General features: G+C 48.7%; 1 protein-coding gene across 1 annotated transcript; it reads left to right on the plus strand.

The window, feature by feature from the left end:
* The first annotated feature begins 10,129 nt into the window (after window positions 1–10,129).
* LOC142256732 (zona pellucida-like domain-containing protein 1) lies at window positions 10,130–30,104 on the plus strand. The gene is made up of 10 exons (XM_075328587.1): window positions 10,130–10,223; window positions 10,346–10,572; window positions 13,023–13,210; window positions 15,744–15,816; window positions 16,775–16,872; window positions 19,704–19,790; window positions 19,888–20,059; window positions 20,643–20,760; window positions 28,121–28,147; window positions 29,892–30,104. The coding sequence occupies exons 1-10, from the start codon at window positions 10,130–10,132 to the stop codon at window positions 30,068–30,070; spliced, it is 1,263 nt and encodes a 420-aa protein (XP_075184702.1). The 3' UTR covers window positions 30,071–30,104.
* Window positions 30,105–72,089: the final 41,985 nt, after the last annotated feature.

A 72,089-nucleotide genomic window follows, 5' to 3' on the forward strand; every position in this document is an offset into this window, starting at 1 on the left:
TCCTCAATGGATCCGCCTGCCCTAACCTGGGCTAGCATATCCAAGAGGGTTTCCGCTTCTCCCTCCTCGGGCAGGTTGCACACGGGGAGCGCACATGCCTCCCGCTCATGATGTGCCTTCATCATGTTCACATGGAAGGGCTTCCGCCTTCCACGGGCAGGGTCCAGGGTGACCAGGTACGTCACAGGGTTGAGCTGCTGGTACACGAGGTATGGGCCTTCCCAGGCTGCCTGAAGCTTGTCCTGTGGTACGGGGACCAGTACCCACACCTTTTGACCCACTTGGTAGGTCCTCTCACAAGCGTTCTGGTCGTACCAACGCTTCTGATCGGCCTGGGCTTGAGCCATATTGTCGTGTACCAGTTGCGTCAAGGCCTGCATTTTGTCCCGGAAGCGCATGACATACTCGATAACCGACACTCCAGGGGTGGCCAAATCCCCTTCCCAAGCCTCTTTCACCAGAGCCAGGGGGCCCCGCACACGTCGCCCGTACAGGAGCTCAAACGGTGAGAATCCTGTTGAGGCCTGTGGAACCTCCCGGTAAGCAAATAACAGGTGTGGGAGATACCGCTCCCAGTCACGCCCATGGGAGTCGACCAACATCTTAAGCATCTGCTTTAAGGTGCCATTAAACCGCTCGCACAGGCCATTAGTCTGTGGATGGTACGGGCTGGCCACCAGATGTCGCACCTGGACTTGCTTACAGAGGGCCTCCATCAGCTGGGACATGAATTGGGTCCCCCGGTCAGTGAGCATTTCCTGGGGAAAACCCACTCGGGAGAAAATCTCCAGCAATGCGGTGGCCACCTTGTCAGCCCGAATGGACGACAAGGCCACTGCTTCTGGGTACCGGGTGGCATAGTCCACTACCGTCAGTATGAAGCGTTTCCCGGAGCTGCTGGGGATGGCCAGCGGGCCGACCAGATCCACAGCCACCCTCCTGAAAGGCTCATCGATGATGGGCAGAGATACCAGTGGGGCTTTGGGGCGTGGCCCCGCCTTCCCCACTCTCTGACAGGTTTCACACGAACGGCAGTAGGCAGCCACATCGGCCCCCATTTTTGGCCAGTAGAAATGCTGGTTTAACCTGGCCTTTGTCTTAGCGATCCCTAGGTGTCCGGCCATCGGAATCTCATGTGCGATCCGCAACAACTCCGTCCGGAACGGATAGGGTACCACCAACTGTCGGTCCCTGGGCCACGCCTCCGGTGAACCCTGCTGGACCGTGGCCCGGTACAGCCGTCCTTGGTCCCAGACCACTCGCTCCGGGTCCGAGTCCGAGGGAGGCTGTGCCGCCTGCTCCTTAAGAGCTTTCAGGCTGTCGTCAGCTTCTAACGCTGCCTGAAACCCCTGACTAGATGTGGCCAGAATCGACGAGACTGTCACATCTTCGGTCAGTACCCCGGGACCTGTGTCCTGGCCTCCACCTGACTCGGCTGCCACTTGGTCAGAAGGGGAAGAGCTATCGGACCTCCGGGAGGCCCCTTGGCTTCCAGCACTCCCACTGCGGGTGACAGCGGCCACAGCCGCTGCGACCGTGGGTCGTGCCTGCTCCTCCTCCGTTCCTGACCAAGTCGCCGGTTCAGGCAGACCGACCTGGCTTCCTGACACCCCGGTTGTGGGGGAACCATGCACCGAGATCTTACCTGGGAGCACTTCCGCTCCTGGACCGGCCCCAATCTCACCTGCCTGTTCCCCTCCTGCAGCAACAGAACCCCGCTGTGAAATCTCTGGGGACCCTACATTTGCTGTGGTAGCCCCCACCCCACACACTGGTCCTCCCCCTGCAGCACCCTGCTCTCTGCTTATCCCTGCAGAGGGCAACAGATCCCAGCTCACAGGCTGATTACTTGTAGAGGCATTGTCACACCTTTCTCTGACCCCCTCCCCTGTCACAGCTGCAGCTGTGTGTGTGTCTATGGTGTCTGTGCAAGCAGAAATATCAGAGTTCACTCCCTCCTCCCTTACATCATTCATAGATAACACATTAACATTGTCCGGAGGCCTGTCAGTACTGGCTGAAGGTTCAGCCCTTGGTTGGGGCCCAAACTGGGAGGTTATCTGCCCCAAATCTGTCCCAAGTAGCACGTTTGCGGGGATCCGATCAGTTACCCCCACCTCCCTCACCCCTCGCCCTGCGCCCCAGTCCACATAAATGTCAGCAACAGGCAGCGCCGGGTCAATGCCTCCAATCCCGGAGACAGCGAGGGTTTTTCCAGGGATCAAGTCTTGGGGGGACACCATCTCAGGCCGCACCAGAGTCACCTCCGAGGCGCTGTCTCGCAGTCCCATGGTCACAGACCGGCCGACGGTGACAGGTTGGAAGCTGTCCAGGGACCTACCACCACCCCCACCCACACAATACACCTTGGGCGGCCCTTGGGACGGGGACGGAGCCGGGGCCTTGGGACGCTGAGGGCACATGGCCTTGAAGTGTCCAGGTAGGTTGCACTGGTGGCACCGTCTTGGTTCTGCCACGGGCCTGGAGAGGGGAGTTGAGGGGGACACCCCCTGCAGTCTAGGGGCAGGTGGGGCAGTCGCAGAGTTCATCTTACCCCCTCTCCAGGTGCTGCTGGTGGCTGCTCTCCTGGCCTCAGGAGCCCGATTGTTGGTGTAGTCATCGGCCAGGGCAGCTGTAGCCGTGGACCCCTTTGGCTTCTGGTCTCGGATGAACTGGCGGAGATCCTCAGGGCAGTTCCACAAGAGTTGCTCCGTGATGAACAAGTCCAGGATCTCCGGTCCGGTGGAAAGCTGCAGGCCTTGGGTCCAGTGGTCGGCAGCTCGGGCAAGTGCCCGCCGGTGGTCAGCCCAGGAGTCCTTTGGTCCCTTCTGTAGGCTCCGGAACTTCTTGCGGTAGGACTCTGGAGTGAGGTTGTACTGTTGGATCAGGGCCCGCTTGATGGTGTCGTAGCCCTGATCTGCCTCAGCAGGCAAGTCCCCAAGGATATCCAGGGCCTTACCCCTTAAACGGGGGGTCAGGTATTTGGCCCACTGGTCCTTGTCCAGATGGTGCTGCAGGCAAGTCCGTTCAAAAGCAGTCAAGAAAGAGTCCAAGTCTCCATCCTTCTCCAGCACTGGGAAGTCCTCAACACGGACCTTTGGAAGTTTGGTGTCTTGAAGGTCACGTGTGGCTGATGAGGGCCGGAGCTGAGCTAGCTGCAGCTGGTAGTCACGCTCTGCCTGGCGCTCTTCACGTGCTGCTTGCCGCTCCGCAGCCTCACGCACTGCTTGCCGCTCCGCAGCCTCAGCGTCACGCGCTGCCTGTCGCTCACGCTCGGCCATGAGTATCTCGTAGGTATCCCGGTCTCCAGCCTGGAGAAGGGCCATAGCCATTTGAAGAAGGCTATCCGAGCCTCCCAGGCTCGGTGGAATGGCACGTGGTGATCTGCGGCCCGCTGCGGAGCCTGGTGCTTCACTGTCCATTGCAGAGCGGAGGGCTGGCATCTGGCTCGTTGAGGACCCTTGGGTGAGCTGCTCCTCATCTTGTCCAGCAGTGCCAGGTTGTGCAATGTCCTCTGCAGAGCTGTTTTCTGGCGTCGAGCTCCTGGAGGACTCGTGGGCAACCTCCTCATTACTGTCCACAGCACCGTCCTCCCTCTCTTCGGCTCCTGCTTTAGCATTGGCCAGTTGCATAGCTCTGCTCCTGGTGCCATCAGCCATTCTTGCAGACTTTTGGTCACTGACACAGAACTGACACCTGATGCCTCCACACACCTTACAGTATCTGCACTCTGACACTCTAGTGTTGAGCTAGTCTGAAGACCCCAGCAGCCACAGCTGCTGCAGGCAGTCTTTAGTGTCTGGGAGTATGGGTCTCACACTCACACACACTATTATCTCGATCCCACCGCTATGCCACCAATATGTCACGAACCACCGGGGGGGTCACTCAGAAATCCCCCGCGCTGGCTACCAGTACGTCACAATCGGGGGGTAACAAGTGGGGGTCACCCCTCCTTTATACCTCCCGACCGACAGACAGAGCACGTGACGCGCTCTCTAGCGCCCCTCTTATAGTCAGGCCAATTATGGAATTGCCCGACAATAAGCAAGGAGGCCGCTATACTACTTATGCCGATTATTGAAGGGTCCCCAGTGAGAGTAGGGTATATATTCCCCCGACCTCCGCGGGCGGAATATATAAAACCTCCCCGAATCTCACTGGCCTCCCCACAATAATCCTTGGCACAACTCGCTGCCACCAACCGCTTCACGGTAACTATTAGCCGAACACACAGACGTGGGATTCAAGATCGAGATAACAGAACAGCCCAAGATTAATTATATAATTTAATCAGCCTAAAGCACACTAGAAACTACAATATATACAATAGGGAATCTACAGAATATACATATGTCAGAGTACAGTTACAGATAAAGCATGGTTTACAAACAGGTATGCAATTCAATCAGTTACCTTGTGCGTCTGGCCACAGGGGGGCGCTGTAGACCAGGTTTCTAGGAACTCCCACAGATGTTTCCTGCACGTGACCCCCAGCGAAAGAACACTGGAAAATGGCCGAAGTAGGGTTATCAACCTGGGCAAATCCAGGTCCCCTCCTACCTTCGTGACCTCAGAGGGAGCACTGCTCCACCCCTGGCTGGAGTTATGGACAAAATCCACAACATGGAATATGGCCATAACTTTGCCTGGGAGCGTCGTAGGCGGACGCCAACGCTCTCATTGTGACAGTTATGAATTTAGCTACAGAATGAGGGGACTCATGACCTGTCTGCCAGTTCCCCATTGGCTGATATCACGCCTGGGGTATTTCCCAAGCTCCCGCTCCCATAAAAAGGGTGGGCCAGCATCGTCCGCATGCGGAGACACCATTTTTATGGTTGCCATATTTATCGGAAATATGGCTTGCGAGATATGAACCATTTTTTACTGGAGTCGTTCTGTCTGGATACTTCCAAGCTTGCTAATTAGATAGCAGCTCCTACCACAGGGTCACGGCAGGGAGTCCTCCTGTGTCCATTGTTCCCACATCATCTCATCTCCATATCACAGGAGATGGCCATGGAGGTGTAACACCTTCACAGATGCTGGACATTGAGAACAAGAAGGGAGGGGGGCACTGCCAGGGAGTGATGAGCGATTATGACTGGAAGTCATAACTCATCTTCATATCCCGGGATTTGCCTCACACCCCCGATACACAATCGAGCACTCACGCTTATCACTAGCAAAAATGGAAATTGGCCTTGTTGTGAAGGCACTAAAATGGAAACTTTAAACACTCCTAAGTAAAAACAAGAATTATTAGTAAAAAATGGAAATTTAGATCTGATATCTTTAGAATCTTTAAATTTTAGTTTTGAAATAACCGAAAAAAAAACCCCTCAAAAATAAAGCTAAATTCTCGTGGGAAATTTGGAGCATCAAAACAAGAACTATAAATCTATACATGACGACAACAAAACATCCGCTGCCGTGCTACATTTGTTCTGTTTTTTGATAATAGACATTCGTCATGAATTCCTCAAGATTATCTTGACACCAATATGAAATGTTTTTTTATCTCCCTTCTGCCGGGAGGAATAGTTTAACGTTTACCATGTATCCAGGTCACCGATGTACCATTCCTGTAAATAGATTACATTTATGATTTAACGCACAATATGTACTCGGAGGGGGGTAAAGAACATTCTCCTGTATCATAACGTCCCAAATTCTTACGGAGAAAGCGATATCTTTCAGCTAAGTATTTCCCATTATATCTGTGATGGGATCGTCAGTGACAATGAAATCCATACCCCTCTCTGCCCCATAGCCAGAAATTCATTCCTTTCCCAAAATATCAATTTCCCAGTGCGTTTGTATAAAAGTCTCTGACGGGCAGTCGTCCTAACCATATACTCGCCATAGATCCTCTGCAGGTAAGAATGTGACGCTATGTTTCGGGACTCTGCAAGGGGGATTTTTCAAAAATATTTGCAACCTCAGCAACAATTTATAAATTCTCATTCTATTATTTTATTGTATTATTACATTGCATTTTTATTTATTTACTTTCTTTTTAGTTTTTGAAAACTATGAATTAAAGTGATTATATGTAAGGCTTATAAACAGAAAATATAATATTATATACTAATTATTATTATTATTTATTATTATAGCGCAATTTATTCCATGGCGCTTTACAAGTGAAAGAGGGTATATGTACAACAATCATTAACAGTACAAAACAGACTAGTATAGGAGGAGAGAGAACCCTGCCCGCGAGGGCTCACAGTCTACAGGATAAGAATATATTAATCTAAGAATATATAAGATATATATAATATATATAATAATATATGATATAATATAAGAATATATTAATAACTGTTAATTAAAACTGTGAAGTGATTATATGTAAGGCTTATAATAAACAGAAAATATGATATATATATATATATTATATTATATATTATATATATACACAGAACCAGGACCAGAATACAGAACTAGGCTTATATTACATTGCATTGGTTCCTATTTCTATATTTTCCTTTTAGTTTTTGAAAACTATGAATTAAAGTGATTATATGTAAGGCTTATAAACAGAAAATATAATATTATATACTATACTGTAATATATATATATATATATATATATATATATATATATATATATATATATATATATATTATAATATTACAACATATATATATATATATATATATATATTTATATTATACAGAACCAGGCTTATATTACATTGCATTGTTTCTTATTTCTATATATTCTTTTTAGTTTTATGAATTAACGCGATTGTATATAAAGTATATAAACACTGTGACACACTTGCTTTTCTGATACTTTTTCTCGAGCTGCGGCTTAAATATAAGATTTGACAACCAAAAATGTAAAATCTTTTCTGCAGCCCTATTTCATTAGAATTTAACAAATTATAAATATAATATATAGAATATAATTTGTTATATATGATTATATTTTATATATATATATATATATATATATATATATATATATATATATATATATATATATATATATATATATATTATATTATATTATATTATATTATATTATATACACACACACACACACACACACACACATATATATATAATATTTTTTTAGGGGGGTCAAAATATATTTGGGTGGGATTTATTAAGCTTGCATTTTATATCCCAGTCTCAAACAAACTAAAATGAGCCAAAATTTAAGAGGCCACATTAATAATAAAAAAAAAAAAGTCACTGAATGTTTTAGCTTCCGTGCACCAGATAATTGATGAACTGGTGTAGATTTCTGATATTATTTACAATTTTTTAGTGTACATTATTGTAAACATTTTGCATGGTGATCTACCCTTTGCTCTTTTGCTAAGTGCCACTAACTTAAAAAGTGTGGCCGGGAGGGTAATAAAAATGGAAAAATGTAGCAATATTTTTGTACAGATAAAATACCTCTTTGTACCGAGCTAGCCAATAGAGAGAAAAGAATGTTTAAAATAACTGGGAGTCCTCAGTGATTGATACCTTTTAATGGCAAACTGTAAAGAGGTTGATAAATAGCAAGCTTTCTAGACTAGTCTCTAAATCTTGCTATTTATCAACATCTTTACAGTACCTTTGCTTCCCTCTGATCCTGTAGAGGCAAAGCTGCCTTTGGGGACGGTCATATAGGTTGGCCTGATGAAGAGACCTGACCAGTCTTGAAAGCTCGCTATTTATTACTATCTTTTCAGTTAGCCGTTAAATGCTATCAACCACTGAGGACTCAGTAAAAGCTTTTTGACTCTTATTAAAATTGCTCTCAGTTCTTACAATTGTTTAATTCCAGTTTTCTTTGTAGTCAGAGCTGATCTCCTTACAAGCTCTTTGTTGTATGGGTTGCAGGAATGGATCGGAGTCTGACCGTTTTGCCAAATATGGTTAATTTTAGTACCCTTGCTTCCCTCCGATCCTGCAGAAGCAAAGCTGCCTTTGGGGATGCACATATAGGTCGGCCTGATGAAGAGACCTGCGTAGTCTCGAATGCTTGCTATTTATTACTATCTTTTCAGTTAGCCATTAAAAGGTATCAACCACTGAAGACTCTCAGTTCTTTTATAAATTTTTTTCAATATTTTTGTGCAATTTGAATTCTCATCATCACAAATGGGTAAAACTGCAAAACGTTTGTAAAAACAAAACTTTGAAGTTTTGTCACTTATTAAAAAATACTCTCAGTTCTTACAAATGTTTAAACTTAGAGTTTTCTTTGTAGTCAGAACTAGTCCCCTTACAAGCTCATTGCTGTAGGGTTTTAAGAGTGGATATGAATCTGACCGTTTTGCCAAATCTGGCCTACTTTAGTAACTTTGCTCCCCTCCAATCCTGCAGAGGCAAAGCTGCCCGTGGGCATGCTCATCTAAGTAGGGCTGATGAAGAGACCTGACCAGTCTCGAAAGCTTGATATTTATTACTATCTTTTCAGTTAGCCATTAAAAGGTATCCACAACTGAGGACTCTCCATTCTTTTAAACATTGTTTTTCTATCTACTGTCTAACACGGGACAAACATATACTTTACCTGTATTATTATTTATTATAGCGCCATTTATTCCATGGCACTTTACATGTGAAAAGGGTATACATAATAGGGATAATTACAATAATCATGAACAATACAAAGCACAGATTCGTACAGGAGGATAGAGGTCCCTGCCCGCGAGGGCTCAGTCTAAAAGGGATACGTGAGGATACAGTAGGTGAGGGTAGGGCTGGTTGTGCGACGCTGTATCAGACTGAGGGTTGCGGCAGATTGTAGGCTTGTCGGAAGAGCTGGGCCTTCAGGTTCTTTTTGAAGCTTGTCAAGGTAGGCGAGAGTCTGATATGTTGGGGTAGAGCATTCCAGAGTATGGGGGAGGCATGCGAGAAATTTTGGATGCGATGGTGGGAAGAGGAGATGAGAGGGGAGTAGAGAAGGAGATCTTGTGAAGATCGAAGGTTACGTGCAGGTAGGTACCGGGAGACTAGGTCATAGATGTAAGGAGGAGACAGGTTGTTGATGGTTTTGTAGGTCATGGTTAGGCTTAGGGTCGTTGGGCAATGGGAAGCCAGTGAAGAGATTGGCAGAGAGGAGAGGTCGGGGAGTAGCAGGGGACAGATGGATTAGTTGGGTAGCATAGTTTAGAATAGATTGTAGGGATGAGAGACTGTTAGATGGGAGGCCACAGAGCAGGAGGTTGCAATAGTCCAGGAGATAATAAGGGCACGCGCTACGGTTTTTGCAGCTTCTCGGGAAAGGAATGTACGGACCCGGGAAGTATTTTTCATTGTATGATATTGTATCATCTAAGTTGTTAATTATGTTGATTAGTTAGCAAAATGAATGCTCACATTTATACACCACTGGAGGGGAGGAATTCGAGGTCCACCACATAGTGACTGGTAGCCCCTCATCATCTGATATTTACCACCTATCCGTTATTGCTTCAGTCTGGGGTCTCTACCTGAATCAAAAAACTCTGTTGCAATATTTTTTCATCTTCTCTTGGATCAACTGATGATCGATTTCATGACCACCTTGAATAAGAAATAATAATGGGCACCTGGATACATGGAAGAGAAGTCTAAGTCAGCCAGTGTTCCACCTTTAATCAATAGACGGAGAAGAAAAACCGGGCACAGCTTCCAGCCGGCAACTAATGCAAAGTATCACCTGTCTTAATAGACGGGAACCATGTTTGCTAGTGTGGAACTGCCATGAGGGGTGCACTTCACAGGAAAACTGGAAAGCGGTACATCACAAAAATAGAACGGAGGGCACTCACCACTTGAAGGCAGAAATCTTGTATTTATTTTTTACATGGAGCAGGCATAAAAGGACGGAGGTGAGAGGGACCGACCACAGACTGTCGTCTGTGGGTGGTCGGTCCCTCTCTCCTCCGTCCTTTTATGCCTGCTCCATGTAAAAAAAAATACAAGATTTCTGCCTTCAAGTGGTGAGTGCCCTCCGTTCTATTTTTGTGATGTACAGTGTTCCAGCTTTGTCTCTACATTTACTTTAACATTTTTGCCACCCCCTTTCATTTTATGTAGATATATTTTTAAAGTCAGACCTTTATATATTGCTCTATACTGAGATCAACATTATCATAATATGGTATTATAATTTCTTACAGGCACGATGATTAGACTTGTGGTTCTTCTTCTTGGTTTTGCCGGACAACAATGTCTTGGAAGCCGCTTAAACTGTTCATCCCTTTATGCGCGATATCCGGGTTAGTTTTATTTCGGCCTACAAATCTCTGTGCCTTTACCTTGTTCTGTTGCCTAAATTTTAATCTAAATCTGTACAAGGTGTAGATATCGCTTCCTAATAGTGATTTTGTGTCTCCTTCAGTGGACAGTGACATTACGGTTAATTGTGGTCCATCCACCATTATGTTGACCATCAATGCCTGCCCAGTTCAGTTTTCAGAGTATGACCCTAACAGTTTGGCCCTCAATGGAAAAAACACCTTGCCTAATTGCAATGGCACACTGGATACTACGGTAGATCCTCCAGTTGTAAGATTCCTTTTTCCGATTAATGACACAACGGGGAATGCGTGTGGGAATAACATTGTGGTAAGTAATGTAAAGCATTATAATGTATGTAACTTCTCCATTATTTATCAGTTTTTCAAGTATGTCGAATTAAAAATGAGCACAGACGGAAAATATGTCATTTTTATCATTGATGAACCAGTGGTAACTTTGAGAATTTCTATAGTAGGGCTTTACAGGTTCAAGCTACTTTCCAATTGAGCTGCATCTACAGTCCAAGAGATGATGGATGAACTCCACTGTAAACTCTGAGAGCCCTGTTCACTGTCACATCTGTGAGTCGCATGGTTGGCTTGTGCCGTCATACTCAGTGCAGGCGCCGTCCTGTGCCTGACCAGCATGCTGAGCTTTCCCCAGTACTGCTGCATCCGCCTGTTGCTGGTCAGGAATTCCTTAGTGCTGTGGTCACCGGCGGCTCACTGGGACTGTTCCAGGCTGTGCCCCTCCTCACCTCCTCCTGGCTGTGCCCCTCCTCACCTCCTCCTGGCTGTGCCCCTCCTCACCTCCTCCTGGCTGTGCCCCTCCTCACCTCCTCCTGGCTGTGCCCCTCCTCACCTCCTCCTGGCTGTGCCACTCCTCACCTCCTCCTAGTTGTGCCACTCCTCACCTCCTCCTGACAGTGCCACTCCTCACCTCCTCCTGACAGCGCTCCTCCTCACCTTCTCCTGGCTGTGCCCCTCCTCACCTCCTCCTGGGTGTGCCCCTCCTCAACTCCTCCTGACTGTACCCCCTCCTCAACTCCTCCTGACTGTGCCCTTCCTCACCTCCTCCTGGTTGTGCCACTCCTCGCCTCCTCCTGGCTCTGCCCCTCCTCGCCTCCTCCTGGCTCTGCCCCTCCTCGCCTCCTCCTGGCTCTGCCCCTCCTCGCCTCCTCCTGGCTCTGCCCCTCCTCGCCTCCTCCTGGCTCTGCCCCTCCTCGCCTCCTCCTGGCTCTGCCCCTCCTCGCCTCCTCCTGGCTCTGCCCCTCCTCGCCTCCTCCTGGCTCTGCCCCTCCTCGCCTCCTCCTGGCTCTGCCCCTCCTCGCCTCCTCCTGGCTCTGCCCCTCCTCACCTCCTCCTGGCTGTGCCCCTCCTCACCTCCTCCTGGCTGTGCCCCTCCTCACCTCCTCCTGGCTGTGCCCCTCCTCACCTCCTCCAGGCTCTGCCCCTCCTCACCTCCTCCAGGCTGTGCCCCTCCTCACCTCCTCCTGGCTGTGCCCCTCCTCACCTCCTCCTGGCTGTGCCCCTCCTCACCTCCTCCTGGCTGTGCCCCTCCTCACCTCCTCCTGGCTGTGCCTCTCCTCACCTCCTCCTGGCTGTGCCCTCTTCACCTCCTCCTACCTGTGCCCCTCCTCACCTCCTCCAGGCTCTGCCCCTCCTCACCTCCTCCTGCCTGTGCCCCTCCTCACCTCCTCCTGCCTGTGCCCCTCCTCACCTCCTCCTGGCTGTGCCCCTCTCCTCACCTCCTCCTGGCTGTGCCCCTCCTCACCTCCTCCTGCCTGTGCCCCTCCTCCTGGGTTCTCCAAGTCATTTTGGCTCAGTGTTGGGCAGTGGAGCAGTTCTATAATTCTCCAGTTGGATCCATGCACCCTAGGCTGAAGTCCTGTAGCATGACAGCAGTGACAGGAGCAAGGCCCTTTTTTACAGTGGATACGGAAAGTAATCAGACCCCTTTAATTTTTCACTCTTTATTTCATTGCAGCCATTTGGTAAATTCAAAAAAGTTAATTTTTTTCTCATTAATGTACGCTCTGCGCCCCATAATACTTTCTGTACCCACTGTATATCTCTCAGGGAATTGTGTATTACAGGATTGGGGAAGAGATAATCATGACTGTTCCCTCATTGTTCGCAGTTTCAATTAGACTGCATGATTGTCCTTTAATTGCAAAACTAGTACACCGCAGGGTGCTGATGCAATCCCTAATCAGCAGACATTCCACAGACTAACATACATAAAGAGGCACCAGACAGTCTGACATGAAACAATGTTAACCATTGTTTCATGTCAGACTGTCCGGTGCCTCTTTATGTATGTCAATCTGTGTCTTGATTACCAAACAAAGGAATAATATTTCTGGCACAATTAAGACTATATCTACCCTGCAGAAGCAGACAGATTTTCCTTATTAATGCTTAGTCATCAGAATGGTAATTTAGTGGTTGCAGCTGCTAAAAAAGTATATTATTTTATACCTTTTGGGGCAACAGAAGAATGGAGTTGAGAAGTGACAACTACATTTTGAGCTAGAAATATGAAATCCGCCCAAATAGTTGTCACTTCCCCTCCTTTACTCCTAAGCACGAGTCAATAGTAGACGTGATAGAGCTCAAAATTAAACCAAAAAACATTGTTGCCCTCCTAGGTACGACTGGAATAAAATAAGACGTATTTTCCAAAATTATAACACTTATTGCAGCACTTTTTTCATATAAATGCTAACTTTTTGTTGCTATTTATTAATAACATTCTACTTTTTTTTTTCGTTTTAGATTGTGGATAGTGTAGGAACTGGGATCTTCCAATCTTACTCTAAGGTCCAAACAGTGGTCATCTCGGGTTTTGTGAACACCCCGGTGGTAACAGACACCTCACTTATTGCCTATAGCACAAACCTGAATTATAGTTTCTCCTGCTATTACCCACTGCAGTACTTTCTGAACAACACCGTGCTCATGACGTGAGTATTGTACATTATATATATATATATATATATATATATATATATATATATATATATATATATATATATATATATATATCATGTTTTGTTGAAAAATTATTAAAAAAAAATAATGCAAATAGATATTAAGTGCAAAGTATGGACAAGGATATATCCTTATAGCAGCAGAACAACAGGTCCAAGTGCAAATCAAGCCTTAACAAATGTAATAAAACACTGCAAAAAGGACTGATAAATAAAAAGAGTTTAAAATGATCTATTTAATCAGCAGATAATACAGTGCAAAAGAATGCAAGTGAATTTACAAGTGTCTCAGTGCAATATCCATTGATGCTCCTGTGTCACCAGTCAATAGGAAACAGAGTGGGAACTATTAATGTAATTAAGCGCTATAAGGATAAGCTTACTACCTTGGTAGATGGTCTGGTGGTCCTGCGTGCTGCCAACCCCGACACACGTTTCGTACTCAGGGGTTAAACGCTTAATTACATTCACTGGGATAAAGCGGTTAAGCCCCCTGAGGAAGCTAAAGCGTACGAAACGCACGTTGGGGTACGCAGGATCCATCACACACTCTACCAAGGTAGTAAGCTATATCCTTGTCCATACTTTGCACTTAATATCTATTTACATGAATTGTTTTTAATAATTTTTCAATAAAAATTGATATTTTATCTTCATTTTTTTGTCTTTGTCACTATACCTATATTGGTGATGTTTGCCTGCACTCCCATGGGGATTTTTTGATTTTCAAGTTCTATTACTTTGACTATATGCGAAATTTTGATTTTTGAGATATATACTGTGTGTATATATCTGTGCAGCTGTTGTGAAATGACCGAATTAAGTAAAATTATAGGTTATGTGGCCTTACTTGCGGTCAGTGTGTTACGGAGCAGAAAGAACCTGAGTAAACGGTTATATAGTTTTAGCAAAAAGATTCAGAACAATTTGGATTTTGCTCATTTAAATCTCTCATCATTCAACACTTCAGAGTCAAGTGGGCGGAGAAGATATGGCAGATAGTCACTGATAAGGACCGCCCACTGGACTCCTATCCCAGTACTTTCCACTGCACTTTACAGACATCATCATCACTGTCCCAATTGGAGCTCAAAATCTAAATTCCCTATCGGTAGGTCTTTGGAGTGTGGGAGGAAACTGGAGGAATTTACATTCTAATATTTAATATTGAACCCTTGAATTCTAGAGTTGTAGCAGCGGGACCTAGCTGGAAGCGGGCATGGTTAACCTGGAAAGGGGACATAGCTAGAGATGAGCAGACCGTTGAACTTTGGTTAATAGAAGTCACTAATTGGGCAGGTCGGGTCTCCGCCACAATGTAGCCAGCCATAAACAGATCACTTCCAGGGGCGGGTTGGCGAGGTTTTTCCATTTTTGGTGGTGCACACTACATTCGATCACGATGTTGTTACCTCCAGTGCAGCCGATCAAACACTACAAGCGGTATGCACTGGGCTGAGCACCGATCGTAGCCAAGCACAGCGCTGCTCGAGTGATTGGTCCCGATGTCCGATCACGAACTCTGTTTTTGGTACGAACACCGAACGCCAAAGCTTGGGTTTGCTTATCTCTAAACGTACCCCGACGTTTGACACTACCAACATTTTGATGCCAATTACTGGTGCAAAGTAAGCCAAATAGTGATGTAAACTTAGACTAGACCGTCAGAGGCACCAGATTTAACATACTCATAAATTCGACTCGTCTTTAGAGGAAAATTTAACCACGCGCTTTACAGTTACTCTCCAAAAAACATGCCTACATTAAAGTCAATGGAGCTGCGAGTTATATGTTAATAATAGCAGCTGTGAGTGGTTGCTATAGGAACAAATTAAACTGTTAGTATAAGAAGCTTATGTGTGAGGTAATAAAAAGTCTGTGGGGAGACGGATAGAGAGACACAGAGGCAGACAGACACAGACAGACAGGGAAAGAGACAGGCAGACAAGGAAAGAGACAGGGAAAGAGACAGAGACAGACAGTCAAAAAGAAAAAGAGGCAGACAGACAGAGACAGACAGACAGGCAGGGAAAGAGATAGGCAGACAGGGAAAGAGACAGGCAGAGAGACAGACAGGGAAAGAGACAGACAGAAAAGAGACAGAGACAGGGAACAAAAACAGGTAATGAGACAAAAACAGGGAAAGAGACAAAAACAGGGAAAGAGATAGAGACAAGGAAAAAAGACAGGGAAAGAGACAGACGGGGAAAGAGACTGACAGACAGACAGAGACAGAGAGAGAGACAGACACAGGATAGAGACAGACAGAGACAGAGATAGAGAGACAGACACAGAGCTAGAGAGACAGACAGACATAAAGATAGAAAGAGACAGACAGAGATAGAAAGAGACAGACACAGAGACTGATACAGAGACAAAGATATTAAATTTACCCCAGTGATGGACGTCAACCCTCCTATTTTATCCATGAAGCAAATTACAACAAAAAGATGTACATTCAAGTCAAGTACGCAAGCGAATAATACTATTGATATTTTATCCCCAGGTCTTCAGCTAATGTTGCCGTCAACACGAATAACGGCAGCTTCATCAGCACCTTGAGTATGCAGATATTTCTCGTAAGTCTTTAACCACCGAAACCTAATTATGAAATTCCCTTCCTGCTTTTTTGGTGAATTGTCCTGAACTGTTCTCCCTCCCGACAGTAGATAATTGGCTACTAATTTTTATAGGTGCCAATGCAATTACAATTTTAATTAATTGGGTTGACAAACTGAGAATATCTTTCAGTGAACAACCCCTGGAGGCGTTCTTTTAAAGCGCACCAATCACCAGGATTTTCCTATATAACCTAAAGCCAGTGCTATACTGGCACTATCTTGCTGATTATATACATACCTTTAGGAACAGGGAGTGGGAAGAGAGGAGTCAAACAACAGTCTGGGGTCAAAAAACAAAGATCGGGACATGCAGAAACACAGGCCAACAGCACAACAACAGAACCAGAATGTACGACTGGCAAGGTTCTGTGGAGCTCAGTAAAGAAGCAGAGCAATTACCAGAAAGATGAAACACCTGAGCAATCAATCAACCTGCCAGCTCAGTAGTCCAGAGAAACACAGCAGAGCATCTCCTAGTGTGCAAGATGCTCTGCACAGAGGAATCGTGACAACTATATCTGTAATAACACACGCTGTCATGATCTTATCGTGGGGGCCGATTTTTCATTGCTTTTGAGCCTTTTTTGACTAGTTTTGAGAGTTCTGTGTCTTTTTTTGCACCATATTTTTCTTTCTTTCTTTCTTCTTTGTTTTAAGTTTGCAATTTCAGTGCCATTTTATGAACAGTTGCAAAAAGGTTATATACAAAAATAAAATCGATTTTGACTTTGCACAAAATTCATGAATTGCATGCAGCACTTTGAAGAATTTGGTGCAACAAACGGTGACGAATACCACAAGATAAAAAAAGAAAAGTGCATTTAAAAAAATTGCAAATGATATTTGGGGATATCGTCATTTTTGTTTGACCACATCATGTAATATCAATGTAATTAATGAATGTATTCCCTTATAGGATGCAAATTTCACCATTCCAATACAATCTAATGGCAGCGCCCTTTCATTGAAAAAGAACGTGTATGTGCAAGTGACGGCCACGAACCTCACTGCCAAGTAAGCGACACATGATCATGGACAAAATTGATAAAATGTTGCTCACTAACTTACATTTTTGACCTTGACTAGAAAGTATCCATCGTGATTGCAAGTGCACAAAGCAGGGGCATAAAATTATGCCATATGATGGAATTTGCAAATCAAAAAGGTCCATGGAGCCTCTGTTAGGAGTCTCGACCCTGAAAATAGCCAGATATCCCTCTGGGAAGGACCTAGCCAAGAAGTGGCTTTTTTAGGAGACCACCATAACCACCATATTAAGTGGCCCTTTTAGTCAATATCCAGCTCTTGACGAGTTTAAAAGATATGAGAGGGGAAGTACCAAGGCCAGGTATCCATCCACAGACAGCTGCTTAATATGTTGGTTATGGTGGTCTGCTAAAAAGAGCCACTCCTTGGCTAGGTCCTTCCCGGAGGGATATCCAGCTATTTTCCGTGTCGAGAGTCCTAACAGAGGCTCCATGGACCCTTTTGATTTGCATACTTACCAGGGGGCAATGCACCTAGGATTTCACTGTGTTGAGCGCCTTCGCTGGCTGCCGGTAGTGTTTTCTCTGGCTGGTCTCCCTGATATCAGTGATTGTTTTGTCTTGCTGGTCTACTAGGCATTGCTCCCACCTGGCCAGAATCCTACTCCACACTGTTGAGGGGCAATACCCCGAAGCAGCTGTCTGTGGATGGATACCTGGGCTTGGTACTTCCCTTGTCATATCCTTAAACTCATCAAGAGCTGGATATTGACTAAAAAGGGCCACTTAATATGGTGGTCTCCTAAAAAGAGCCACTCCTAGGCTAGGTCCTTCCCTAGGGATATCTGGCTATTTTCCGTGTCGAGACTCCTAACAGAGGCTCCACGGACCTTTTTGATTTGCATACTTCCCAGGGGGCAATGCACCTAGGATTTCACTGTGTTGAGCGCCTTCACTGGCTGCCGGCAGTGTTTTCTCTGGCTGGTCTCCCTGAGATCAGTGATTGATATGATAGAATTTAGCAGAACAATGGAGGCAGAGTCAAGATTAGGCCAATAGCTGGGGGATACAAAAGGGGCAGTTCGTGCAAAATGGTGGTATCCTTAAAATCTGAAGCAAGAGCTGGAAAATCTGTATTTCTGTTGAATCAGTTAGCAGCCCGTATATGATCTGTCAGGGTACCACTAGGTGGTGCTGGGACTCAGATATGAAACTATTTCTGAGTGCAATAATTCAGAAGCCCACCAGAGGTCGCAAACACAGCGTAGGGATAGTCAAACTGAAAAGGTCAATGCCGGGATGTCACGTCGGTACCAGGGAGGAAACAAGCTGAAGTCAGGAAACAAAGCTGAGGTCGAATGCCGGGAAAACAAGTGACCAATGGTGAGAACACAGAGCAGGACCGGAATCCAGAGGACACAGAGGTACAGAGGGAAGGTCTGGCAAGACAGATTGGGTACAGAACAGGCAGGAGGGACAGAGGTCAGGCAGAACAAGAGGGATGGAGGTCAGGTCAGGCAGAAGGATCAGAGATCAGGACCAACTGTACTGGGTAGCAGGATACGAAACAGAGTACTTCTCACAGGAGAAGAGCACGTAGCCAAGCCGGAAATATAACTGGCGGCATCCCGGAGGCAGCAGCACCAAGATATGGCGGCATGACCCCCAGAACAAGGCCAGAGCAAACAGGCCCCTTCCAGAGGCAGGATGCATGCACCAGAAAGAGCCTCTTTCCTCAGCACAAAACTTTCCCATCCCATTCTTGTAATTTTGTCCCCCTCATATATAGCTCTCCAAATACTATAATGGCCCTCACATAGCATTCCCTATACTATAATAAGTCCCACATAACCCTTAATATATTAGAATGCACCCCCATAGTCCTCCCATAGTCCTCCATGTATTATTATTCCCCCCACAGTTCTTCATATAGTATAATGCAGCCCCCATAGTCCTCCATATTTTATAATGCACCTCATAGTCCTTCATATTATATTATGCAGCCCACATACTGTTTAATGCACACCCATAGTCTTCCATATATTATAATGCAGCCCCATAGTCCTCCATATATTATAATGCAGCACCATAGTCCTTCATGTTTTTTAATGCAGCCCCATACACCTTCATATTGTATTATGCAGCCCACATACTGTTTAATGCACAGCCAGAGTCCTCCATTTATTGTAATGCAGGCCCATAGTCCTCCATATATTATAATGCAGCCCTATAGTCCTCCATATTTTTTAATGTAACTCCATGGTCCTTCATATTGTATTATGCAGTGGTCTGCCATTGAACAGCGCAGCTCCACTCTCACAGAGAGGAGCCGGCTGCTTCTCTGCAGGACGGGCCCCTAACCCTGTCGGGCCCGGTCGCAGTCGTGATCTCTGCGACCGCGGTCGTTACGCCTCTCATGAAGGATCAAATCATTGCTGCCCAATAAAGTAAACAGAAAGAGGCAGTGAAGGAAATAAAGCCAGGCAGAGAAAGACAGACAGGGTATTCTGTACCTTTATAGAAAGGGAATTACCTTATTGCAGAGCTGGATTCACATCTACGCTGCTCAGTGCTGCTGTATAATGTCCTCCATGCTACTTCTGCTTCTCAACATGTGTTACATAGAGACAGGAGAGCAGGAATCCCTCATCCCTGTGTGTGCTGTGTATGGGAGACATCATAGCAGATAGTCTCCACTCACTACCTCAGAGTCAACTGAAAATTAAAGACAGAGGGAAAAACTGCAGGACACAATGGCCGGGAATTGTGTTATTTCTCATGTACACAGACATAATGGCTTATTTAGAAAGTGTAGGTGCCTTTTAATCCATCATATTTTTTTTCATTCTTAATTTTTAGCTTCTACGTAAATCTGGATGAATGTTTCGCCACTCCATCTCCACTATTGACCACTGATGTTGGAAGCAAGTTCTCTCTGTTATCAGGGTACGCATCCATGCATTAAGGTGGCACTACTATTGTGAGAATAAGCACATTATACAGTAAATGTTCCTTATATTCCATATACTCCTTCTCCCCTCAGGTGTTACACTGCGAACAAGACTAAAATTTTGGCCAATGGTGTTGGGCAAACAGCTAAATTCTCATTTGAGACGTTCCGCTTCTTGAACCACAGCAATCTGCCTGTCTCTACCATCTACCTGCACTGCGCCACAAGACTGTGTCAGCCCGACACCTGTGCTGCCATTCAACAGGTAGGCAGGCGGTATTATATGTAAGGTATAGAAGGTACAGGTCTACCAAGCTGCCAGACACCTTCGAAAAGAAAAAATCAGGCATGTTCAAACCCAACATTCTCATCCTTGACATAGGATTAGCTGGTTGACCTAAATCTAATGTGTAACGAGCTAAAGGGGTTGTCCCACACACAAAATTTATCATTTATCTACTGGTGGAGAGCATGTGCGACCACCACCTCTATAAACCGTCAATGGAGCAGTGGTCGCACATGTGCACTACCACTTTAGACACATATAGGATTTGGGGACGTTTGTTGCCATGATTGATGTTGGTCTCATTGGCCCTGGAATCCACCATAGGTGTTATGGGCTCTTCTGGTGAGGTGGATTTGCAAAAAATGTAGATCAGGGTGAGCAGCAGCACGGACCAGAGGCGTTGGAACAGCAAGGACCAGATGTATTTCATCACCTTATATAAAATATCAGCTGCAGCTTTATCGCTATGATCGTTGAACTGCCTGTAATTAATAGAACAATAATAGAAAATTAAATTTAAAGCCAGATGTAACTCTAAATGGAATTCTTTATGTAAAATCAGGCCTGTAACACAACTGCTGCAGCCGCTAGAAGAAGGAGAGCGCTGGATGCATCCACAACCGGAGGGACGACAGAAAGTGTGACCGTGTCTTCTGGCCCCATCACTACCAAAGATGACGGTAAGAAAATTGGAGAAGTATCTTTGTATGTATGTCTCTGTCTATCCATCCATCCATCTACCTATCTATTATATCTATCAATACCTATCTATCTATCGATATCCATCCATCTATCCATCTATTATTTCCATCCATCTATCCATGCACTCATCTATCCATCAATCTATTACATCTATCCATCCATCCATCTGTCTATGTATCTATCAATATCCATCCATCAATTATATCTATCATCCATCTATCTCTTATACCCATCCATGCATCCATCCATCCATCTATCCATTATATTCATCCATCTATTCATCCATGCATTCATTAATCCATCCATCTATTTATCCATCCAACAATCCATCTATTATATCCATCCATCTATTCATCCAGGTATTCATTGATCCATCCAGCCATCTGTCGCGGGCGGAGGAGGTGGCGCTGCGCTCTCCCACTGCTCGGGTCTGGCTGCTGCTGCTGCTCAGTGGTGGCTTGAGCGGTGGGCCGGATCCCGGGGACTCGAGCGGCGTTCCTCGCCCGTGAGTGAAAAGGGGGATTTGATTGTGGGGATTTTAGATATTGTCCGTGACGCCACCCACGGTTGTGGTGATATTGGTGACACCACCGCTGCTCTGGATGGGGATCCCGGGAGCGATGACAGGGAGCAGCTTGGATGTTGGTTCTCCTCTCCGTGGGTAGGGGGTTGGTTGTCCCGGGGCCCGGTGATGGGGTAGGGATGATGGATGGCAGGCGGGTTAAGAAGCCTGGTGAGGTGCAGGGTCGCGGGGGCAGCGCTGTGCCGCATGGCACGGTGGTACTCACTCAGCCAATGATGAGGACACAGCTCTCGGTACAACACACGGCTGGATGGACGGGTCCCATAGACGGCTGTGGTGTTGTTTCTCCCGACAGGTTGATGGTGACTGCCTTTCCCTGCACCTATGCACTGTAAACGGTTCCAATGGGTTCCCACCGGTAACCCGCTCCCCGGCTTTGATATGGGCCGGAGGAGCCCCTTTTGCCCACAGGCGCTGGCCCTGGGAAACGGTTGCCTTGGCGGTGGCGGTGTCTCCCTCTCCTGGTCAGACTGTTGCCTTCTGTCGGGACTTGGCTGCTGGGAAACCCAGGAGGTTCCCTTCGCTAATGGATTTAGCAAATTCATGGCGACTCCTAGCCTTGCCGGGGTCCGTAAGCCCCTGCCAGATGGTGCTGACTTCTCTTTGTGTACCGGTCCGGTACCGCCGGGCCACGCCCGTCCACGGTCCTTACGGTAAACTCCGATAGGCCACTCCTGCAGACGGTCACCACCGTCTGCCAACCTTGCTGCTCCGTCCGGGCCACACACCTGGACTCACTTCAGATTGCTCGACTGCCACTTCACTTGCTCTCACTTACTACTCCAAAACTAATCTGACTGTTTTCCTGCCTCCAGGACTGTGAACTCCTTGGTGGGTGGAGACCAACCACCTGGCTCCACCCCCTGGTGTGGACATCAGCCCCTGGAGGAAGGCAACAAGGGTTTTGCGTCTGACTTTGGTGTGCCTGCTGGGAGTGTGGGGTGTGTTGGTGTTGTTCTCTGTGGCCCCTGGCTTGTCCAGGGCGCCACATTCCCCCTTAGTTAAATGCAGACCGTCCACGGGCTGCCCGTCCATCACCGGTTTTATTTTCACCAACTGAAAAATATAAAAACGGTAACACACAATACAAGTAAAACAACATCTTCCCACATCGGGAGGTACTCTTACTTAAACGTTGCGTAACGGTACGGCTTCCGCTCTCTCCCACCCAAGCAACCTGGCCCTGATGCTGCCCCTAAGCAAACAGGCAGCACCCCTTGACCCCAGTCCTGCACAAGTTGCCCGAGCGGGTTCTGTCCTTTTCAGGGGACCCACGTCCATGGGGAACCCCTGAACCTCTCCAGAGGATCGCCACCGGTTCCGGTGGTGGCTGGGCCCCAGCCTGCTCCACTGCGGGCCCTTCCACCAATCTGCCTCTCTGGAGGCGGTAACGGTTTAGCCAACAAACATAATTATTTACAAGCCACAAGTTTGTGGTTGCCCTGCTAGTTCTTGGGCCTGTTCATAAGGAGTTCCTTATGCATAATTGTAAAGAGGGGTCCCAACGGGGACCAGTTGCCGGCAATGACCGGTTCAAATCAAGGTTGCAAATCAGATGACTTTCACGGTGGATTATTCTTTCTCATTCTTATCATTCTTATTTTCAAACTTTAAACAGCACTCTGGTGGTTCCAACGGGGACAACGACAACGGGGTTCCGCTGCCATTACTCTGATTCTTCGGCTGAGACGGACCCATCCTCTGCCACCAACATATCAAACATGCACTGACATGCCTGCTGTGACAGGGGTGCCCGGTATCCGTTCCCACCGGTGCGTGGGGTGTAGAAAACCACTGGGTCTCCTTCATAGCGGGGACGCTCACTCGCCCCCTCGGACTCGAAGGTGGGCTCGGCGCCGGGGCCGGAGTCATTATAATTTGTTCCTGCGTCAGGCGGGTTGCCGCCAGCTGCCGCATTCTCCGGGTCCCTGGCCCTCGGCACATCAGGCTCCATCACGCCGGCTCCCATCGCATACATCGGGACAGTCGCAACCAGCGCTTCCACCGCGCTGGTCCACTGTTCCATCATCCGGAAGATCTGACTCTGTTGACGCTGGTTAAATTCAACTACTCCGGCCCTCATCCACACCACAGTCCCGAGCTCGGGCACGGAACCCGGTGCAATCACTGCCGGGGCCTCCAACACATTTTCGTAAAGGGGCCTCGGCTCCGGTGGCCCCTGGGGAAGCAGTTCAGGGCTGCCCCGGGCGTCTGCAGCCGGTCGGTCCGCTTGGGCGGACGGGCAGGGTACCGCTACCGATGGTGGTGGTAGCGGGCCTTGTGGCGGGGCGGTAGCGACTAACGCGGGTAGCGGGGGAGGCAACAGGGTGAGCGGGTGTAGGCCGGGCCCCTCAGCCGCAGTGGCCGATCCCTCGGGAATACAGGGGCGTGGGTCTCTTACCCATTCCTCCAAATCTTCCTCCACCTCGCATCTCCGCATAGCAGCCACCACGTCCGACATGTCGGCCTCCCACTCCTCCAGGAGGAGCTGCATGTGGGCTTGCAGATGATGACTCAGCGGGGCAGTTCGGTCCTCCATCCACGCCGCTGTGCCGGGCGCGGGGGTCTCGCTGTCGTTTGTTGAAGCGGACATCTCAGCAATGGTGCTTTCCAGGAACTAGCAACAAGATGGCCACAGGGTCGTGGCGTCCCTGCTTTTATAGCCACGCTCACATGCGACCAGCCGCCATTTCGTCCCCTTCAGCCTCTTTTTTCGGCTCCTCCTCTACAGGGGCGGGGTTTTGGCCTTCGCGCCTCCACCACTCGAGGAGACGCTCGAGCGGGAACCCTCCGCGCCCAAGATGGCGGCTTCTCAAATTTTTCGGCCGGACACCTCCGGCGGTCACAAGGTGCACCTCTACCAGAAGACGGCAGAGCGGTAAGATCCTGTTCGTGACGCCAAGTTGTCACGGGCGGAGGAAATGACGCTGCGCTCTCCCACTGCTCGGGTCCGGCTGGTGCTGCTGCTCGGTGGTGGCTCGAGCGGTGGGCCGGATCCCGGGGACTCGAGCGGCGTTCCTTGCCCGTGAGTGAAAAGGGGGATTTGATTGTGGGGATTTTAGATATTGTCCGTGACGCCACCCACGGTTGTGGTGAGGTTGTGACACCACCGCTGCTCTGGATGGGGATCCCGGGAGCGATGACAGGGAGCAGCTTGGATGTTGGTTCTCCCCTCCGTGGGTAGGGGGTTGGTTGTCCCGGGGCCCGGTGATGGGGTAGGGATGATGGATGGCAGGCGGGTTAAGGGGCCTGGTGAGGTGCAGGGTCGCGGGGGCAGCGTTGTGCCGCACGGCATGGTGGTACTCACTCAGCCAATGATGAGGACACAGCTCTCGGTAAAACACATGGCTGGATGGACGGGTCCCACAGGCGGCTGCGGTGCTGTTTCCTCCCGGCAGGTTGATGGTGACTGCCTTTCCCTGCACCTATGCACTGTAAACTGTTCCAATGGGTTCCCACCAGTAACCCGCTCCCCGGCTTGGATATGGGCCGGAGGAGCCCCTTTTGCCTGCAGGCGCTGGCCCTGGGAAACGGTTGCCTTGGCGGTGGCGGTGTCTCCCTCTCCTGGTCGGACTGTTGCCTTCTGTTGGGACTTGGCTGCTGGGAAACCCAGGAGGTTCCCTTCGCTAACGGATTTAGCAAATTCACGGCGACTCCTAGCCTTGCCGGGGTCCGTAAGCCCCTGCCAGATGGTGCTGACTTCTCTTTGTCTACCGGTCCGGTACCGCCGGGCCACCGCCTGTCCACGGTCCTTACGGTAAACTCCGATAGGCCACTCCTGCAGACGGTCACCACCGTCTGCCAACCTTGCTGCTCCGTCCGGGCCACACACCCGGACTCCCTTCAGATTGCTCGACTGCCACTTCACTTGCTCTCACTTACTACTCCAAAACTAATCTGACTGTTTTCCTGCCTCCAGGACTGTGAACTCCTTGGTGGGTGGAGACCAACCGCCTGGCTCCACCCCCTGGTGTGGACATCAGCCCCTGGAGGAAGGCAACAAGGGTTTTGCGTCTGACTTTGGTGTGCCTGACCGTGAGTGTGGGGTGTGCTGGTGTTGCTCTCTGTGGCCCCTGGCTTGTCCAGGGCGCCACACATCCATTATATCCATCCATCTATCCATCCATGCATTGATCCATCTATCCATCCATCTATTATATCCATCCATCCATCCATTCCTCCATCCATCCATCCGTTATATCCATCCATCTATCCATCCATGCATTGATCCATCTATCCATCCATCCATCCATCCATCCATGTATGTATCAACATCCATCCATCTATTATATCCATCCATTCATCCATCCATTCATGCATCTATTTATCTATTGATATCCATCCATCTATTTATATACCCTTTTTTAAAAAACAAACAAAAAAAAAAATAAAAAATAAAACCACAACAGTAAAATATTCATCACTCCGCAGTGTTGAGCAGTCCGTATATTGCTCCTTTTCTGTGACATGAGGAAACGTGGCTTCCTGTAGGTGTCAGTATGTATATACTGGATTACGCTAATTTCTATTTATAGACTAGAAAAGTAACAGAAGTAGGAATTCCCATCACATCACTGCTCGGATATAGAGAAGGGGTCATCTGTATAATCGGGAATTACAATAACTGAAAAACACTATAAGGCCGAGAGTCAGAATCATAAACATAAAATATTAGTCATTAAATACATTTCTAAGAGGAGCAGCACAGCATAATTCAAAGAGAAGTTGTACCACAAGTTTTTTTTTTCCTTACACATGTAAAGAGAGTGGACTGCTCCTCTGTTACTACTCCTGGAAGAGCAGAACTCAGCATGGCAGGCCGGAGAGGAGGTTCCCTCTGTTACTACCAGTGTGGAGGCCGGCGGTCCGCTTACGTCTTGGGTTCTCCATCTCCGTATAGCTCTCTATTCTCATATCTGCTGCTTCCATAATAGGAAATGAGAAAACAGGTCATTGTTTAATGATATTTGGAAAATCGCGAAATCATCTGTCCTAATTTCCTTATTTTTGTAGGATCCACAGTCCCCGGTGGGAGTCAGTCCAGCGGTGAGTATCCTCATATATAATCTACATACATAGTTACATTGGTTGAGAAAAGCCCCCGGTCCATCTAGTTCATCCTTTCTCCACCAATTATACATTTTGTCATTAAGGCACTTATAACCAGCAATGTTGTGTACTGAGGAAATCATCCAGCCCTGATATAAAGCTGTTATAGTATCTACCATTACTACCTCTTGTGGTCGGCATTCCACAGTCTGACTGCTCTAACTGTAAAGAACCCTTTCCTATTTAGCTGCCGGAATCGCTTTTCTTCCACTCGCAGTGAGTGCCCCCTGGTCCTTCGTATTGTCTTTGGAAGAAATAAGTCATGTGCCAGTCCTTTATATTGACCACACATGTATTTATACATATAAATAACGGCATAACCATCAGCATGTTCATAAGGATATATCAATATATTATATATGTAAATCCTAAATTGCAAATAAGGACTACTAAATATGGACCAAATCGCTAAAAGGTTACAAGACAGGCAAAGAGAGAGGCGATCAATTGGTACAAAAATTATTTTTATTCACAATAATAGCATACAGGTGAAAGGATGGGAGGCAAAAAGCGATTTACATCACCACAGTGTAAGGTGATAATATTTAGTAAAAAACTGGCTAACAAATGGTGCATAGAGGTATGTGTGTTAAGCCCATGCTGCCGTGTACAGCACCAATATCCTTTATATCCATATCGCTGTCACATCAGCATGGAAACCCATGAGTACACCTCAAACATCACCAAATAATCACATGCAGAGAAAAAATTATATATCTAGCATAAGATCATAAGAGGTGTCTCACAGGTAATCCATTAACTGATTGCGTTCAGATAGAGAGCCAACACCATTCCCTTATATGTCAACCAAAAAGGCGCAGTCAATTGCAGCACACATAGCACGCCAGGATACCATAGACACAGCCATACATTTATCGGTACTCATACAAAAGTGCAGAGAATAGAAAAAATGCAACGCCAGCCATAAAACAACGTGGATAACATTACCTAGATGATAAACACTGTGATGGTAATGCGCCCGATGCGCATTTCGGTGTGTACCTTCGTCAGGGGGCGTCTGGGTTTCCATTTAAATATATAGATATGCAATGTTGGCTTATGTGTAGTCCCTTATGGACAGTTTTATTTACACACTGGTCATGAGCCTTCTCTATGGTGTAATCTATTAATCCCTGACATATGTGTCTTTATCGTAGCGCCAGGTTATATTCTATGATCTGAATTATTGTGATCATGGAAAAATGAATAAATGCTTACATGGACATAGCAGCATGATACTGATATGAACATATGTGTTTGATTATTTGTTCGTGTATGGCATGTGCTGTGTTGACCCCATGTTGCTGATGTGACAGCGATATGGATATAAAGGATATTGGTGCTGTTGTGGCGCCCCTGACCTGGTCAGGCACCACTGAGTACTGCACCCATGCTGGGGACAGTACAACACAGGTAATCCAGAAGGCTGACCGGGGTGTGGTACACAGGCGCATAGTGACCAGGTCTCACACATGTACCCATGAGAGGACCCCTGGGGATCCCAGGAGGGGGAAAAGCCTTCACCTTCACTGGAATAGTGGAGGGGGCCAAAAGCCTCCATCTCCTCTCAAGGGGTGTGGTAAGAGAATCTGGTTGCTAGGTGGCGTAGGCAAGAACAGGAGAGGAGGAGCAGTGAGCCAGTTCAGAGCAGAGTCCAGGGAGCTCCGAGGAGAGCTGACCCCTTCCCCTGGGCTGCTGGAGTCTGACAGCGTCCGCGCAGTGGCTACCGACGGGGGAGAACGGTCACCTAGGAGGGCTACCCGAAACCCATCTCCAGCTAGAGAGAGCACAGAGTGGGAAGTAAGGAGACTGCTAGGGAGAACCAGGCCCAAACGGGCGGCAGATCCCGGAGCGGGGATAGATCCACCTTTCCTCGCTAAACCTGCAGGTGTGGGGCCCTCAAAGCCCACACCACAACACCACAAAAGCCGCAGCCACGTAGCCACAGTTAGGGCCCATAGCTCACAGGAGGCAAGAAGCTGGAGTGATCTGGCCCAGGCAACAAGCACACGGCAAACGAAGGGGAGAGAGGCTTCAGCAACTTCCCTGGGTGACCCCCATAGGGACTCAAAGTCGGGGTCACCCCAAACCACCAAGGGCTAAGGAAGGCGAGTTAGTAGTCACCCTCACAAGTCAGCCTGAAGGACACCTGGTTCCCGCCTGGTTCATCCCAGCTACGCCCGGGTTACTCACCCTGCCACCTGAAGTGAGTAAAAACCCTGAAAGACATTCTGCCTGTGTGGAGTTATTCTGCACCTTGTGGTACTACGCACCTACACAGGGCCCTGGGGCTTGCCTCGCTCTCAGGGGGCTATTCCAACTAACTGCACTCACCATCAGCCCCAGGCGTCCCTCAACCTGCAGTGGCGGTCCCTACTGGCCGCAATACTGAGAGTGGCGTCACGACAAGAAGAAGATCTCCTACCTGTGACAAGATCCAGCCGAGTGGAGTCCCTGAAGGTAATGCACCGACACAACACCTGTGGGGCTTCACACTGTACACGGCAGCATGGGCTTAACACACATACCTCTATGCACCATTTGTTAGCCAGTTTTTTACTAAATATTATCACCTTACACTGTGGTGATGTAAATCGCTTTTTGCCTCCCATCCTTTCACCTGTATGCTATTATTGTGAATAAAAATAATTTTTGTACCAATTGATCGCCTCTCTCTTTGCCTGTCATGTATTTATACATATAAATGTATAACAGATCTAACTTTTCCACTTCTCATCATATGGGCGGCCTCCATTCCTTGCAATAATCTAGTTGCCGCATATGAACGGACTCTAACTTCTGAATATCTGTCATGATTCGTATGTGCAGAATATGCTGTATTGATCTGCCATGCTCTCCTGCAGATCCGGTATATGTTGCTTATGGTGCAGAGCATTTTGCAGGATGCATGCTCTGCTGGTTGTTTTACAGCACTGGGTTTCATGCTGGTCCTGGGAGGTGCTCTCGCAGATTCTTCTTGTTCCCAGTGATTACTCTGCTTCTTTAGGGAGCGTGTTAGCTAAGGACGCTGCCAGTTGTACCTCCTGGTTTCAGTTGTGCTGTTGGCTCCCATGGTGCTCAGTGTTTAGATCTTGGCCTCTTGACTCCGGATTGTTGTTGACCCGTCTCTGCCTGTCCCCCTTTGTTTCTGTTATGACTTCCTGGGTTCTGACCTCGGACTTCCTCCTGACCACATCCCCGTCTGCTCCCTGTATTTTGTACGTACTCTCCTGGAACCCTGACCTTTGGCTTGTATTTTGACCTCATCTCTGTCTGCCCTCTGTGTACTGTTGTGCCCTCCTGGTTTATGATCTTGGCCTGTCTGACTACTTCTCCATTTACTGCAGATAATAAGAGATAACCCCCTTTAACCGTTCACATCAATAAAAATTAATCCTTTGATTTTTCTCTTCCCAGGCGTTTCCGAAGTCAATCAGCTTCAGGGGACGCTAACGGGACTCATCGTTGGAATCATCATTGCCGCTTTGCTGGGGGTCTCCCTCGCCATCGCCAGCGTGATTTTGTATAAAATGTCCCGACTCCGGAATCAGAATGAAAAGAACGGGGTGGACAACTTCACCTTCACCGGGAAGTAGTGACCGCCGCTAACATAAATCTGCAGAGTTCTCTACTGACTTTAATCGATATCTTGAGTTTCTCTCCTGTGTAATATAATCTGCTGTGACGCTGCCATTTATGGAGAATAGTATGTTAGGAATTAAATAATATTGATCCAGGATTATTTTTATAATCGCTTGTAAAATAAAAAAGTAATGTTAATTTCATGAATTTCATGGAAAAAACAAATGTTGATTCATTTTTGCCATTGATTGTGTCAGCCTCAGCCATCCTGGTGGTCTCAGCCTTGCTAGTGACTCTGCCTGTCTGTTCTGACTGTGCCATCTGACTCAAGCTACCCTGGTTGATCCTGTCTACATTTGAGACTCCGTGCGGTCTGCTCCTGTGTCAGTCCCTGCCCTGGGGGTCAGCTGCCCCAATCCCAGGCTTGCAATGCTAAAAGGGTTGTCCCGGGGTCTACCTGTGGTCTAGGGAGTCCACTTTTACTCACCGCAGTACCATCTCCGGTGTTAAGCGTTATACCGGTGCTGATACTGTGGCATGTTTCCATGATCTTTTGTAGGGTTTGTTACCCATATCCTACAACAGATTCGGGATCCTTTGGCTTAATCACCATCCATCCACCTTTGATAACATGCTCTCATTTGTTATTACATTTATACATGTAGGACAGGTCACCAGCAGGGTAAATTGGTGAATGCATCTCATACAGGATATTGTAGCAAATACGTTGGAAAATCAAAGACAGATTGTGCTGCAGCTTTCTAGTAAGTGTTTTATCTCACCAGAGCTGGATTTACAGATACACTGCTCATTACTGCTGTATAATGTCCTCCATGCTGCTGCTGCTTTTGAACATGGGCTAGATACAGACTGGAGAATAGGAATCCCTTATGTGTGATGTGTATTGAGACATCATTGTACCTAGTCTACAACCACCAGCTCAAAGAAGCTTGAAAATTAGCAAGCAAGCCTGTAGCATGGAAAATTGGAGAAAAAGCTTTTCCAGGCCACCCAAACCGCCACTATGTATTTATTGCTTTCTTTACAGCCTTCCTAACTAGCCATTTTTTGATTACTGCTCACGGCCAAAAAATATTTTATAACTTTAGTGGCGATAAGCTAATGGGTAAGTGACTAGTTGTTGGGGCACGTCGGAAACCCCACAATAGTCATATCACTATTATGTTATCATGTTCGATTACACGAGGGCTATGATTTGCTACAACGGCATCACTGCCAACTCTTACCAAGTCTCAGCCTCCCTGACAACTCCCGGTAAATCTGCCATCCACCACAGATTTGCATAAGCCCAGAGCAAAAAACAGTAATGGTGTGTCACCAAGTGATTGCCAAGGTTCCACCAGGTACACGGGAACCCCCAGCGAGCGCCGCAATACACAGGGTTCGCAATACAACGATGGGCCCTTGTGCTAGGGAAAGGGGAGCAGGGTCCCCTCGTAAACTCACCTGACGCTGATCACTGCTCTCTCTAACATCCCTATACGGGGTCTTTCACCCGTCACCGATCACGTGCCTATCCCTGTCTTTCCCTGGACTTAGCCCTGTATAGTGCGCAGGGCAGCAGAAATGCTAGTCTCACTCTAGATAAAAGACACAGAGAGGATAAGACAGAAAGGGGTAAAATAAACAACAATCATACAAAGCCCTCCAAACAACAAGAGGTAATAATGAGGAATGGACCCGGGGAGAAGAAAAAACAAAAACGACTAAGGGGCACTTTGCACACTAAGACATCGCAGGTGTGATGTCGGTGGGGTCATGTTGAAAGTGACGCACATCTGGCGTCGCTCTCGACATCGGAGTGTGTAAATCCTAGATGATATGATTAACGAGCGCAAAAGCGTCGTAATCATATCATCGGTGTAATGTCGGTGAATTCCATAATTACAGAATGACCGATGTTACGATGTTGTTCCTCGTTCCTGCGGCAGCACACATCGCTGTGTGTGAAGTCGCAGGAGCGAGGAACATCTCCTACCGGCGTCACCGCGGCTCCCGACGGCTATGTGGAAGGAAGGAGGTGGGCGGGATGTTTACGTCCCGCTCATCTCCGCCCCTCCGCTTCTATTGGCCGCCTGCCGTGTGACGTCGCTATGACGCCGCACGGCCCGCCCCCTTAATAAGGAGGCGGTTCGCCGGCTAGAGCGACGTCGCAGGGCAGGTGAGTGCATGTGAAGCTGGTGTAGCGATACTGTTCGCTACGCCAGCTATCACCAGATATCGCTGCTGCGACAGGGGCGGGGAATATCGCACTCGGCATCGCAAGCATCGGCTTGCGATATCATAGTGTGCAAAGTGCCCATTAGCATGGGAAAAACTCAACCCAGTCTTCACACAGCAACTGTTCTCTGAATGGATTCCTAGTCCACAGGTCACAGGCTCCCGCTAGAGAAAAGCAGAGCAGAAACTATCACTGGCAGATATCTGGACTAGAAAGGAAGTCTTTATAGCAGAGCTAATTAGCAATAGAGAACAGCTGGCTATTGCTTACACAGAGTTCAGGAGACCAGAGGATCTACTTAACCCTAGCAGCACTGGAAAAAAGAGAATCTTCACAGCCAGCAGTATTAATCTAAGTGTGTATGAAGCCCTGAGCTGTGGTCTCCTGGCACCAGAAATAGGAGGGACCACTCTCCGTTGTGGTACCTTCGTGATATGGTGATAGATGAGGCGGGCAGACAGAAGGAGTAGGGGAGTGGGCCCGGGGTGTTCTATGACACACCCCAGGGCTTATGGGGTACTCGGTCCTGGGCTCTGTATCATGGGGACATGTCAAGGGAATGGCCAATGCCCGGTCCGTGACTCTGGGGGTGGTTTAAAAAAGGTGAATAAAGAAAAATAAAATACAATGTTTTTCGTGACGCCACTTGCGGTATGCGGCTATGTTGGGAAAAGCCGCAGCTACAAAGTCTCTCACTGCTGAGGCTGGTTGTATCAAGCAGCTTGGATGCTATGGCCCTCCACAAGTAGAGCTAAGCCCCAGGGGAGAATGACGGTGGTTGTAGTATGGTGAAAGTTGGTGATGCAAGGGTGCAGGAAGAAATCAGACAACACAGGGGCTGCGGTTTAACTTGTTCTTTACTCACTGGTTCCGTGAAGCTGCAACCCGGCTGCTGCTGGTCTCTACCAATCTGGGCCAAAGGTAAACCGGTATTTTTTTTGTCCCAGTGCCGGTGTGTTAACTTGGTGAGCTTTACTTCCATTCACCCATCTATAGTTGGTGGGTCCCCGTGGCCTGAAGCGTTCTGGGGTCCCCTCCTGTTGACACAGTCCTGGCCCATATGGCAGGCAGCTTGAACCTCTAGGGTTGGCCCTCTGTCCCAATTCCTGGGTTCCCTCTTTGCTGCTGTGCCCCGGACACTAACGTTGGTGAGGAACCTTGATGATTATCTCACCGGGCAGATTTATCAGGTGAGCTTGAAAGGTCTTCCTAAACTAGGGTTCTGCACCCCGAAGGTGCCAGTTTCCATGAGTACTTCACCGTACTCTCCCTGGCGACTGTACTCCTTGAGCCCAACAAGTCACTTCACACTTTCTGTCTGCATGTCAACTTCAGACTCACTGTTCAAATGTCTCAGTTAACTGTCAACTACACTGACTAGCCCCTCCCCTGTCCGTGTTTCTGACTAGCCTGATTGGATAAGTCCTGACCAATAGGTGACCATCCATCAGATCCGTCTCTAGCCTGTTACCCAGTCTGGGAAAAAGGACATGGATTGTGTGTGTTTGATTGGTGTTGTTTGGTGTTTTTACCGGCACTGGTCTTCCAGGAACCCGGGGTTAGGAGGACTGCACCTGTTACTGGATGCAATACCCTGTGGCACCTGATGCCTCAGGGGCGCCACATCTACACCTTTTGGGATAAGTACTGGAAATATCTTAGAAAGTTACAAGGAGAAATCTCCCTGGAAATTCATGCAGAAAGTATAAGAGAAACTTTATAAATGTTTCATTACATGGAGAATCTGATTTATCTACTGAACACAGAACACCTTTATAAAAAATAGCTGCAATATTACAATATGCAATATGTGAGAAGTCAATCTCATGATGACAAGTAATGAATTTATTAGACCCGAGGGCAATCACCAGGATAAATATAGGTGGATTAGGGGAAAACCAAAAAGTCATTTACTGGAAAAACAGGCATTTGCTAAGAAGAACAATGCAACTTGTGACATGCCAACATATCTGTATACAGTGTGTCCACCCATATCCTGGCCACCGCCATTAACTTGAGAACGGCGGCAGCTATAGGCATAGAAATGGTGTCTAGGTATAGTAAAGTAACCATGCGCTATGCAATTAAACCACCTATAGCGCCACCTGGTGGAAAACAATAGAGTTACCATTTTTATCTTGAAAACAGAACGAGAGAGAAAAAAAAGTGAATTACAAAGTTATAGGGCATCATCAATTCAATACGAATCGACACCTTGCATACAGCAATGCTATGATTAGAGAGTGTAAAACTCACAAGGCTGCAGACGTGAAGCGATACCTCATGGAGACCTTCCTACAAGTCATTGGGCATGGTGGCTGTGTGGAGTGGCCTCCGCTCACCTGACCTGACCCCATTGGGCTTCTTTCTGTGAGGTCACATCAAACAGCAGGTGTATGCGACCCCTCCACCAACATTGCAGGACCTACGACGACATATCACAGATGCTTGTGCAAACGTGTCACCTACCATATTGCACAACGTGCAGCAAGATACAGTATGCTGTGCAGAGGCCAGATGTGCATTGCAGCTGACGGGGGCCACTTTGAGCATCAAAGTTAAATGAGCGCCATATGCGTGACCAGCATTCAGTGTTTTGGGGAGGGTCATGGATTTCATATCATAGCATTTCTGGATACAAGGTGTCGATTCGTATTGAATTGATGATGCCCTACAATTTTTTAATCCACTTTTTTTCTCTATCTCGTTCCTTTTTCGAGATAAAAATGCTAACTCCGTTGTTTTCCACCAGGTGGTGCTATAGGTGGTTTCATTGCGTAGAGCATGGCTACTTTACTATACCTAGACACCACTTCTATGCCTATAGCTGCCACCGTTCTCAAGTTAATGGCAGTGGCCAGGATATGGGTGGACACACTGTATAGTGGAGATGAGTGAATCTTTTGGAATTTGTCAGGTTTGCTGAATTTTTTCCAGTTTGCGGTCAATCGATCCTTAGCAAATCAAAAAGGTTCTATTGATTCCAGTTGGGCTGAAAAATGGATCTTCTTCCCTGCGGTGCCGCCACACACCATCCATACAGCGTCTTCAGTGCTTTATGGCTGAACGGTGAGCTGTACAAGATCCCTGGGCGAAATAAATTCTTAAACATTTGACATCAGATCGATTTGCTCATCACTAGTATGTGGTTTCATTGTTTGGTTTAATGTGTATTAAAGGGGTTCTCCATTATTTTGATATGGATGAGCCATCTCAAGGATAGGAAAAACAACAAAATGAGCCGGAGTATATGTTGGTATAGGTGCAATAGGAGCACGTTCACACTGTGGCCATTTCAAAGACAAAATCCAAGAGAAAAACACAAAATGAGCATCATATACCCCATAATAAAGTAAATAATAGTAGTATATGTAAATAACATAGGGCACTTGGTTAACTCTGTTTGATCAAAAGTGAAAATGCCATCCCATCGTGACAAGGTGTGCCTATATAGCCTCACAGGACAGGTGGTGACAGGTTGGGCCTTCGGCTTCTCTGCCCCTATTCACATTGATGTCACTGACGCAGGGTAAGGTTTTAATACTAGAGTAAGACCGTCCCGATGGGTACACCCAGTCGCGGTGGGGTGGCTTTTACGCTTTTTGATCGAACCGTGTTAATCAAGTTCCGTATGTTATTTTACTTACTCTACCACTATTTACTTTATTATGGGGTATGTGCTCATTTTTGTTCCCTCTAGAATAGGACATCAATACCAGATTAGTGGGGGTTCAACAGTCACTCTGATTAGTCCTTATGACATGTGAACAGTGAATGGAGCAAGTGTTGATGAATGTAGAGGTCACTGCTGGGGACGGCAGATCGGCTCCTATCCAATTCCATGGACGCTGAGCTGCCGAACCTGTGACCGGCCGCTACAGAGTACGGTGGATTGTTGGAGATGTCAGCTGTCAGAGCTCTGTCTATTTGACATTGAGGTCTTCTTCCAAAAGTGTGAGTGGACATAAGGGAAATGGATCAAACCCACCCAAATCATGGCACTGGACTGTTCCTACTTGGGGCACAGTGTTCATGTGGGGCGGAATGGGTCCTATGTCTTTGATGCAGCAGATCAGGATCTATCCAATCTCTCTTTTTATACACCCTAGAATCTTGTTTGCTTTAGCAGCTGCTGCCTGACATTGAGTAATGAGAATCCCCAAGTCCTTCTCCTGTTCTGTAGTCCCGAGTTAACTTCCATTTAATGTATACGCAGCTATAGGATTACTCAGTCCTAGGTGCATTACTTTACATTTATCATCATTAAATCTCATTTGCCAAGTATCTGCCCATTCTGACATCTTATCCAGATCTTTACTAACTTTACTATCAATCCCATCCAGAAGGTCATTATTAAAGGGATTAAAAAGAATCGGTCCTAGCACAGATCCCTGCGGCCCCCACTGCTCCCAGTACAGATCCCTGCGGCCCCCACTGCTCCCAGCACAGATCCCTGCAGCCCCCACTGCTCCCAGTACAGATCCCTGCAGCCCCCACTGCTCCCAGTACAGATCCCTGCGGCACCCCACTGCTCCCAGTACAGATCCCTGCGGCCCCCACTGCTCCCAGTACAGATCCCTGCGGCCCCCACTGCTCCCAGTACAGATCCCTGCGGCCCCCACTGCTCCCAGTACAGATCCCTGCGGCCCCCACTGCTCCCAGTACAGATCCCTGCGGCCCCCACTGCTCCCAGTACAGATCCCTGCGCCCCCCACTGCTCCCAGTACAGATCCCTGCGGCACCCCACTGCTCCCAGTACAGATCCCTGCGGCACCCCACTGCTCCCAGTACAGATCCCTGCGGCACCCCACTGCTCCCAGTACAGATCCCTGCGGCACCCCACTGCTCCCAGAACAGATCCCTGCGGCACCCCACTGCTCCCAGTACAGATCCCTGCGGCACCCCACTGCTCCCAGTACAGATCCCTGCGGCACCCCACTGCTGACTATAGCCCATTTAGAGAATGTACCATTTAGGGCGACTCTTTGTTTTCTATCTTTTAGCCAATTCCTTACCCAGTTGCATATAGTTTCCCCTAGACCTTGCTTCTGGAGATTTAGTAAAAGGCTATTATGTGGTACAGTATCAAATACCTTTGCAAAGTCCAAATAAATCACATCAGCTGCATTACCAATATCCAGGTTTGCACTTACCACCTCATAGAACCCCAACAGGTTGGTTAGACACGACTTATCTTTCATGAATCCATGCTGTCAGTTATTATATTATTTTCTGCAACATATTTTTGCATGTCATCCCTTAAAATGCCCTCAAAAACTTTGCATACTACTGATGTCAGGCTTACTGGACGGTAGTTGCCTGGATCCACCCTCTTACCTTTCTTCAATATCGGCACCACATCAGCAATCCTCCAATCCTGAGGCACCAACTCTGTTACAAGCGAGTCTAAAAAGATGAGATACAGCGGTCTGTCGATTACGGAGCTCAATTCCCTCAATATTCGTGGATGAATGCATCTGGCCCGGGGGATTTGTCAATGTTTAATTTACTCAGACGTAGGCGTACTTCTTCTTGTGTTAAATTAATTATATTGGGTGCTGAATTTTGATTCATCACTTGTTGAATGATCCCTGGAACAGTCTGTTCCTTGGTGAACACTGATGAGAAGTGCCTGTTTAATATCTCAGTCTTTTGTTTGTCCTCTATAACTAACTTTTTATTGTATTTTAAGGGGCCGATACTATCCTTTGCTTTCCTTTTTGCATTAATGTATTTTTGAAAGATTTTGGGATTTATTTTAATGTCCTTGGCGATTTTTGTTTAAGAAGCTAATTTTGGTTGCTTGATTTCTTTTTTCCATTTGCTATTCAAATCTTTATACTATGTCGTCCGAGTGCAGTCCGATGTTTCACTCACACCCATAGAATTAAAAAAACCTGACCTGTCCCGGGACTAGGTTGCAAATTTTAGCCTGGGGGGCAATCACATTGTGGCCCATGAGTATCAGCATCTGCCCATCCTTTACTTCTAGCTGTGTCCTAGGCTCAGTTCACCCGACCTCACTGTTCATCTCAGCGCTGCCCATGGAAAAACTGACAGCACTCAGCCCAGGTCAGATGAGAGTCTGTACTGGTCAGCTGTAGCATATATATACTTTTGTATTACTATCTTTATGCTGGATATACGTTTTCAGATATGTAGTGAACCTAAGTACTCAGGTGTTTTTCTACACTCCCCAAAAAACATATTCCCGGAGTAAAGGTGGTCACACAAGTATAGGTCAACTCCACAGCAATAAAAAAAAATCATAGTATATGATGTACCGGTCACTATATCCTGTGTATACCATCCAATATCTGTGCACGCAGAATACATAGTACACCACATACAGTATACAGGAGAATATAGGTCTTGTCAATTAATTTGCTTATCTGATGTATTAGGACTACACACATCAGATAATAACTCCTTCACGACTTATGACTTAATGGTACTTCATAGTTTGTGTCCCTCCCTTTGGTCCAGACTTGAACCCGAGCATCTGCTCGGACATCAAACCCCATATAAAAGTCAATGGGAACCTAAACATTACTTGTAAAATAAAAGGATTAAAGCAGGAGAATATACTTACCGAATCTCCTGCGTGGCTGTAATGCTACTTCCGGATCTGCTCATGAGTCCTTATACAGATTCACTGCTTTTCACAACCACTGGTGGCTCTGATTGGCTGCCGTTAGACCACATCCCCACCCTTTTTAACAGCGCCTGTGATTGGTTGGAATCACAGGCGCTATCTGCGTGCTTATCATGGAGGGTACAATAAATAAATAAAAAAAAATGGCGTAGGTCCCCCTTATAGTGATACCAGCACAGATAAAGCCATGGCTGCAGGCTGCCAACCCCAGCCGTGGGCTTATCTTGTCTGTGTATCAAAATAAGAGGAACTGCATGCAGCTTTTTTTTTTTACGCAACTGTTCATATGCAATTCGCACATTTATTCACATGCCAATGAGGTGGTCTTCATAATTCTCTCGATGTTCAGTGAAACACAAGAAGAAAAGCTAATTGCCACATGAGTGTAAGAATGAAAATCGCACATGAGTGGAGCAGCCATGTAATGACTGCAGGAATTAAGCAAGCAGATCCGAATCCTGACAGTGATAATATTAAACACTATTAGGCTTGGGCATGCTACGGTACTTAACTTTTATAATTAAAAGGGTTGTCTAGATTTATGATAAAAATCTGTAATCACTCTATTTGACTGCAGACTTCTGAATCCTCACAGCTTACACATTGCACGCTCTCAAGAATCTCCCAAGCCGTGAGTGGTCATGTGACTTCAGGTTTGTCATTTAAATACTTCTGAACAGATTCTGATTAGATTTGCACAGCCTCACTAAATACAAGTGAATTGTGAACTTACTTGCAGTTATGTGACCTCAAGCTCTCGCTGCTGGCCCCGGAGAGTCTTGACAGTGTGCAGTAAAGTTTGAAAATTGCAAAATATTTCAAAATTTCCACAAGTAAATGCAACAAATATCAACCTAAATGTACCACTAACATAAGGTACAATGTGTCATTAAGAAATATTTTCAGAATCACTAGAATTCATAGACACTTTCCAGAGTTATTACTACATAAAGTGAGACTGGTCAGATTTCCAAAATCTGACCTGGTCATTAAGGTCAAAATTGTTTAAGTTTGTCTTTGAAACGCTGCAACATTTCAGAGTCCGACATACCTGACCGAGACGATACAGCCGACGTCCGGTACATGTAGCCCATGGATCTGCTGTCAGCTTCCCTTTAAAAATAAAGGAAAAAAGGTAGGAAAATCCCCTTAATATTTTTCATCTAAGCTGTTCTGAATTGTCAGGAAACACCAGGACTCATGACTCTTTGAAAACAAATGAGAGCTGCAGGGCATGCCACGTCATATGTAGTAATTTTCACCTGGGTTGGGAGTTTTCATAGTACAGAGGAAAAACACATACAGTGAGTGAAATAAGTATTAAAGACATTACCAATTTTCTAAGTAAATTTATTTCTAAAGGTGTTATTGACATGAATTTCTCACTAGATATCGGTAACAATCCATCCAATCCACACAGCCAAAGAAATCAAAACCATAGATATCCATAAATTTAGTGAAGTGTAATAATGAGAAAGGATATAGGGAAAAAGTAGTGAACAAATGACGAAAGAGAGGTGTAAAATGTCATGGAAAGTCCTGACACCAGCTGTAATCTAGCAGTAATGAGAAAGCAATCCTGCCACTTAGTGAAAAATAATATCAGCTGCTTCAACTGATGGTCTATAAAAAGGTGTCTCATTACCAAGGTGCCACACAAGAAACATATAATGATGGGTAAAACCAGTGAGCTGACTCAAGACCTTTGCAACTTTATTGTTGCAAAACATACTGATACCATTGGTTACAGGAGATTTTCTAAACTACTAAAAGTTCCAGTGAGCTCTGTTGGGGCCATAATCTGGAGTGGTAAAAACATAATTTCACCATAAACCAGTCAGGACCAGGTGCTCCCTGCAAGATTTCAGACAATGGAGTGCAACTGATTATCAGAAGAATTGTCCAAGAGTTAAGGACCACCTGTGGAGAGCTACAGAAAGGGGTACTTCACACACAGCGAGATCGCTACTGAGTCACGTTTTTTGTGACCTCATTAGCGATCTCGCTGTGTGTGACACTGAGCAGCGATCTGGCCCCTGCTGTGAGATCGCTGCTCGTTGCACACAGCCCTGGTTCGTTTTTTTATTGTTGCTCTCCCGCTGATAAGCACACATCGCTGTGTGTGACAGCGAGAGAGCAACAATCCTGAATGTGCAGGGAGCAGGAGCCGGCGTCTGACAGCCTGCGGGTAAGCTGTAACCACGGTAAATATCGGGTAACCAAGGTGGTTACCCGATATTTACCTTCGTTACCAGCTTCTGCAGCTCTTACGCTGCCAGTGCCGGCTCCTGCTCCCTGCACACGCTAAGCTAAGCGGTGTGCGCTGGTAACTAAGATAAACATTGGTTAACCATACCCGATGTTTACCTTAGTTACCAGTGTCCGCAGCTTCCAGCGCCGGCTCCGTGCAAGCGCAGCGTCGCTTGCAAGTCGCTGCTGGCTAGGGGGCTGGTCACTGGTCGCTGGTGAGATCTGCCTGTTTGACAGCTCACCAGCGACCATGTAGCGACGCAGCAGCGATCCTGACCAGGTCAGATCGCTGGTGGGATCGCTGCTGCGTCGCTAAAGTGTGACGGTACCCAAAGACTTGGCATCAGCAGGTACAATTATTTCTTAGAAAACAATAAGTAATGCACTCCCCCTCCATGGCCTGTACTATGCACACTCCTGTATGCACGCTCACCACACAAGAATCCATTGCTGAACAAAAAGCAGGTTCAAGAGGGTTTAAAGTTTATTCCACAACATTTAGACAAGTCTGTGAAATACTGGAGAATACAGTCTGGTCAGGTGAGAGCAAACTTGAATTCTTTGGAGCTTATAATACACACCATGTTTGGAAGCCTAAAAGTAAATCACCCCCAAAACACCAACAGTGAAGTGTGGCAGTGGGAAGATCACGGTGTGGGGCTGATTTTCCCTATATGGCACTGGCAAATTTCATATAATTGAAGGAAGGATGAATGATCAAATGTATGAGACATTCTTAATAAAAATCTGCTGCCATCTACCAGGATGATGAACATGAAATGAGGGAGGACATTACAGCAAGACACTGATCCCAAACACACGGCCAAGGAAACTAACAACTGGGTTCAGAGAAAGAAAATGAATCTGCTAGAATAGCCGAGCCGATCACCAGAGCTGAATCCAATAGAAAATGTATGGAAGGAACTAAAGCTCAGAGGTCATAGAAGGATGTGAGGAGTGTGTGTAAGAATGGCCAGAATCCACCTGAGCAATGCAGGCGACTAATGTCTCCATACAGGAAGCGTCTGGAAGCTTCATCACCAACAAAGGCTTTTTTATGAAGTATCAAATTTCAGCAAGTGTGTTTAATACTTTTATTTATGGACATCTATGGTTTGATTTCTTTGCCTGTGTGGATGGGTTGTTACCGACAACTGGTGAGAACTTCATATCAATAGCACCTTATATATTTACTTTGAAAATTGGTGACGTGTTCAATACTTATTTCACCCACTGTATATAGATTGGGGCTAAACAGTGACTGCAACACACATCATGCAGTGAATAATCACTCTGAAGCATGATGTAGGTGAATGGGGTCCGCTTTGTCACTTGCAAGATATTTCACCAAGCAAGTCACAAAAATTCAGAACCAGTTGTATGTTTTACAATTTACTTTCCGTGGTACCTTAGGGGTCCTAATGCAACCCCAGTCACCTGCAATACATTGAGATTTAGTAGAGCCATCTTTGACTGTGCGACCTGTGTCATGGCCAAAATCTCCATGTAGTCCCCGTCTAAAATTCTTGCCAAAGTAATGTAGATAAAAGAATAAAAAAAATGATCTCCGCTTACTGTCAGAAAATGGATTTTTGTTTTCTGTTCGGAGGGTGAAAACCTCTACAGACCTAGACCTCCCTACAATGCATCAGTTAGGGAGACCAGGATACAAAAAGGTAGCAAACAGCCCCAATAGCTCCCATTTTACAAGTCTTTTGAACCCTCTGAAATAGAAAATATATTCTGTGCTTAAGGATCCATACTATATATTATGTCAATTGTTCCCTTTTCAGATAATACGTTGGTTGCTGAGGGTGTGATCTTGTGCAGAACATGTGTGGACCTCAACATTTGCAAAGTTGTAAGCATCCGAAGCATCATAAGATCTATGTAATGTTTCATGGCACAACATACGCAGCTGCCAAGCAGATCATCAAGCACGGATTTATACCGTCCAAAGATGGCATGTTAGGGGCAGGAGTCTATGTGAGCCGAGACATAAATAAAGCAATGAAATACCCAATGAACAACTATCCCAGAAAGGTCGTGTTGATGCTGAAGGTGAATGTTGGAAAGGTCAAGAAAATAGACCGCCAGAACCATCCATTACAGAAGACGTGGCACCGGCATGGGTATAGCACGGCCTGGGTACCACCACACTGCGGTGTGAATCCCAGTGGGCAGGAGGAAGACTGTATCTACAATCCTCATAGGATTACAGTGGTCGACGTCGCCTCTGGAAATCCCAACGATGTGAGAAAACTGAACCGTTTACTGTGTCTTTAATCAGCACTGAATACAGCTCTATACATTATACTAATGGCATAAAATGTGTGCAAAACTAATATCTTCAATTTATACATAATCCGTGTCCACCAAATGATCTGAGTCTTTTACATTATTCTGTTCCATGCTTCTTTCTTGATGGTTTAAAATTTATTTTTTTACTTATTATTATTTGTTTGTTGTTAAGGAATGTTTGAGAAATAAAATGCAATTCCATCCAGACTCCATTCCATCATTAAATTTACCGCCCGACCGCTCTCCTGGCACCTGAGCTCCATCGGATGCTACTAGGCCCCTCATACCCCGCCTGATGTCACACTCCACTCGCCAATTCAGAAAGTCCTTTTGCCACTCCGTCCCACCCACAGGGATTTAGCTTTTGCTATAGAAGGGGCTAATTCCGACAGCAGTCCTCTGCACGTGCTTCTGGCCAGGACCTACTTTTCCTCTTTAAGAGCTCACTGACCTTCGGTCTCACAGAAAAATTAATTAGGTTTTCAATCCAGGAAAGACGGACGCCACTCTGATTGTCTGGACTCAACCCCTCCTCTGGGGATGCGGTTACAACCAGTCCTCTAATGAGCAGGACCCCACATGTCCGGTGTCAAAGGGTTGACCCTTAGGATCTTCTATTTCAAATAGTTTGGGCTTGTTATCTCTTTCTCCTACTGGGGACTCTCCTATCCTCCTTCTACATCCTGCCCTATTTATACTCTGCTCCCTCCTTTTACTTAACCCCTTACTCCCTAGAGGTGTCAGGAAAGCAGTAGCTGGCTCACCTTGTCACCTAGTGGCCACTTACCAAAGTACACAGTGCAGAACAATACATTCAATAAACCTTCCTGTATGCCGGCTACTTCTGCAGGATTGGCATAGCCTTAACCACCCTTACATCCTGGGAGCAAGATATGCATGTGGGTGGCCTGGGTCCTAGGTCTTTGATGCAGGGGGTCTGGATACTATTCAATCCCTGTTCTCCCCCTATATTGCTCTTCATTGACCCTCCAAACCTAATATTGCCTCACCCCCGAGTTTTCACTTACTGACTCTAAAAAAGGTACAGAAAGCAAGGTGGTTCCTGTAGGGTCCAGGGAATAACATTTCCTGGACGCTTCAGGGTTTTGCCGTGTTCATCATTCTGTGCTATTAATAACCTGAGTTATTTGATATTATCATCTGCTCCCAAATGAAAGGAAAGGAAAACTAACCCTCACTTGGATCATACAAGACCCGTTCTTTGAACGCTGATTCACGCCCTGTGGTCCTCAAAAATGAAAGCAAACATCTCAACCCATGATTGGATCATGTGAGACCCTTCCTATAAAATGCAGATCACCCACCGTGGTCCTCAGAAACCTTTCGGAAGCAGTGAGTGGCAGCGGCACGGTCCTTGCTGATAGGGGAGTGTTTTAGATACAAGATATGTGCACAGATTAAAATTTACTTTACTGCACGTCGTGTATCTGAGCACAGCGTGTGGTAGACGCGGAGATCCTGAGTTCAGGAGTACAAAACGTATCCTCTTATCGTCTCCTTCTTCCAAGTGCCGTAACCTTTTTACACTTTGTAATTTGTTATGGCGTCACTTAATCTAAAGCATAATGTACTGAACAATGGAAAACAAATGTTTATGGGGTGGAATTGGAAAAAGCCACATTGTTTATTGAGTTTTGTTTTTATAGTGTTCACAGTACAGTAAAAATGTTAATTTTATTCTCTGGGTCAGGAATGTATTTCTTGTTGACGTTTTACTACTTTATATTTCAGGATTGTTATTTTGGTTGTCTTTTGAGCACCAACAGTTTTTTTGCATTTTTTTCCATTGATGGAGCTGCATGATGGCTTGTTGTTTGCATAGTTTTTACTCAGATCAATTTAGACTGATGTCCAAAAAAATCGCAGTTCTGATGTTTTGATGCTGGGACTGGTAATGACTGTGTCATATAAGGATATAAACTGTCATGACTTGTGCTATACCATATTTTTAAAGGGAACCTGACAGGTGATACATGCTGCCCGTGGATTGGACAGAATGTATCAGACACTGTATGAGCTCAGCCATGTAAGTTTGACTCTGAAACGTGGTGCCGTGTCAGAGAAAGACATGCTTTAGAAGCCACACATTGGACTAGTCGGGCAGGAGGCTCCCCAATGTTTTTTCCCCACCTGCTGCCCTTGAGTCACAGGTCTCTCTCTGCGTGCATATATAGGGAGACCTGTCAATCGTTGGTAGTGGGTGGGGACAAGCCCCCTGTCACACTGCCTATGAAGGCTGTCTGTTAAATGCACTCTGAGGCTGCAGCAGAGCAGCCTCAGAGTGTAGTTAGCAGACAGACCAGAATAGGGCAGTAGAATAGTCAGTAATCCGAGTTGGCAGCAGGTGGTCAAGGTAATGGTCAAGGGAGATACAAATCGTGGTCAGGTAATAGACGAGGGTCAGAGGCCGAAGAGTCACGGATATATCAAAGGGAGAGACGGGAGCCGTAGTCAGTAACATAGATACAGGTCAGAGTCGGGAAGTCAGAGTGCCGAGGGGGGGGGGGGCGGAGGCAAAAAGATTAGTACCAGGATCAGACAGACAGGGAAGGATAAAAAAGTAGACAGGAGTGGGTAGTCAGTGACGGACAGACAGACGGAAGGAGTTACGAGTCAGAACACAGTAGCAGGGAGGCAGGGCACATCGGGAACACTCATCGGAGTCAGTACACGTGCTGCAATACAGAACTATCACTGGTGCTGCCACGGAGGTGCAGCACCAGGATATAGTGCTCTGAGACCGGAACAAGGCAGGGAGGATTTAAACCCTCATATGATCAGGCTGGCGCTAGGGAACCCCAGCGGCAGATACTGGCCTGGATCATGACATTCCCAGGGACCCGCCTATCCGACTGGTTTCCCATGCAGCTTCAAAAATATTGAGTTTCTCTGAAACACAGTGTTTCAGAGTCAAGCATATCTGTCTGAGATCATACAGCCAATGTCTTATAAATGCTGCAGGTGGCTCAGGCAGCCTGTATCAGATATCTGGTTTCCTTTAAGAAAAGGAGAAAAAGGTTGAAAAATGTGTGTATTATTTTTTGTAAGTCATTTGATGCCTCCTTTCTGTTAGGAAAGTTACAGTATGGTGCTAATAGGTAGATATTCTTTTATCTAAGTTTTTCCAAAGTGCCAGTAGGCACCTGACTCTTTGGAAACAAACAACCCATGAGGACCGCAGGGCATGCTGTGTCTCATTTAATGATTTTCACCTGGGTTGAAAGTTTTCAGAGTACAGAGAAAGCACATTGTTAAGCTCACCGATGGAGATGGTGAACTGGCGAGCTAGAGTGGACCACTGGACCACTCAGGGACCCCGGATCTACCCTTTTAGTGAGAGGGGTTTGACTAAGCATCCACCGTGAGGAGGACGCCAAGTGCTACTCCCAGGGCAGGGACCGGGACTATGCCAGCTGACCCTCAGGGCAACGACGGGCACAGGACCAGACAGGCTGTAGCGGGTGGCAAAGCTGGGATGGGCTGGTGTGGCGTAAGCCAACGGAGTAGCTGAAGCTGGAGGCACGGACAGGGTCCACAGTCACAGTCTAAGGCGTGACGTGAGACATTGGCGTAGCTGAAGCTGGAGGCATGGCCAGATGGGATAGGCACAGTCTCTGGTGTAGCAGGCCACTGGGGCAGCTAAGGCTGGAGGCACAGCTGGGGCAGACAGGCACAGTCTCTAGTGTGGATTGAGCCACCAGGATAGCTGTGGCAAGAGGCACGGCCGAGGTTGACAGGCACAGTCTCTAGGGTAGCGTGAGCCACTAGGATAGCTGAGGTGAACAATATAAAGCAAAGCACAGCGGACAAGGGGACCTGACAACTAGCTGGCTATGACACAGGACCACTAGCTAACTAACCACGTTAAATCAGGCACCTCCCTTAGTGAGAGCTGACCTTATGGACCTAGTGCCTCGATCGGCTGAGAGGCACTTCCTGAGAGTGATGTGCTGGCCCTTTAAGAAAGGAACAGTGATGCATGCGCTCCCCCAGGAACACTCCCGGAGGACCTGTGCCGCAATGCATAGGTCCCAGGAGGAGGAAGCAGAGAGCGCATACGTGTCGGAGGAAGATGTCGGAACACGTGCGCGCTGGCCACTGTGGTGAGTGATGTGCGTTCCTGTGGGAGGAAAAGAGCGGGGACACCAGTCGGAGATGGCCGTGGAGGTGGGTGACACATGCCCCTGTGGGAGGAGGAGAGCAGGGAGCACAGGGACGCCAGCGCTACATACATATGTAAGTTGGGTCTCATCGGTGATTTTGGCTGCAACATATGTCACTCGGCCAATGATGGCTCTTTGCTGCAGCTACATTGCAGGTGAATGGGGTCACTTTGTGACCTGCAAAGTACTGCAACAAACAAGTCATAAACCTTTTTAGCAATTCACTTTTCGTGATACCTAAGGGGTCCCAATGCAACCCCATTCACCTGCATTATGTTGAGATTTAGTAGAGTGATCTTTGGCGGTGTGACCTATTTCACGGTACACATCTCCATAAAGTCCCAGCCTAAAAGGATTGATATTATTATATATAGCTAAAACTATCAAAACAAGATCTCTGCTTAGTATCAGAGAATTGATCTTTGTTTTCCGTTACCTTCCTCCAATTCCCCAACAGACCTAGACTTTATCAGCAAGGAGACCAGGATACGAAAAGTTGCAAACTGCCCCAATATCTCCTATTTTGCAAGCCTTTTGAAGCCTGTGAACATATACTTTGAAATTGTAGATATGATCAGTGCTTATAGGTCCATAATTAATGTTATTATGCTAATCATTCCAATTTCAGATACGTTTATTGCTGTGGACGTATAGAGGACATGTGCTCCATGCCTCCACCATGCTGTGTACCGCAATATTTGCACAGCTGTCAACATCCGACGCATCATAAGATCTATGTAATGTTTCATGGCACCACCTATGAAGCTGCCAAGGAGATCATCAAACATGGATTTATACCGTCCAAAGATGGCATGTTAGGGGCAGGGGTCTACGTGAGCCGGGACATAAATAAGGCAATGAAATACCCAGCGAACAACAATCCCAGAAAGGTCGTGTTGATGCTCACGGTGAAAGTCGGCAAAGTCAAGAAAATAGACCATCACAACCATCCATTACAGAAGACGTGGCACCAGCATGGGTATAGCACGGCCTGGGTACCACCACACTGCGGTATGAATCTCAGCGGGCTGGAGGAAGACTGTATCTACAATCCTCATAGGATCAGAGTGGTCGATATTGTCTTTGGAAATCCCAATGATATTTGTAAACTGAAGTATTTACTGTGTCATCATCATTAGCTTTATCTATAATGTATATAAAGCTGAGTATGTGTTTGTGTGTGTCTGCTAAAGGAATCTGCACCGTCGCATGGACGATCACAAAATTTTGCACAGACGGCCCATTTGAGGGAACACCATAGACTATGTTTTGAGGGGAAATTTTAATCCCGCGCTTTACAGTTATTTGCCAAAAAACTGCCTTCATTAAAGTAAATCGAGCTGAGAGCCTCAATGCAGCAAGAACTTCAGAAGAATGTTGCCGTGTTACAATGCACAGCCCTTCAATGTAATGGTGTGTCATAATGCAGCCAGGGAAAGAGAGTAAATCAAGGAAAGAGGCAGACAGGGAAAAAAAGATATCGAAAGAGATAGAGAGACAGACAGGGACAGAGACAGAGAGAGACAGGGAAAGAGACAGAGAGAGACAGGGAAAGAGACAGAGAGAGACAGGGAAAGAGACAGACAGGGACAGAGACAGAGAGAGACAGGGAAAGAGACAGAGAGACAGGGAAAGAGACAGACAGGGACAGAGACAGAGAGAGACAGGGAAAGAGACAGAGAGAGACAGGGAAAGAGACAGAGAGAGACAGGGAAAGAGACAGACAGGGACAGAGACAGAGAGAGACAGGGAAAGAGACAGACAGGGACAGAGACAGAGAGAGACAGGGAAAGAGACAGACAGGGACAGAGACAGAGAGAGACAGGGAAAGAGACAGAGAGAGACAGGGAAAGAGACAGAGAGAGACAGGGAAAGAGACAGACAGGGACAGAGACAGAGAGAGACAGGGAAAGAGACAGAGAGAGACAGGGAAAGAGACAGACAGGGACAGAGACAGAGAGAGACAGGGAAAGAGACAGAGAGAGACAGGGAAAGAGACAGAGAGAGACAGGGAAAGAGACAGAGAGAGACAGGGAAAGAGACAGACAGGGACAGAGACAGAGAGAGACAGGGAAAGAGACAGACAGGGACAGAGACAGAGAGAGACAGGGAAAGAGACAGACAGGGACAGAGACAGACAGGGACAGAGACAGACAGGGACAGAGACAGACAGGGAAAGAGACAGACAGGGAAAGAGACAGACAGGGAAAGAGACAGACAGGGAAAGAGACAGACAGGGAAAGAGACAGACAGGGAAAGAGACAGACAGGGACAGAGACAGACAGGGACAGAGACAGACAGGGACAGAGACAGACAGGGAAAGAGACAGACAGGGAAAGAGACAGACAGGGAAAGAGACAGACAGGGAAAGAGACAGACAGGGAAAGAGACAGACAGGGAAAGAGACAGACAGGGAAAGAGACAGACAGGGAAAGAGACAGACAGGGAAAGAGACAGACAGGGAAAGAGACAGACAGGGAAAGAGACAGACAGGGAAAGAGACAGACAGGGAAAGAGACAGACAGGGAAAGAGACAGACAGGGAAAGAGACAGACAGGGAAAGAGACAGAGAGACAGGGAAAGAGACAGACAGGGACAGAGACAGAGAGAGACAGGGAAAGAGACAGAGAGAGACAGGGAAAGAGACAGGGACAGAGACAGAGAGAGACAGGGAAAGAGACAGACAGGGACAGAGACAGAGAGAGACAGGGAAAGAGACAGGGACAGAGACAGAGAGAGACAGGGAAAGAGACAGACAGGGACAGAGACAGAGAGAGACAGGGAAAGAGACAGACAGGGAAAGAGACAGAGAGAGACAGGGAAAGAGACAGAGAGACAGGGAAAGAGAGACAGGGACAGAGACAGAGAGAGACAGGGAAAGAGACAGACAGGGAAAGAGACAGACAGGGACAGGGAAAGAGACAGACAGGGAAAGAGACAGACAGGGAAAGAGACAGACAGGGAAAGAGACAGACAGGGAAAGAGACAGACAGGGAAAGAGACAGACAGGGAAAGAGACAGACAGGGAAAGAGACAGACAGGGACAGAGACAGAGAGAGACAGGGAAAGAGACAGGGACAGAGACAGAGAGAGACAGGGAAAGAGACAGACAGGGACAGAGACAGAGAGAGACAGGGAAAGAGACAGACAGGGAAAGAGACAGAGAGAGACAGGGAAAGAGACAGAGAGACAGGGAAAGAGAGACAGGGACAGAGACAGAGAGAGACAGGGAAAGAGACAGACAGGGAAAGAGACAGACAGGGACAGGGAAAGAGACAGACAGGGAAAGAGACAGACAGGGAAAGAGACAGACAGGGAAAGAGACAGACAGGGAAAGAGACAGACAGGGAAAGAGACAGACAGGGAAAGAGACAGACAGGGAAAGAGACAGACAGGGAAAGAGACAGACAGGGAAAGAGACAGACAGGGAAAGAGACAGACAGGGAAAGAGACAGAGAGAGACAGGGAAAGAGACAGAGAGAGACAGGGAAAGAGACAGACAGGGACAGAGACAGAGAGAGACAGGGAAAGAGACAGAGAGAGACAGGGAAAGAGACAGGGACAGAGACAGAGAGAGACAGGGAAAGAGACAGACAGGGACAGAGACAGAGAGAGACAGGGAAAGAGACAGACAGGGACAGAGACAGAGAGAGACAGGGAAAGAGACAGACAGGGAAAGAGACAGAGAGAGACAGGGAAAGAGACAGAGAGACAGGGAAAGAGAGACAGGGACAGAGACAGAGAGAGACAGGGAAAGAGACAGACAGGGACAGAGACAGAGAGAGACAGGGAAAGAGACAGACAGGGACAGAGACAGAGAGAGACAGGGAAAGAGACAGACAGGGAAAGAGACAGACAGGGACAGAGACAGAGAGAGACAGAGACAGAGAGAGACAGGGACAGAGAGAGACAGGGACAGAGAGAGACAGGGACAGAGAGAGACAGGGACAGAGAGAGACAGGGACAGAGAGAGACAGGGACAGAGAGAGACAGGGACAGAGAGAGACAGGGACAGAGAGAGACAGGGACAGAGAGAGAGACAGGGAAAGAGACAGACAGGGACAGAGAGAGACAGGGAAAGAGACAGACAGGGACAGAGAGAGACAGGGAAAGAGACAGACAGGGACAGAGACAGAGAGAGACAGGGAAAGAGACAGACAGGGACAGAGACAGAGAGAGACAGGGAAAGAGACAGACAGGGACAGAGACAGAGAGAGACAGGGAAAGAGACAGACAGGGACAGAGAGAGAGAGAGACAGGGAAAGAGACAGACAGGGACAGAGACAGGGAAAGAGACAGACAGGGAAAGAGACAGAGAGAGACAGGGAAAGAGACAGACAGGGAAAGAGAGAGAGAGACAGGGAAAGAGACAGACAGGGAAAGAGACAGAGAGAGACAGGGACAGAGACAGAGAGAGACAGGGAAAGAGACAGAGAGAGACAGGGAAAGAGACAGAGAGAGACAGGGACAGAGACAGAGAGAGACAGGGACAGAGACAGAGAGAGACAGAGAGACAGACAGGGACAGACAGGGACAGAGAGAGAGAGAGAGACAGAGAGACAGAGAGAGACAGACAGGGACAGAGACAGAGAGAGACAGACAGGGACAGAGAGAGACAGAGAGACAGAGAGAGACAGAGAGAGACAGAGAGAGACAGGGAAAGAGACAGAGAGAGACAGGGACAGAGACAGAGAGAGACAGAGAGACAGACAGGGACAGACAGGGACAGAGAGAGAGAGAGAGACAGAGAGACAGAGAGAGACAGACAGGGACAGAGACAGAGAGAGACAGACAGGGACAGAGAGAGACAGAGAGACAGAGAGAGACAGAGAGAGACAGAGAGAGACAGAGAGAGACAGAGAGAGACAGAGAGAGACAGAGAGAGAGACAGGGAAAGAGACAGACAGACAGACACGGAAAGAAATAGAGAGACAGACAGGGAAAGAGTCAAAGAGAGAGACAGAGTCAGAGAGGGAAAGAGAGACAGACAAAGAGATAGAGACTGGGAGAGAGATAGACAGTTACTATCCCGGAGAACGCCGGGTACTACAGCTAGTTCATTATATTAATTCCATAAATGTGTGTATAATTAATATCATTAACTTATTCATAATGACTGCCCACCAAATCATCTGAATACTCCCCATTTTCTCTGTTCTATACTTCTTTCTTGATAATAAAAGTATAAAAAATCCCCAAAACATTATAAACCATTTTTTTAAATGACATAAAATGCAATTCTGGAATACAATGACATCCACACAATCTGTGACACTGTAAACATATTTCTTATTAAGGAAAATGCCTTTTTTTCCCATTTATCAACCACTTTGTCCCCTCCTGCACCGATTACTGTGAATTCACTACTCAGATTTGTTTTATGTTTACTGGAGGACCAAATAACTGATGTCAATAGAAATCTATGAAAATGGAAGGAACTGCAAAGAAAAAGAAACACAGAAACAGCATATAAAATATGATTTACCCTGGTATTTCTGGATTTGGACATCACATTCACATGTATATGTGGCGCCCTGGACAAGCCAGGACGTCACAGGTACTACACCAACACACCCCACACCCCGGTCAGGCACACCTAAGTCAAACAAAAATCCTTGTTGCCTCCCTCCAGGGGCTGATGTCCACACCAGGGGGTGGGCCAGGCGGTTGGTCCCGCCCACCGAGGAGTTCACAGTCCTGGAGGCGGGAAAAGAAGAGCAGTTTAGTTTGGAAGTGGAGAAGTGAAGTGGCAAAAGAGCAGTCTGAAGTTGGTCCGGGTGTGTGGCCCAGATGGAACAGCAAGGTTGGCGGACGTGTGACGCCCTGGGCAAGCCAGGGGTCACAGGTCACAACACCACATGCACCCCACATTCCCTGCAGGTACACCTAGCTAACCCAAAATCCTTGTTGCCTTCCTCCAGGTGCTGATGTCCACACCAGGGGGTGGGCCAGACAGTTGGCTCCGCCCACCGAGGAGTTCACAGCCCTGGAGGCGGGGAGAACCAGGCAGATGAGTGAAGGAAGTGAAAGTAGAAGGAGGTGAAGTGGTAGAGGAGCTTAGGAGAGAAGCTGGAGTAAAGTGACAGAAAAGTGACAGCAGTAAAGCCTGAAATTGGTCCGGGTGTGTGCCCCGGACTGTGACAGCAAGGTCAGCAGACGGCGGTGATAGTCAGCAGGGGGACTGTTTGGAGGTTGCTGGAAGGACCGCGGATGGGTGGTGACCCGGCGGTACCGGAGCAGTATACGAAGAACAGTCAGCACCAGGGCAGGGGCCTTTCGGATCCCGGCAAGGCTAGGAGTCGCCATAATTTGCCAAATCCATCAGTGAAGGGGACCTCTGTCTCCTAACAACCAAGTCCCGATTGAAGGCAACAGTCCGACCATTGAGGGGAGACACCGCCACCGCCAAGGCACCTGTTTCCCAGGGCCAGCGCCTGCGGGCAAGAGAGAGGCTCCTCCGGCCCAGATTGAAGCCGGGGAGTGGGTAACATGTGGGGACCCATCGCTACCAAAGAGACTTTACATAGGTGCAGGGAAGAGACCGTCATCGCTAACTGCAGGGAACCGCAGCACCGTAGCCGTCTGAGGGACCCGTCCAACCAGCCGTTTGTTTACCGAGAACTGTGTCGTGTTTACTGGCTGAGTGAGTACCTCCGTGCCGTGCGGCACAGCGCTGCCCCTGCACCTCCACAGGCCCCAGATCCGCCTGTCCACCATTCCAATCCCATCACTGGGTCCCGGGAGCACCACAACCCCTACCCACGGAGGGGCACATCAACAACTGGCTGCTCCATACCATCACTCCCGGGCTCCCCATACAGAGCAGCGGTGGTGTTCACAAATCACCACAACCGTGGGTGGCGTCACGGACAATAAACTATCCCAAAACACCCAATCCCCTTCTCACTCACGGGCGAGGAGCGCCGCTCGAGTCCCCGGGATCCGGCCCATCACTCGAGCCACCGAGCAGCGGCGGCAGCAGGCCGCAGCAGCCGCAGCCGGACCCGAGCAAGTGGGAGAGCGCGGCGTCCCCTCCTCCGCCCGCGACAACTTGGCGTCACGAACAGGATGTTACCGCTGCCGTTGGGTAGAGGTGCGCCTTGTGACCGCCGGAGGTATCCGGCCGGAAAAATTCAGAAGTCGCCATCTTTGGCGCGAAAAGTTCCCGCTCGAGCGTCTTCTCGAGCAGCAGAGGCGCGAAGGCCAAAACCCCGCCCCGATAGAGGAGGGGCCGGAAAGAAGCTAAGGGGGACGAAATGGCGACTGGACGCATGTAGCCGCGGCTATAAAAGCAGGGACGCCAGGACTCTGCAGCAATACTGGGTTCCTGGAAGGCACGATTGCCAAGATGTACAACCCAACTCCCAACGAGGAAGCCCCTGCGCCCGGCACCGCAATGTGGTTGAGGGACCGGACCGTCCCGCTGAGTAACCGTCTGCAGGCCCATGTGCAGCTCCTCCTGAAGGAGTGGGAGGCCGACATGGCGGACGTGGTGGCTGCTATGCGGAGATGCGAGGTGGAGGAAGATTTGGAGGAACGGGTAAGAGACCCACGTCCCTGTATTCCTGAGGGATCGGCCATCGCGGCTGAGGGGCCCGGCCTACGCCCGATCACCCTGCTGCCTCCCCTGCTCGCCACGTTAGTCGCTGCCGCCCCGCCACTAGGCCCGCTACCTATCCAATCGGTAGCGGTACCCTGCCTGTCCGCCCAAGCGGACCGACCGGCTGCAGACGTCTGGGGCAACCCTGAACTGCTTCCCCAGAAGCCCCCGGAGCCGAGCCCCCTTGATGAAAAGGTGTTGGAGGCTCCGGCAGTGATTGTGCCAGACCCCGAGCCCGGGACCGTGGCATGGCTGAAAGCTCGAGTGATTCAATTCCACCAGCGTCAGCAGGATCAGATCTTCAGGATGATGGAGCAGTGGACCAATGAGGTAGAGATGCTGATTGCAACTGCCCCGGTGTACGGAGGGGGAATAGATGTAGCAGAACCGACTGGTGACCCACGTCCCTATGTCATACCAGGACCGGCCGCTGCGGCTGAGGGGCCCGGCCTAGTCTCGACCTATGCATCATCCTTGCCGTTACTCCTGGGGCGCCTCAGTGTAAACTCGCCTGACCTGCTGCCCCGTGCTGCTACAGAGGGATCTGATGTGCTGGATGCTGGAGGCCAGGAGGCTGCGGCAGCTGGCGGCAACCCGCCTGACGCAGGAACAAGAGGTGATGGCCCTGGCCCCAGCCCCGGGTCCGCTGCTGAGCTTGAAGAGGCAAGTGAGCATTCCCGCTATGTGGGAGACCCCGTGGTTTTCCATACCCCGCGTACCAGTGGAAATGGGTACCGGGTGCCCCTGTCACAACATGCATGTCAGTGCATGTTTGATATGCTGGTGGCAGAGGATGGGTCCGCCTCAGCAGAAGAGTATGAGTGATGGCAGCGGAGCACCGTTGCACCGTCCCCGTTGGGACCACCAGTGTGTTTGTTTGAAAGTTCTGAAATTGAAAGTGATCAACTGATGAAGTAACCTGATTGTCTTACCGTGATTTGAAACCGGCCGTTGCCGGCACGGTTGTCCCCGTGGGGACCGTTTGAAAAGTGTTTGCATGAGGAACTGCTCATGGACAAGCTCGTGAACTTGCAGGGCAACCACAAACGTTAAGTGGCATGTAAATAAGTTGACTTACCGGTACCGTTTCCGCAATTACCACCTCCGGAGAGGCAGGTTGGAGGGAGGGCCCATAGCAGAGCAGGCTGGGGCCCAGCCACCACAGGAACCAGTGGCTACCCTCTGGAGGGGAAGGACAGATCCCGCTCGGGTAACTTGTGCTGGACTGGGGTCAAAGGGTGCTGCCTGGGTTTTAGGGGCAGCATCAGGGCCAGGTTACTTGGGTGGGAGAGAGCGGAGACCGTAACCGTTAACCGTTTTAAGTTGCAACGTTTAAGTAATGAACCTCCCGATCTGGGATGATGCCATAATTTGTATATATGTTACCGTTTTCCCCATTTTTACAGAAAAACAAAAAAGGAAAATAAAACCGGTGTTGGACGGGCAGCCCGAGGACGGTCTGCGTTTTGCTAAGGGGGAATGTGATGCCCTGGGCAAGCCAGGGGTCACAGGTCACAACACCACATGCACCCCACATTCCCTGCAGGTACACCTAGCTAACCCAAAATCCTTGTTGCCTTCCTCCAGGGGCTGATGTCCACACCAGGGGGTGGGCCAGGCGGTTGGCTCCGCCCACCGAGGAGTTCACAGCCCTGGAGGCGGGGAGAACCAGGCAGATGAGTGAAGGAAGTGAAAGTAGAAGGAGGTGAAGTGGTAGAGGAGCTTAGGAGAGAAGCTGGAGTAAAGTGACAGAAAAGTGACAGCAGTAAAGCCTGAAGTTGGTCCGGGTGTGTGCCCCGGACTGTGACAGCAAGGTTAGCTGACGGCGGTGATAGTCAGCAGGGGGACTGATCGGAGGTTGCTGGAAGGACCGCGGATGGGTGGTGACCCGGCGGTACCGGAGCAGTATACGAAGAACAGTCAGCACCAGGGCAGGGGCCTTTCGGATCCCGGCAAGGCTAGGAGTCGCCATAATTTGCCAAATCCGTCAGTGAAGGGGACCTCTGTCTCCTAACAACCAAGTCCCGATTGAAGGCAACAGTCCGACCATTGAGGGGAGACACCGCCACTGCCAAGGCACCAGTTTCCCAGGGCCAGCGCCTGCGGGCAAGAGAGAAGCTCCACCGGCCCAGATTGAAGCCGGGGAGCGGGTAACAGGTGGGGACCCATCGCTACCAAAGAGACTTTACATAGGTGCAGGGAAGAGACCGTCATCGCTAACTGCAGGGAACCGCAGCACCGTAGCCGTCCGAGGGACCCGTCCAACCAGCCGTTTGTTTACCGAGAACTGTGTCGTGTTTACTGGCTGAGTGAGTACCTCCGTGCCGTGCGGCACAGCGCTGCCCCTGCACCTCCACAGGCCCCAGATCCGCCTGTCCACCATTCCAATCCCATCACTGGGCCCCGGGAGCACCACAACCCCTACCCACGGAGGGGCACATCAACAACTGGCTGCTCCATACCATCACTCCCGGGCTCCCCATACAGAGCAGCGGTGGTGTTAACAAATCACCACAACCGTGGGTGGCGTCACGGACAATAAACTATCCCAAAACACCCAATCCCCTTCTCACTCACAGGCGAGGAGCGCCGCTCGAGTCCCCGGGATCCGGCCCATCGCTCGAGCCACCGAGCAGCGGCGGCAGCAGGCAGCAGCAGCCGCAGCCGGACCCGAGCAAGTGGGAGAGCGCGGCGTCCCCTCCTCCGCCCGCGACAGACGGGGGTGACCGTCTGCAGGAGAGGCCTATTGGAGCTAGCCGTAAGGACCGTGGATGGGAGGTGGCCCGGCGGTACCGGACCGGTACGCAAAGAGAAGCCAGTACCAACCGGCGGGGGCTTACGGACCCCGACAAGGCTAGGAGCCGCCGTTGAATTTGTCAAATCCGTTAGCGAAGGGAACCTCCTGGGTTTCCCAGCAGCCAAGTCCTGATAGAAGGCAACAGTCCAACCGTTAGAGGGAAACAGTCACCGCCAAGGCTAAAGTTCCCAGGGCCAGAGCCTGCGGGCAACAGGGGCTCCTTCAGCATCCATCCAAGCTGGGGAGCGGGTTACCGGTGGGAACCCATCGGAGCCGTCTACACTACACAGGTGCAGGGAAAGGCAGTCACCATCAACCTGCCGGGAGGAGAAACACCGCAGACGTCTGTGGGACCCGTCCATCCAGCCGTTTGTTTTACCGGAGACTGTGTATTCATTACTGGCAGTGAGTACCACTGTGCCGTGCGGCACAGCGCTGCCTGCGCGACCCTGCACCTCACCAGGCCCCGTAACCCGCCTGTCATCCATCCCTACCTCCCTCACCGGGCCCCGGGACAACCAACCCCCTACCCACGGAGGGGAGAACCAACATCCAAGCTGCTCCCTGTCATCGCTCCCGGGATCCCCTTCCAGAGCAGCGGTGGTGTCACCAATCTCACCACAACCGTGGGTGGCGTCACGGACAATATCAATTCCCAAAACCACCCCCCCTTTTCACTCACGGGCGAGGATCGCCGCTCGAGTCCCCGGGATACGGCCCACTGCTCGAGCCACCACCGAGCAGCAGCAGCAGCCGGACCCGAGCAGTGGGTGAGCGCAGCGTCCCCTCCTCCGCCCGCGACATATACGGTAAACTAACCCTGCCCTCATGGTTTCACACACAATAATTGCACCTTCTTCCACAGGCTCGTTGTGTCATCTACATGGCATGTGGAAGATGGTAGTCTGGTTAGTTGAGGCCAAAGTAGAACTTTTTGGGCTACATGGCAAAATGCTATGTAACTGTGCACATCAGCCAGAAAACGGTCCTGGAGGCCAGCTGCCTCTCTGTGCGTGTGGGTGGGTGGCTGTGCATCAGGTGTCCCAGTGTGTCCGCGGCCCCAGTTTAAATGATGGCGCCGGGAGTCAGCGTGTGTGTGTGTGTGACTCGCCCACCCCAGGGCTTTAGGTGACTTGGTGTCGGGCCGGACTAGTCCGGGGTAGTCAGCGACTCCGTGACCCTGGTGGAGTCAATCAAAATGGCAAATGGGGGATGATGAGGATGGGAGTTCTAAAAAAAAAATATTAAATGAAGTTCGTGACGCCACCTGTGGATTGTAGCTTTGTTTCCGCCGTTGCTGGACGGGACCTCCGGGGCTGATGTTATGGCAGCTGAGCTGTTTCTTGCTCCCCACAGGTGGAGCGCTACCCCGGGGCAATCGTTGGTGAAGTCAATGGTGGTAGGGACCGGGTGGACTTCAGCAGCAGGAGAGGGATGGATGGGACTTATAGTACTCCTGGTTGTATGTTGCAGGGCTGATAGGGCGAGGGAAGAAGTAGATGACACACAGGCTGCGGTTCAAGGTGTCTTTACTCACTGTTTGTTATGCCCGCAGGGTGCCGGTTTCCACCATGATGTGCTCCAGGCGATCCTGAACTCCTCGGATCCCAGTGCCGGTTGGGACCCAATAAATTCTTCTCCCATGCACCTCTCTGTTACTGGTGGGTCCCCGTAGCCTGTAGCTTTCGAAGGCCCCCGCTTGGCTTTTTGTATAAAAAGTCCCAGTCCGTTTGCAGGCAGCGCAAACCTTTCAATGTGCTGTACCTCTGTCCCAATTCCTAGGCTTTGGGTATGCTGCTGTGCTTCGGACACTATGATGGGCCGAGAATCATACAATCTTCTCTCCCAGGAGATTTATTAGGCAAGCCTGAAGCATCCCCTAATCTGGGGCTCTACACCCTGACTGCTCGGTCCTGTGAGTATTGACACTTCACTCCGTAGCGACCGCACTCCTCTTTTCACCAAAGTCACTAGTGAGCTCCTGACTGACTCCACGTTGACTTCCCACTCTCTGACTGGAACTGACTGGTTCTGTCAACTGTCACCTTCCGTCTCCTCAGACCAACTGCCTGACTGAAATCACCTAACTGGTCCTAACCAGTTCTCCTCAACTGTTCACTTTTAAACCTACCTCCGCCCACTTTACCTACTGACTCCTCCCACACTCCATCTGCCAGGCCCCACCCCTACAGGACAGTCAATGGGACTTAAGGCTCCATAACCAGGTATACTGGTCGCTACTTCGAGCTTTAATGGAGTACCTGCCTTAAACCCTGACCAGATAGGTGGTGTTGATGGGTGCAGAAAGAAGGTAGGCCCCACGAGGGGTTTCAGTGTAACTGGTTCATTTACTCACAGTGAGATGGAAACTGGTCACCAAATGGTAGCTGGTCTTAACCGCTGGTCCCCTTAGTCCCAGTGCCAGTTTAGTGACCTGGTGGCTTCTTTCCCCTGCACCTGTCTTTGGTTGGTGGGTCCCCGTGGCTTGGAGAGTCTGGGGGTTCCCTCCTGTTAGTCTCTTAATGGTAGTCCGTATGACGGTAGCATGAACCCCGTGGGGTCGGTTTCTCTGGTCCTGTTCCCGGTTCTCCCGTTGCTACTGAGTCCCGAACTTCAAGGTCAGGGAGGTCCTTGATGATCCCCTCACTGTGCAGATTTTATCAGGTCTGCCTAGAGCGTTTGCCTGACCTAGGATTCTGTACCCCGTTGGTGCTATGGTTCCGGGAGTACTCCACCAGCAACCAAACACCTGGGCCCTTAGGTCACTGTTACACTCCTGTCAGTGCTTTCTCTCTCTCTCACGGTCAATGACCAACTCCTCTTACTGTCACTGACTGACTCCTGTCCCCTCCCACCTGGTTGTTGTCTAGTGGACTGGATCGGCTCCACTGGTGGCCATCCACTGGGTCCACCCCTAGTCTGTCACCAGTCTTTTGGGGAAAAACAGGGATTAACTGGAATGTTTGGTTGTTACCAGCACAAGTCTTCTGGGTACCTGGGGGTAGGCTCTGCATCCTGGTGGGAATGAAGTACCTTGTAGCTCCCTTATGGCTTCAGGGGTGCTACACACGTGTCGCTCTGAGAGTCAGCGCGTGCACAGATGGAGCCCTTGGATGAGAGCTCCATCTGCGCATGCGCCGCTCCAGGCGCCATCATTTGGACCGGGACCGCAGACAACAGACGCGGACACTCACCGCACCGGCCTGCTCCACCACTGATCCGCCGCCACTGACCCGCCAACGCTGCTGCCACTACTGACCCGCTGCTGCCACTATTCTGACTCTCTGCTGCTGCCGCCACCGCTGCTACCACTACTGACTCACCGCTGCTGTCATCACTGACGTCACTAACCCGCCGCTGCTGACGCCACTGACCCGCTGTTGCTGACGCCACTGACCCGCCGCTGCCGACGCCACTGACCCGCCACAGATGCCAGCACAACCTCTACCTGCTGTGACCCCACTTCACCACCACTGCTGCCCCCCTCCAGTAAGACAACACTGGAGTATAAGACGGACCCCATTTTAATTTTTTTACATCTCTAAATTTGGGGTGCGTCTTATAAAACGAAAAAATACTGTATTTCTTTTATACTCCCTCTAGAATACAGGGACATAGAAATACACTGCTCTGTACAATGTATCTCTGTGTACCAGTATAACCTGCCTCTGGAAGAAGCTGCACTGCAGCTTCACGTATACAAAATTCCTGCACTCACATCAGCAGATGCTGTGGCTCTCAGCTTTAACTCCTCCCAGCAGTGTTGTAAGTTGTCGGGTTAAGTTCCAATGGAAAATAGATTTTAAAAAAAAAAAAAACAAAACCTTTTTGTAACCGTTTCCAATTATTTAGCAGTTTTATAGGAACAAAAAACCCTGAATTTTTCGTCATCTCTAGAATACAGGGACATAGAGATACATCTGTACACCGCACTGTATCTCTATGTGCCAGAACACTCTGCTTCTGGGTTCCCTGCCTACAGTACAATGCAGCTTCAAGATTAGCAAGTTCTCCTGTCTTCTTCATTGTGGGCTGTGGCCCTTTACTAGAGTTGCTGCCTGCAAATTTCAGTTCAAGTTCTAGCGAGATCGGAGAAGAGAATATTATTATTAAGATAATTAGTACTAATAATCTAATATTATTATGCTATTTTTATATAGCACCACCATATTCTGCAGCACTTTACAGACACCACCATCTCTGTCACCATATTAATGCTAGATATTAGGCTGGGTAATCTAGAGATCCAGGTAGCAAGGGAGCTCGTCATAAACGGTAAGTAGTGATGAGCGAGTACTAAAAAGCTCGGGTGCTCGAAGCTCGGGCCGAGCCTCCCAAGATACTCGTGTACTCGGCCCGAGCAACGAGCCCAATGTTATCCTATGGGAGACCCGAGTATTTTTGTGAAATGACCCCCCGGCAGCATGGAGAAACCCTAAAAATGTCACAAAAGTCTCAGAAGAGTGCTCAAATGACATGGCAACAGCATGGGGAAGACCCCTTGAAGCATTTATCACTGAAAAGTCACAGCTGTGAACAATTTTGTCCGCGTTTTACGCCATTTTTACGGACTCACCAGAAAACCTTCCAAAATGACACCAAAATGATTTTTCATGGCGGAAATGTTAAGGGCACATACCCAATAGTGAGATAGAGCTCGTGTATGTTACTTTTTGAGATTAATACATGAAAGATTTTACGTGAAAACATTGTGTGGCACTCCGATGTCCCTGAGAAGAGACGTACATGAAGGCCTCTTGAGTCTAATGTGCCCATTTTGAGGAAGTGAGTCTTTGTAGTATTTTCCTTTGCCAGGGCAGTCCAAAATTGTGAGGTTCACCAATGCCCCTGCATACAGACGTGCATGATGGCCTGTAAACCTGAAGTGCCCATTGTAAGGAAGTGGGTCTATTGTAGTATAGCCCTTAGGCAGGGCAGCCAAAAATTGGGAGGCTCCACGTTGTCCCTGGGTAGAGACGTGCATGAGGGCCTCAAAACATTGTTCCCATTGCAAAGGACCGGGTCTCCTGTCGTTGTAATGTCCATTCTGCAAAGAATGGGCGAAAAAATTTACCACTGGGGGTATACCTGAAACAAAGGCCTAAGTATTGCAATTTGTAACGGTCATCATCATGGTGGCGCATGAGGAGAAGGAGGAGCAGTCCAGCGATTATCCAAAGTCCAGAAGTGTGTACCCATGGGTGAGTGGAGGTACATGGCAAACTTTAAATTCCGCTCTCATTTGCTGGTGGTGTGGTGAAGTCTGGCCCAATCCAACCCTTGTTCATCTTGATCAGAGTCAGCCTGTCAGCATTTTCAGTTGACAGGCGGGTGCGTTTATCTGTAATGATTCCACCTACGGCACTAAAAACACGCTCTGACAAAACGCTAGCAGCAGGGCAGGCCAGGACTTCCAAGGCGTAGAGAGCCAATTCATGCCACGTGTCCAGCTTGGATACCCAATAATTGTAAGGCACAGAGGAATGTCGGAGTACAGTTGTTCGATCTGCAAGGTACTCCTTCAGCATCTGGGCAAACTTAGGATTTCTTGTGGCACTACCCCGCACCTCAGGGGCTGTGGTACGTGAGGGGCTGAGAAAACTGTCCCACATCTTAAAGACTGTTCCCCTACCTCTGGCGGATTGGACTTGTGCCTCTCTCGGCTGTACGCCTCGGTTGTCCACTGATTCATGACCTATGCCGCTAGCGTTTTGTGAGGGGAATGCTTTGCCTACTTCCGTGACTATGGCCTTCCGGAACTGCTGCATTTTGGTTGACCTCTCCTCCACGGGAATAAGAGACAAAAAGTTCTCCTTGTAGCGTGGGTCTAACAGTGTTACCAACCAGTAATGATTGTCGGCCAAGATGTTCTTAACGCGAGGGTCACGAGACAGGCAGCTTACCATAAAGTCAGCCATGTGCGCCAGACTCTTAACAGCCAGGACTTCAGTAGCCTGACCAACAAGATGACTGAACATGCTGTCCTCCTCCTCCTCCTCCTCATCTACCCTGTCCTCTGGCCAGCCACGCTGAACCGAGGATATGACTGGTGTGCATGTCATATCCTCAATTTGGCCGGAGAGTTGCTCCATGTCTTCATCCTCCTCCTCGTCATAGTCCTCCACTGCACGTTGTGATGAGACGAGGCTGGGCTGTGTGTTATCATCACCCACACCCACTACTGTTTCTTGCTGCAACTCATTGCGCTCCGCCTGCAATGCATCATGTTTGTTTTTCAGCAGAGACCGTTTTAGAAGGCAGAGTAGCGGTATGGTGACGCTAATAATGGCGTCATCACCACTCACCATCTTGGTGGAGTCCTCAAAGTTTTGGAGGATGGTACATAGGTCTGACATCCATCTCCACTCCTCAGGTGTTATGTGTGGAGTTTGACCCATTTCCCGACGGCTTAGGTGATGCAGGTACTCAACAACTGCCCTCTTCTGCTCACATATCCTGACCAACATGTGCAGAGTTGAATTCCAACGCGTGGGGACATCACACACCAGTCTGTGAGCCGGAAGATGCAAACTGCGCTGAAAGCCGGCAAGGCCGGCTGAAGCAGTAGGTGACTTTCGAAAATGTGCAGACAGGCGGCGAACTTTTACCAGCAGATCAGACAGCTCTGGGTATGACTTTAGAAACCGCTGAACCACGAGGTTGAGAACATGGGCCACGCATGGAACATGTGTCAGCTGGCCTCGCCTCAAAGCCGCCACCAGGTTCCGGCCATTGTCACACACGACCTTTCCTGGCTTTAGGTTCAGAGGTGTGAGCCAGTGATCTGCCTGCTGTTTCAGAGCTGTCCACAGCTCTTCTGCATTGTGGGGTTTGTCACCTATGCAGATTAGCTTCAGCACAGCCTGTTGCCGCTTCGCCGAGGCAGTGCTGCAGTGCTTCCAGCTTGTGACTGGTGTGGAGGGTACAGTGGATGAGGATGCGCAGGAGGAGGAGGAGGCTGAAGAGCATGACATTCCGGAGCTGTAGAGTGTGGGTGAAACCCTGACTGAGGTAGGGCCTGCAAACCTTGGTGTGGGAAGGACGTGTTCCGTCCCTCGCTCAGACTGGGTCCCAGCTTCCACAATATTAACCCAGTGTGCCGTCAACGAGATGTAGCGGCCTTGCCCACAAGCACTTGTCCACGTGTCTGTGGTTAGGTGGACCTTGGGTGAAACAGCGTTGTTCAGGGCACGTGTGATGTTTTGTGACACGTGGTTATGCAACGCGGGGACGGCACACCGGGAGAAATAGTGGCGGCTGGGGACCGAGTAACGTGGGACAGCTGCCGCCATCAGGTCACGGAATGCTTCTGTCTCCACCAGCCTAAAAGGCAACATTTCCAGCGCAAGCAGTCGCGAAATGTTAGCATTTAGAACTGTGGCATGTGGGGTGTTGGCAGTGTATTTGCGCCTGCGTTCAAAGGTTTGCTGAATGGATAACTGAACGCTGCGCTGGGACAAGGACGTGCTTGATGATGGTGTTCTTTCTGCGTAGGCAACTGCAGGTGCAGGAGTGGAGGAGGCTTGTTCGCAGGCAGCATGGACAGGGGATTGGCTCGCATGCACAACCAGCGAAGACGTAGCAGTGACATCAGCAAGCACTGCTCCTCGACTCTGTTGTACTTCCCACAAAGTCGGGTGCTTGGCTGACATGTGCCTGATCATGCTGGTGGTGGTCAGGCTGCTAGTTTTGGTACCCCTGCTGATGCTGGCACGGCAGGTGTTGCAAATAGCCTTTTTTGAATCATCTGGATCCAACTTAAAAAACTGCCAGACTCGGGAAGACCTAACATTTGTACAGGCACCTTGTGTCGTCGTGTTGTTCCGGGGAACGGTTGCCTGACTTCTGCCTGGGGCCACCACCCTGCTTCTTACTGCCTGTTGTGATGCTACGCCTCCCTCCCCCTGTGCACTGCTGTCCTCGCTCTGCATATCCTCCTGCCAGGTTGGGTCAGTTACTGGATCATCCACCACGTCGTCTTCCTCTTCCGCACCCTGCTCCTCCTCCTGACTTCCTGACAATTGTGTCTCATCATCGTCCACCACTTGTTGAGACACGTTGCCAACTTCGTGAGAACGTGGCTGCTCAAATATTTGGCCATCTGTACAGACGATCTCCTCATGACCCACTTCAATATGAGCTGGCGAGAGGCCAGAATGTGTGAATGGAAACGTGAACAGCTCTTCCGAGTGTCCAAGTGTGGGATCATTAATGTCCGAGGAGGACGTGTACTCAGCCTGGTGGTAGGAAGGAGGATCAGGTTCAGAAATGTGCGGTGCAGTATCACGGCTACTGACACTTGACCGTGTGGAAGACAGAGTGTTTGTGGTGGTGCCAATCTGACTGGAAGCATTATCTGCTATCCAACTAACAACCTGTTGACACTGGTCTTGGTTCAAGAGCGGTGTACTGCTGCGGTCCCCAAGAATTTGGGACAGGACGTGCGAGCGACTAGATGTGGCCCTTTGTTGTGGCGAAATTAGAGCTTGCCCACGACCTCGGCCTCTGCCTGCACCACCATCACGTCCACTTCCTTGTTCCTTGCCAATGCCCTTGCGCATTTTGCAATGCTGTGCACTGCTGACGTGTATATTCACTACTTGTGCGTTATATCAAAGTTTGTGGAAATTGCACACAAGTGCACCTGTACGCTGCCACCAACAGGCACACACGTGCGGTTTTAAAAACCAAGCACGGACGCAATAAGAACCTAACAGGTTTTTTTGGGGAGCGACAATTACAGACAAGTCAGACACTATCTGGACTGTTTTACACTGTGTACACCAGCCCCAGATATGATGAAGGCTGGTATACGGTCACCACTACCCTGCCTGCCTGCCTGCCTGTATACTGGTACAATAGTCCTGACAAGGACTCTTCTGGTCACTAGCCTGTATTCAGACCTGGCTATACCCTGCCTGTATATAGCAACAATAGTCCTGAGAAGGACTCTGCTACTGTACTCCGACCTGGCTATACCCTGCCTGCCTGTATACAACTAGAATAGTCCTGAGAAGGACTTTTGGTCACACTGTTTGCAGCCCTGCAACTGAAAAAGCTATAAAGGGCCGCAAAGCTTTCCCTGAATCAGCGACACTCTCCCTGCACTGACTGTCTGGATAGCTGTGAGCAGAGCACAGCGCGCCGGCCGGTATAAAGGCTCAGTCACGCTGTGCAGGCCGGCCAATCACTGCAATTCCACAACTAACAGGGCTGTGGCATTGCAGTGGTCTGCCAGCCAATCCCTGCATGAGGGCTGGCTCTCAAAAGAGCGCCAACATGCAGAAATGAAGACCACGAGTACAGCACGAGTATCGCGAGATTACTCGGTCCCCGCCGAGCAGCCCGAGTACAGCGATACTCGTGCGAGTACCGAGTAGTTACAAGCATGCTCGCTCATCACTAACGGTAAGCACTCTGTAGGAAGAGTAATCCTGTTCAGCCTAGATAGGTCTTAATTAGCTTTGATACGACCTAAGTGCACACATTGAGTATTTGGATGAAGAAATTTCTGCATTTCTTGGCACGAAAAACAGTGACAAAACCAGGGCAATTGGAAAGAGACAAAATTGGTGCATCTAATGTGATGTGCCTCATATGGGGCAGCTGCGGGCTGCTATTTTTAGGCTGTTGATGACCCAATAACCATGGACCTTCCCAGCCTGATATCAGTCTCCAGCTGTCCACTTTAACTTGGGTGAGTATCCAAAAAGGGGATGGGGACAACAGTTCTTTTTATTCATTCATTCATCTATCTATCTATATATATATATATATAATTGCCTTATTCTGTCTGTCTGTCTGTCATGCTCCAAAATTGTGTCCTTACGGTGACATTGTGTCCTTACGGTGACACAAAGCTGATTGGCTGCTGGGCTCGCCATGGCCCCGCCCCCCCACACGGATTGGCCGCTCGCCCAGGCTGCGCCCCCCCACGGATTGGCCAGCCGCTCGCCCAGGCTCCGCCCCCCCCACAGATTGGCCTCTCGCCCCGGCACCCTGCAGGCATTGGCAACTCGGCCACGCCACGCCCCCCTCACGCAATGCACGCTAGCTCTGGCCCCCCCCCGCGCATTCCCCGAACTGACACGGTCACGGAGCCATGACTCCCAGGTGAGTACTGTACTCCCCACCCCCCCCAACGGGAGCCCACATCAGCGTACGCCGCCAACCCAGCCGACACTTACCCTCGCATTGCTGGCCTTGCCGCCGTATGCTGGTGTGGGCTCCCGTGCGAGCGGGGGACGGGATACGTTGGTAACCATGCTAGCATAGTTGCCAGCACATCAAGGTCCTGCAGCGGCGGAAGATACACACGCACACACATAACAGCACATACACACACATACACACACATCAGATCACACTCACTCTCACAAACACCTCACACACACATCGCATCCACACACTCACAGCATCCGGCGATATCGCTTGCTTCTCGGCCTCGATACTGTGCTGTTGTGACCTTCCAGGACCTGTCGGAGGATCACATGGCCAGAAGCATGTGGTATCTCCGGATGTTGTGAGTATGAGCGCGTATGTGCAATATCGTCAATGTGTGTGTGCGTGAGTGTATGCGATCGGGTGTGTGTGAGTGTATGCGATCGGGTGTGTGTCGGTGTGTGTGAGTGTATGCGATCGGATCTGTGAGTGTCGGCAGAGGAGCATGGCGTGCTGGAGGAGGCTGGGAGGAGAGAGGCTGATCCTGGGAAAGGCTGGGAGGGGAAGGCTGATGCTGGGGACAGAGAGGCTGATGCTGGGGACAGAGAGGCTGATGCTGCGGACAGAGAGGCTGATGCTGCGGGGAGAGAGGCTGATGCTGCGGGGAGAGAGGCTGATGCTGCGGGGAGAGAGGCTGATGCTGCGGGGAGAGAGGCTGATGCTGGCGCAGCATGGCGGATGGAGCACGTTTGGGAGTGCGCAGCATGGGAGATGGAGCACGATGGGGGGTGCGCAGCATAGGGGATGGAGCACGATGGGGAGTGCGCTGCATGGGGGATGGAGCACGATGGGGAGTGCGCTGCATGGGGGATGGAGCACGATGGGGAGTGCGGAGTATGGCGGATGGAGCACGTTTGGGAGTGCGCAGCATGGCTGATGGAGCACGTTTGGGAGTGCGCAGCATGGCGGATGGAGCACGTTTGGGAGTGCGCAGCATGGCGGATGGAGCACGTTTGGGAGTGCGCAGCATGGCGGATGGAGCACGTTTGGGAGTGCGCAGCATGGCGGATGGAGCACGTTTGGGAGTGCGCAGCATGGCGGATGGAGCACGTTTGGGAGTGCGCAGCATGGCGGATGGAGCACGTTTGGGAGTGCGCAGCATGGCGGATGGAGCACGTTTGGGAGTGCGCAGCATGGGGGATGGAGCACGATGGGAAGTGCACACCTCCCCCCAACACACACACGTGCGCACTGCACAACACACCACACACACACACTGGGAACCACAAACAACTGCCCTACACAGACACCCACACACAGACAACGCTGCACACACAAATATACGCACATACCGCACACACACATTGCACAAAACATACCTCCCCCCAAAACACACCACACACAAACAAACCGCGCAACACACACAGCGCTCCACAAACAACGCAACACACAAACAACACCGCTCTCACCCCCTGCCACACCCAGACAACACCCAGAACATGTACAGCGCCCTACACAAACACTTGGTAACTACACACAACAACATCTATCTATAAACAAAAATCATACATGAACTACACAATACGTAAATTCTAGAATACCCGATGCGTAGAATCGGGCCACCTTCTAGTTTAATCATAAAATGCTGTTCCATAGTGTCCAATTTTATTATATGGCTGTTGCACTCTCTATTTCTATCTATTTAAATCTGACAGAATTAAAGAGACTCTTCTCCAATGATTTACCAATAAAGGATTTTTATATTAATCAATGCAAAGGGATATTCATATTAATGCCATTTAAGAAGAAGAAAAAATAGGGGAATGAATAGGATTTAAAGAAATATCTCCAGGGCACATAAAACATTGTTGTCTGAATGACACCATCACATTGGCTGTATAAATAATATTTAAATAATGAATGGTAGTGGGATGCACAGGGTAAATAGATAAACATGTATATATAAAGACAAAAAGTAAACAGGGTTTGTGTGAATAATGGCCTAAGATGAGAAAGTATGGGAGTCTCACAAAGGAAGAACTAAGCTAGTGCAAACAAATGAGCAGACTGAGGTGCAAAATCAAATAACCACACATACCTATAACCAAATGCAGGGGGATAGTTACCATACGACTGACTCCATTGAAGTCAATGGCTAAAAAAAAAAAAAAAAAAAAAAAAATAATTAAGTCACAAAAACCGCTGAACGAATTGACATGCTGCGGATTATATTCTGCACCAAATCTGCAAGTCACAAAGATGCGACATGTGCAGCAGACTTCAGAAGTCTCATTGACTTTGCTGCCATCAAAATTTTTCAGGTTTGTGTTGCAAATTTGCACTTGAAAACTTATAAAATTAAAAAAAAAAAAAAAAAAAAAAAAAGCAACAAAAACGCAAAGTGTGCACACAGCCTTAGGATTCACTCTCTAAGCTCTGGTGTTTGTATTTAAATTTCCGTTTATTCTGCCGCCTCTGCTCTTTTTGTGGATATGCATTTGTTTTTCTTCATATGTTTTTTGTAATACCATGCCTGGTAAGGAGACGAGACCTACCGTATTTTTGATTTATAAGATGCACCCCAAATTTAGAGATAATATAAAAAAGGTAAAAAAAAAAAAAAAAAAAAAATCACAGGATCCGTCTTAGGCTATGTGCGCACATTGCCTTTTTTTGTGACCACAAAGATGCAGCATTTTTACCGCATTTTTGGCTACATTTTTCCAATGCATTGCATGGGTGAAAAAAAAAAAAAAAAAAAAAGCAGAAAAAAAAAATTGAGTGCTGTCAACTCAAAAATGCAGCAAAAAAAAAAAAAAAAAAAAAAGCAATGTGCGGACGGCAAAAGTAAAAACTCAGACTTTGCTGGGGAAGCAAAGTCATGCAGTTTTAAGACCAAAACTGCACCCGAAAAAGGCCGCGAAAAACGCACCATGCACACATAGCCTTATACTCCAGTAGGGTCTTACTGGAGAGGGACTGGCCGCAGTGGTGCAGCTGGAGGAGGCAGGCACAGGAGGCAGCGGTGGTGCTGGAGTAGGGCAATGCAATGGAGGCTGTGCTGACTGTGTGGAGCAGCGCTGTGCGGCATGTGTCAGATGCTCTGATGGCGGTGGAGGCTTCAAAGAAAGGACGACCGGAGTTGGCGCGTGCGCAGAATAAGCTCTTTGCTCAAGAGCTCATCTGCGCATGCGCCACCTCTGGCCACCATTTTCCTTAAGTCCACTGCTGGGAGATCAATCAGCTTTAGGCAGCGAGTGTGCAGATGAGATCTTGAGTCGAGAGTTCCCTCTGCACATGTGCTGACTCTGGGCGTCATTATTTGACCCCTGCACCGCTGACAGAGCATCTCACCCACCGAACCACCCTGCTCCACACAACCTCCATTGCAGCCAGCAAAGCCCCGCCGACAAAGTATCTCACCCGCCACACCACACCACACAGCCCCCCCACCGCAGCCAGCATAGCACCGCCAACAGAGCATCTCACCCTCTGAATTGCCCCACTGCAGCCCCGCTAACAGAGCATTTCACCCACTGCACCGCCCAAGAGCATCTCAACCGCCACAAAAACACAGCCCCCACTGCAGCCAGGATAGCCCCGCCGACAGAGCATCTCACCCGCCACCCCACCCTGCTCCACACAGCCCCGCCGACAGAGCATCTCACCCGCCACCCCACCCTGCTCCACACAGCCCCGCCGACAGAGCATCTCACCCGCTGCACCGCCCAAGAGCATCTCAACCGCCACAAAAACACAGCCCCCACTGCCGCCAGCATAGCCCCGCCAACAGAGCATCTCACCCGCCACACCACCCTGCTCCACACAGCCCCGCCGACAGAG

Source organism: Anomaloglossus baeobatrachus, chromosome 11 (assembly GCF_048569485.1).
Source record: "Anomaloglossus baeobatrachus isolate aAnoBae1 chromosome 11, aAnoBae1.hap1, whole genome shotgun sequence".
In the NCBI taxonomy this organism is placed as follows: domain Eukaryota; kingdom Metazoa; phylum Chordata; class Amphibia; order Anura; family Aromobatidae; genus Anomaloglossus; species Anomaloglossus baeobatrachus.

Bases quoted from the DNA above. Each gene is read 5' to 3' on its own strand.
- LOC142256732 (XM_075328587.1), top strand. From the start codon at position 10,130: ATGATTAGACTTGTGGTTCTTCTTCTTGGTTTTGCCGGACAACAATGT. The intron at 10,224-10,345 runs GTTAGTTTTATT...TGTCTCCTTCAG, and splicing joins CCTTTATGCGCGATATCCGG to TGGACAGTGACATTACGGTT. The intron at 13,211-15,743 runs GTGAGTATTGTA...TTTTATCCCCAG, and splicing joins AACAACACCGTGCTCATGAC to GTCTTCAGCTAATGTTGCCG.